The 72089-nt window shown below is 27.0% G+C and overlaps 5 protein-coding genes and 2 non-coding genes across 10 annotated transcripts; 5 read left to right on the forward strand and 2 right to left on the reverse strand.

Annotated features, from left to right (window-relative positions):
* The first annotated feature begins 530 nt into the window (after positions 1–530).
* Positions 531–35019, forward strand: LOC114130996 (zinc transporter 2-like). 3 transcript variants are annotated; one of them, XM_027996108.2, is made up of 7 exons: positions 531–1233; positions 29432–29658; positions 30865–30978; positions 31110–31410; positions 32377–32560; positions 33802–34042; positions 34275–35019. In XM_027996108.2, the coding sequence occupies exons 1-7, from the start codon at positions 902–904 to the stop codon at positions 34418–34420; spliced, it is 1545 nt and encodes a 514-aa protein (XP_027851909.2). In that variant the 5' UTR covers positions 531–901; the 3' UTR covers positions 34421–35019. The 3 variants fall into 3 exon arrangements, with proteins under 3 accessions (XP_027851909.2, XP_027851910.1, XP_050058872.1); XM_027996109.2 differs by lacking the exon at positions 531–1233 and adding an exon at positions 28951–29186; XM_050202915.1 differs by lacking the exon at positions 531–1233 and adding an exon at positions 28952–29169.
* A 10293-nt stretch (positions 35020–45312) lies between these two features.
* Positions 45313–48703, forward strand: LOC114131003 (cuticle protein 7-like). 2 transcript variants are annotated; one of them, XM_050202917.1, is made up of 2 exons: positions 45313–46629; positions 47895–48703. In XM_050202917.1, exons 1-2 carry the CDS (start codon positions 46615–46617, stop codon positions 48543–48545), a joined length of 666 nt encoding a protein of 221 aa, XP_050058874.1. In that variant the 5' UTR covers positions 45313–46614; the 3' UTR covers positions 48546–48703. The 2 variants fall into 2 exon arrangements, with proteins under 2 accessions (XP_050058874.1, XP_050058873.1); XM_050202916.1 differs by having other exon boundaries at positions 45317–46629; positions 47892–48703.
* A 7116-nt stretch (positions 48704–55819) lies between these two features.
* Positions 55820–56694, reverse strand: LOC114130995 (39S ribosomal protein L43, mitochondrial). Its single transcript, XM_027996107.2, has one exon. It carries the CDS (start codon positions 56549–56551, stop codon positions 55979–55981), a length of 573 nt encoding a protein of 190 aa, XP_027851908.1. The 5' UTR covers positions 56552–56694; the 3' UTR covers positions 55820–55978.
* Positions 56695–58717: 2023 nt separating this feature from the next.
* On the reverse strand, positions 58718–60042 carry LOC114131012 (TP53-regulated inhibitor of apoptosis 1-like). Its single transcript, XM_027996135.2, has one exon. It carries the CDS (start codon positions 59558–59560, stop codon positions 59336–59338), a length of 225 nt encoding a protein of 74 aa, XP_027851936.2. The 5' UTR covers positions 59561–60042; the 3' UTR covers positions 58718–59335.
* A 1571-nt stretch (positions 60043–61613) lies between these two features.
* Positions 61614–68596, forward strand: LOC114131021 (60S ribosomal protein L21). The gene is made up of 5 exons (XM_050203694.1): positions 61614–61773; positions 62518–62656; positions 62740–62873; positions 67178–67307; positions 68478–68596. Exons 2-5 carry the CDS (start codon positions 62528–62530, stop codon positions 68559–68561), a joined length of 477 nt encoding a protein of 158 aa, XP_050059651.1. The 5' UTR covers positions 61614–61773; positions 62518–62527; the 3' UTR covers positions 68562–68596.
* LOC126551526 (small nucleolar RNA SNORD31) lies at positions 63631–63696 on the forward strand. Its single transcript, XR_007605459.1, has one exon. It is a non-coding gene; the product is annotated as a small nucleolar RNA SNORD31 (small nucleolar RNA).
* On the forward strand, positions 64193–64258 carry LOC126551525 (small nucleolar RNA SNORD31). Its single transcript, XR_007605458.1, has one exon. It is a non-coding gene; the product is annotated as a small nucleolar RNA SNORD31 (small nucleolar RNA).
* Positions 68597–72089: the final 3493 nt, after the last annotated feature.

Genomic DNA, 72089 nt, shown 5'->3' on the forward strand with positions numbered 1-72089 from the left:
AAACCGAGCCGCGGTATGAGTGTGGTGGCTGTCGCCAAACAGTTTGGAGGCATAAGCGCACCAGCAGCTGCAGCTGCTACAGCGACAATATAAAACCACAATACTGTTTTCGGCTGTGGCAATATTACAGTTAGTCGCGACGATCATCATAATCTTCACATCAGTATCATAATAATCGCAACTCTATAATAATGGCCGCATAATTTAGGTAAGAAGTAACGTTATACTATACGATATTGCCGGCCGGTCGGCCTCCCGCGGCGCAATATTTTCGGCGGCAAGCCGCGCGCAGGTACGTAGTCGAAAACAAAAAAAAAAAGCTCGTACCTACGCATTACGCGCGGATCAGCTGTACAAATATAACACACATCGACACCTGCTGCACGCGTTAGGTTACCGCTGGGTGGGCTACGGCGTGTTCGAATTATCATTATTATTATTATACCGCGATAACGATCGAACTCGCGATCGGTTCGTCGAACCTACGGAGTGCATAATATACATAGGTAGAGTAATATTGTAATTGCGTTAGCTGATCGTCAGTGCCAATATCATATATTGTTATACAATCATTACAATCGCGGGGAACTATTAACCCGTGATAAGAGAGCCGGAGCGCGTCGTTCCACGCGATTCGTCCGCGTCGAATGTTTTTAATACCCATAATAATATTATTATGTCGTGCCCACAGTTGCAGACCATATCATTGTTATGTGGCAACAAAAAACAATAATAATAATAATAAAAATAAAATATTAATTATTGTTCGTTGATATATTATATAATCATATACGTTTTTCTCGCGTTCGAACGAGATTTCGGCGTCCGTCCTGCAACCGAACGGCCTAACCTATAATATCATCGTCTCGCGCGCGGAGTGCTGGTGGTCGTCGGCGCGAAAATGTCTGTCATCGATGAAGCGACTGTACCTCCCGCTGCGTCCGCGACCGTCGCCCGAGAAGACGGTTCCGATCATCGACGACGACGGCAACAACAACAACAACAACAACAACAAGACGGATCGACGACGTCAGTCGGCGCCGGAGTAGCGACGTTCGACGACTTGGAGCGTCGTGGATCGTGGACGCCAGACACGGACGCCTCTGCAGTATCCTGCACCGCTGACGACGGTGTCACCGATCGGACGCCACTGCTGACTCGGAGGGCGACGCACAGCGACGAAGACGGAAGCGTCTACAGCGACCGCGGACCGGATATCAGAGTCGTCGACGGGCAAGTAAACCTCTATTGTTATTATTATTATTATTATTATTTATAAGTCGTCTACCTATAACAATATTTCGCGCTGTTTCGCCAGTCACCTATATATAGGTTCCGCCCACACCAAAGTTTTGCCGTTCGTTTCAACCGAGCTTGTGGTATAATCTACCGACTTATAAGTCAGGGGCACACCGTCGACACGATAATAACATATTATTCCAAAATAATCGTGTTCTCGTGCCGTCGTCGTAGTAGGTAATCGTTTTTCTCGAGTTTCCATGGCTAAATCCCGATTTGGGCTTATATTTCATACACGCCAAAGTCACCGCTGTCACTGATTTATTAATATACTACGTATTGCTCACTGGCTGAGTATTTATAATCAACGCTGAAATGTCGTCACGTAAATAATTATAGGCGACGTCGCACTTTGTGTCGTGCTATATTGGTTATAGGTACCTATAAAGTCGTTGTATTCATATCAGTGATAGGCCGTACTGGCACATCAGATTTAAGTGTCGATATTGAGATTTTGTTTACTTTTTATGGATAGCTGTACAATAATTAACCTAACCACGATGAGTTCTATGTGGATACACATGCGTTACAATAATAATATAAGAGTAGAAACGTTACAACTTACAAACGTGTATAATAAAACTGTAAATCTCACCGTTTAAAAAAAATTTTGCTTTATACCATAAATAGGAATAAACTGCTTATTAAATTGACACGTAGATATGAATAGATAATACTATAAGTAGATACACTCATAAGATTCTTTTTCTATTAATGATTTTGTGTAAAACGCGTAGTAAATGACAAATGCAATGTGTCACGTATGTATAATTTGAGATGTGAGACAGAATAATATGATGTGCCTATTTATATAAAAAAAAACAGTTATACCGCATTAGTATTTCTGGTTACTATAAGAGTAAAATATTTAATTATTTTAGGGGTTACTGTAAATTACACGAAAAAAAGCTTAATAAATTAGAAATACACGTTTTAAAAGTGTCATCGTGTTTTATGAGCTTTCTTGCAATATACTTTTATAATAATAATTGTATAGATACCTAAGTATATTTGGTGACCATACAAATATACTTTTATTAACAATTATTTGACGTATGAAATAAATAAATATAAATAACTATATCATAAATAAGCCAAAAGTATCAGTAATATTATAGATGGTTTAAAATGTAAATTAAATTACGTTTAGGTTAGGATAGCCATATTAGTTATTTTATTTAATAGAATTAAAACTTAAAAGATATTGAATAGAAATATACATTATTATGAGTATATACAGGACAATTTTTTTAGGAGTAGAGAAATACTCGAAAAGTATCAACGTATTTGAAAAGTTTTTTTTTTTTACATAATTTGATGCAATTACTTATAATACAAGATTTTTGGAAAAAAAATTATATTTTTACTAGTTTTATTATCATTTTTCAAGTAATTACTTATAAGTTTTTTTTATTTTTTTATTTCATTTTTCGAAGCAAAATGATATTCTGAGAATTTCAATTTATTAAAATCAAATTTCAAACAGATACCTAGTTTATATGAATAGTTATCTTATAAACTTCTGATGAGTGGAGAAATGAAACATTTGTTTGATTGGTATTTTAAATAATTTTAACTAATTAACATACTCGTTTGAAAATCGATTTCAAATTTAATTTTTTAAAACTCAATGTGAATACCTAAGAAAATAATCTGCTTTGGAATGCAGAATTAACAATATAATATTTTGTGATTTAAAAAAGTAGAAAATATGAACACTAGATTTCAATTGTATATTGTATAGCATATACGTATAATGTACCTACCTATAATATATCTTTTATAACACCTCTCTTCTGACTTTACTATTATATTATTACTTAAAGCAAAATATTATACTAAGCATGCTACAAAATATATAATAATATGTAATAATTTTAGATAAATAATTATCATTTATAAGAAAATTATGTGTAATTAAAAATACATTTTATCATAGTTTTATGTCATTGTTATTTTATTTTAAAAATGTCGAGCTTCGGTATCCATGTAACTAGCTATATTATTACAGTAATTTATGGCATACCTAACAATAAATATTATTTTAAATATGGTTATTTAAATGTTAAAAATTTAAAATGCTTAAATATTTTGTAGATATTGCTTCATTACTTCACAAAAAAAAAACAGTTTTTTTATAATTTTAATATTATGACATCTATTATAGGGGCTAATTAAAATGTAAATTGATGTATTTTATCTATTTTAATATTTTAACATACTATTATACTAATATAAAATAATATGATATTATAACTCTGTTTACACTGTCCTTATATGAGTTAATGTTATATTATTTATTTAGATCACGTTTTATTTTAATTATTACAGCTTTATAACTTTTATTTTGTTTATTATATACTGCGGAATAATTTTATACTTAAGTTTCCTGTAGATAGTAAATATTAAATCAATAGTAAAGGAAGTGTGATTATTTCTTAGAATAAAAATGTAAGATATTATAACTTTTGTGAATTAATAGATAGGTAGACGTTTTTCTTTATTATTTGCATTGGTACATCGTTTTTTTTTTATTAACTTTGATAAATAATAACGTTCTCATACACATTTATCATCTAAAATGTGTAATGACGATTAACGGATTTGTTATATATTATATTAAGCAATGAATTTTATATTATAATTAAGATCGATTTAAACTTTTAAGGTTATTCAGATGAAATTTGGTTTCTATTTTGTTAGCATTTTCCGATCTCTAAAATCGTGTGTATATTTTTGTTTTTCAAATCTTTTTTTTCTCAGCCAATAGATAAGAATTTAATGGTTATTGTAACCATATTATATTACTTATAGCCTATCTTAGGTATAACATATTATACTAAGAAATAACTTGTATAAAATTAACTTATATTAAAGTTAAATGTTGTTAGTTAAATACATAATCGATCAAGTGATGTGTAAAACAAATATATAATATTATGTAAATACTAATAAAATTAAATAAATAAACACATTTAAGTATTTAACTACAATTTACGTATTATACTTATAGATGCTTGATAGCAATGAACTTTTCCATTGAATATAAAATAATAATTTTCGTTCTGAATCATAATTCAATATATTCATCCTTAAATCATATAGATAAATTCATACTGTCATTAAGACCGGTTTGTATATTGTATATACGCGATACGATTTGTATTTGAAATATTGTTTATTAACTATTTTATTAGTAGGCAACAGCGTTTATTCATGAATATATAGGTACAAATATTGGAGTAGGGGCGATGACACAAATCAATGTGGAGTTGTATAATGTATTAATGTACCTACTACCTATATAGTTTATGTTTATTATATTATGTATAATGCACTCGTATAACATTTATGACGCAACATGTATTATAGGTACATAATATAATAATATATGTTAATTATGCCGCGTCGTTCTCTGAGGTTCGGAAAAAAATTTGTGTTTTTACGAGGTTCTAACATTTACTACCTATTGCAGTACATTTTAAAAAGTGTTCATTTTTACATTATTTATTCTATTTTTCCCAAAATACCTATTTGATTTAATTGCTGATGAAGATTTTCCAAAATATTTTTATTTTAATTATCATAGACCCACAGTATATCGTTTTATATTCGTATTCGTATAGTTATATTGATGGATGTTCATATTATTCAATTTTAGTATTATGACTATAATAATGACTATGATATATATACATAAATATTATTGTTTTTTATTTTATTTAGAGTTTATTTACTAAACATTATAAATTATGTTTTCTCCATTTATAAGTAGAATACTTACCTTTTTTTTGTTCACTAAAAAAACTGAAATGTTTACAATCTTTATACAGCACAATAAGTAAATTTTATCATAAAGTACATTATTTCTTTTAAAATATTTACATGAGAAGGGAAGACTTATCCAGTAATATAATTCAACCACCCGACTACCATGTCATGTAGTTATTCTGGATAAATTATAGTGTTGGAATTTTTCGTTGAAATTTTTTCATTCATTTTCTTGTGATTGCCATTAAATGTAATGTTCATAATCTAACAAAGAAAAAAAAATACACAATATTATACCAATCCAAATCTTGATCTAAGTAAAATAAAATTCAATTCTTTCTGTACATAGGTAGTTGTTTATAACAGTAAGCAAACAATGGCAGTGTACTTTTATGTTGATTTTGAATATAAGATAATATGATATTACGAGTAAAAACCTACATTACGATATTTGATAGGTACTGGATTTTATATCGAGAATCTTAAGAAAAGAAATTGTAAATTGTATTTTTGTCATGATGAGGAATTATTATATGTGAGTTGTAATTCATATAGCTTTGTTGTGAAATGTTATAGGTACTTGAAAATATACCTATCTACGTGGTCAAAATATACCTGAAATAATTTATTATGAGTTATGACCATGAATTCGTATACGTATTATTTAGTACATATTTATTATTTGTATTACGTAAATATTTGTATTTGCGCCGTGTCTAGGTAATATGCTTGTGTGGTGTTTAAAATATATTCGGTGTCATGTTTTAATAGAAACGAATAGTTGGGTAGTTAATTTAACCAGCATGTCTACAGTGGATCATATATATTGTATTATTTATAACAACGCAATTTTAATATGGATCAGTGGTTTATATAATTTTTGGCATATCTAATGTTATTGAATAAGTTGATAATTTATTATGAATAGAAAATAGTATTTGTCATATTTTGGGATTTAAATATTTAAATTTAAATACCTACTTTTGTTTAAAAGTTAAAGAGTTTGAGAATTTAATTCAGCGTTTTTCATATAATATTATATTATTAGTACTTGAATGATTTAATATCGAAAATACAAGGTCATAATTTGTTTTTATAAACGTTAATTTAAGTTAAAATTTTATCAAATTCAAGAACATTTTCAAATAAGTTCTTAGTCAAATACTCATAATATTTTCAATCTTAATAGTTTAAACTTGAAAATTGTATACAAGGTTCTGCATAAATTGGTTTTACAGCATTCTAAAAATATCAAAAATAGTCATAGTCATATAAATAAGTTATAAAATGTCCTTAGAATAATAGCTTATATGGTGTGTATCTGCTCAGAAATCAGAATCGTTTTTTGCATGCAATAATTTATCATTGAAATTAAGTTAAATACATCCATTACAGAAATACCTGAATGATAGGTACCCTTTTTTACAAATGCTGTAACTTACGTATGGGTTTGTAGAATCTTAAAAGTATAGTACAAATGTAATTTAATATAGCATTTTTAAAATTAATTCATGGCTTAAATACATTGGATTTATAATATTAATCAAATGTACAGCTTTATAAAAATAAAATATATTATTATTTTATAAAATATGAATATAATTGTGGTATTTATTAATTAAAAATAGATAGGTAGACACTATAGATACCAATTATTTTAATATATATCTCATGATTTTAAGATCTTATACTCTCTTTATACAACTATGTTTTCACGTTTTTTTTTATTCCAGAACTTGGTCATTAAAATAATTTTGCTTTCTCAATACAATTAAATTATATTCTTTATTTAAATCTTAAATTACTATAATTTCTTTATCTACAATTTTTAACAATGAAATGACAGTATACTATTATAGTGTATCTTATTCGTTTTGGCAAATTATTAAATACAATAATATATAACTAAAGCTTTTCATCTTGCTGATTTCTTCCTGTCCTAAATTGTTATCATTATGTAGATGAATGTCTTCTCTTTATGTTCGTGACTCTGTGATCTTATTTATTCTTTATAAAAATAAAATAATATTTTACTGTTCACTGTTTTTTATTGCTCAATTATTTTTTTTCAAATTAAATTAATGATCAATAAAAAGAAATTATTGAAATTCTTTTATAGACATTTATTTTATAATATGTATAAATAATTTTAATATTATAATAACGTCGTGGAAGCTTAATTAAAATACAAACAGTATTGTTTGTTATTTATTATAATATACGCTAAACATGTTGAAACATCATAGTACATGGATAATTGATAAATATTTATAAATAAGACAAGAAATATGACCTGGTGAATAGTGGCGTAGCGAAGAAGGTACTAACTGAGAGGTGCAGGCTGAAATAGATGTTTGCAATTTATTTTGTTTATGGGTTGTTGTTAAATAGAAGTTTGCTGTTAAATTATACTCATATAATTAGCTATTTATTTATCTAGTAATTATTTGAAATTGTAAATTTTTTTAAAAAAAGTAATAGTTACATCTATTAATGTTATTAACATGTCATTATTATTATATTAATTAACCCAATTATTTATACCAGATTGTAAGTCATTAATATCCTCTACAAATAGTAATGTTTTTGAGTAATTTAATGATTCTGTGATATCGTTAGTAAATAATAGAAAAACTAAATGGTCCTTTTACTCTTCTTGGAAGGTAACTACTATTTTGTAAGAAAAGTAGTTGTTTTGTATTCTAGAAATTGGATTCTATTAGATAAAAAAGACAAAAACCTAAAAAAGAGGATAATTCCTTTTAAGATAAAATGAATAATGGTAAAAGTTTTACTAAATCTAAAAAGTTCCTGTAATAGTAATTTATAGTTCACTTACTTCACTTAATCTAATGCTTTATCTAAATATGTGTAGATTATATCTGTTTGGTTTTTATCAATAAATAAATGGGTTATTAATGTGAATATAGTTAAATATGGTAGTACAATTGCTTTTTCTAAATTCATTTTATGCGTTAGAAAATTATAATATTTGGGAAAAATCTACTATTTATTTTTTATTTAGGAGCATAGAAAATATTTTTGGTAAAAATCGATATTTTAGATGTATAGATCAATAATTAATAGTTTCGTACTTGTTTACTTTTTTAAATATATGCTTTGTAAATTTAATATATTAAACAGATATTAATATAAAAGAGCATAGTTTTAAAAATATCAAAGATAATAATATGTTTGCACGTTCGGTAAGGCGGTAATTAAATCAATACAATTCTCGTAGAGCGCGTTCCTATATAGTTCACATGATCAATCAGTATTGTTATTACTATAATTATTACTATATGAATATAAACAGGTACATTTAAAATTATTATTATTATTATTATTATTTGAAAATCAAATATATTATATATTATAGATTGAATTAGTAAAATTAGTTACAGATTTTATTATCTATAACACACAATAGTTATTAAAGAATATTCTTAAAAAATAATCATGTATAAAGATTAAAGAATAATGCTAACGATAAATAAATACAATAAGTACTATAATAGTAATATAATACATTTTAATTATAATGGCTATACCTAATTTAAATGCACATCATTTTCCGGCATATATGTACATCACGATTCACGATTAAATGATAATCAACATAATATAAGTCACTACTCACTAGTTATTATTGCAGTCGTCCCTTTTCACAGTCAATCAGATTTTTCTGATCGGCGAACGCTGTCCTGTTTAATGTATTTATTAATTATACCTTAATTATAAAGTTCATATTAGGTGAAAGATTCAAGTAATGTTAAAACCAGTTCATCATTATTGTTTAAAATTTAAATAACATACAATTTATAGCGTCTACACACAATGGCACAATAATACAGTATTACCTGTATTAAATATTTAACTTCGATAAGACCTTTGAGCGATGAAGTGATGAGAGTCGTTTTAACGTTATGATAAAGTATGATAATTATATTTGCATTTGTCCTCGAACAAGTTCAACGTGTCTTTTCATCATTAAACTTATAATAGTATACAAATCACTTAGGTATTTATTTGAAAGATGAATACTGTTTACAAGAATAAATTTGCCGCTATTTTTTTTTAACCTAAGCTTAGTATGGCCTACGTAAAGGTGAAATCACAAGGTTATTGAAAATATTGAAGGATTACTGTTATTTTTCTATGCAATCGTGCACTCGCCGCCAATGTCCCGGCGTGGCCTCATAATGAATCTTTCTGTTCCTGACTGATTTACACGTACAATACTGTTGATGAATAAAAATGACAACTATATATTTATTAATTAGGAATTGAGAAAACAATTCAATTTAAATTCATAAATATATAGATTCATAATAGCATATTATGCATGCTTTATTGGATATTAAATTTTTGAACTTAAGCCGATTTAAACATTATTTTTTACTTTTTACATTTTAAGTCTTTAAAAAAAGGAAAATTGGAATTTAATGCAAAGTATTTTATTCAAATTTATTCTTGTATAGTACTAAATTTTGTGTGAAACAAGTAATTTATTAATTTTAAAATTTCCTGTGATTATTTTTTTTTAATATTTTTATGTAAAACTTATAATTTAGTCAATATTATAATATTATACTTAACTGGAAAGATTTTCTGAATATTTTTTTCAGAGTGTAAGACGTTAGTCTACTTGTAACAATAACTATCGGTACATTTTTATACAAGTCACTAGTGAGTGCGATTTTAATATAAGTTGTTTATTAAATGTGATAAATAATAAATGATAACATGTATGTAATATGTATGTGTGTTTATTATCATTCAAAATATAATTCTATATATATCATAAGATTAACTTACCATATCCTAACAAATACCAATTATTTTAAGCTAAGTTATTCTATTTTAAAATATAATAATTATTTCCTAGCTTAAGTAAGTACTATTAAACTTTTAGATAGGGATTTAAGCGTATGAAAATGATGTTGTGTTATATTTATTATTATTCGTGACTCATTGACATTGCCGTGTTGTGTATAAAATTTACAAATTTTATTTTATTTCTATTTTTTTTTTAAATTGATAAATCTTAAAGGCTGTATTTAATATTATAACAGCTAATAATTCGTTTATAGTTTTATATATTATATTATCGGTGCGTATTTGTGATCTTAAATATTTTATACGTTTTAATATATCGTATTTCAATTAATCTTATCACATGGTTATTTTATTGTCTTTACAGTTTTAAATTGCATTTTGTAATTATTTTGTATTGTAGGTATATTTTAGTATGTAATTGTAAACGTCAATACATTTTTAAATTATGCTTTTATGCATTTTTAATTGTTTTAATTTTTCAAGAAAATAGATCGGTTTTTCAACACTATATTTTTTCTATATGGTTACATTTTAAATTACACATTATAATTAAAATGAAAACATAAAACATTAAAATATGTTAATTTTTTTTTTTGTTCCTAAGCTTCAAACAGGTGTTATTAGATTATCTTTAAATTTACAGATATGTATTATTTTATAACCTAGTTATAAACTTTAAATTAATTGATCTTATCTTATTTTTGCTAATCCATATTTTATACTGATAAATTCACAAATAAATTTGTTTGATATGCAAATAAAGACTTTTAGTAGGTACCTATGTTTTATTGTGCCGCCAGAATTTAACACTGATGTTTTGGAAAATCCTGTCATTCTTTTAAACTTTCGTGTTGGAGGCATATACCTATAGTTACGTAGGTAATGAATTATGTGAGTGATTCTGTTTACCGTTATACATACGCTTTCATTGAATATATATATATATATGTATTATACCTATAAACATTATACACGGACTAGGGAAATTCATTAAATAGTTTTACCTCCTTTTATCCTTGACAACAATGCAGTCATTCAAATTCTGTTATAAAATATTATAGTTTATTTAAATACTATTTTGAAATATTTGTAATATCTTTATGTGTAGTGCCTTGTGGTAATACTAACTTATTTTTTTTAAATAAGTTTTAAATTAAAGATTGGCAAAAATGTCTTCCACCCAAATTGATAGTTTACTAAAATATTATATGTAACAGTTAATGAAAAGCTGATATATTTTGGTGGTAAAAATGGTAGTAAGTGTACAAAGTGAGTGAATCATTCTGTATAGCAGCGACTTTACACTATTCAGAAATTTGCGAAATTGGCTATTAATAGGTTTTGTTTGTAAAGTATTCCTATCTTAATATAAACTGCACTTTGTAGCTTATATAATAATATTAAAAATACTGAAATACCGTTTCTACATAATATTTTGAATACATATCAAAATGCACGTGTGTGGCTAAATATTATATTTTTTATGGATAACAACGACACGAAAATGTCGGTCACTACAATTTATAACACATGTACACATGTATGAATTATGTGTAATACGTGCATTTGTCCCATATACATATTTATATACTTAATTATAATAAAATACATATACGTTTTAGTATAAAAATTATAATAATATGTGTTCTACAAGTGTATACAAACGCGTGTCACGGAAAGCATTCTTCAGCGGTGGCGATTGTCACCGTTAAAACCTGACTCTTGATGACCGTGACAAACACTATCGAATAATTTTTTTCTTTAAAAACGGTACCTACATATAGGCATGTAAGGGAATAAAATATTTTGAACTACGATGTCGAGGCGGTAATAGTGGTTGATAATAATAGTACATACATAAAAATCAATAATATGATGTCACACGTAAATTAAACACACTATATTCGTATAAATACTTTATGTCTTTATCGAAAAGACATTTAGAATAAAGATTAAAGAGTACTTAAAGTAATAATTGAATATTTTATTTATATATTTTCCGTTACCATTTCCTTTGTAGATTCACGCAATTTTTAATATTTTATGCAAAGTTAATATATTTTTTAAATTTATACTATAATATATAATTTGTTTTAAAAAAAAAGTAAATGAGCTACATAAAATTAATTTATATTTTTAGGAATTATTAATATAAAAAAAAATGGGACCATAATATATTTTCGATATTTTGAATATTAATTGTAAAAACAACTTATATAAGAACTCTTTATTCGTATTATATTTTCAATCTTATAGACAAAAAAAACAATCAACATTATTGTAAAAAAACTAAAATGTCCAAATATACATAATCTATAAATAGCTCAAAGAACAAAAAAATATTTTGAAAATTTTAAAATGTCTAGAAAAAGCTAATACAAAATGTAATGAATATTTTAAGTATGTATATCTGATTAGTTTATTTTTTTTTTTTGGAATTATAACAGAAAATTGATTTTATTAAAAACTGGTGTTACGTAAATACTGTTTTTCAGTAGATTTCTATAAGTTTTAACCAGTTTTTTTTTTTTTGAGAAATATTGGATAGTGGATGTTTTGTTTTTTTTAACTCTCAAAGTACAATCTATATGGTTATATCCAATCTTCTTCTAAAGATCATCTTTAATGTTCAGAATTTTTACATTTTTTTAAAACCAAATATATTCATCGCTTCGCTTAGAATCTATAATAAAAAATTACAAGTATTAAAACACTTTAATTCGAATACTTAACAAGACTGTCGCCTATATCTAACCTTACCTGTCTATATAGGTATGTGCGTATATGGTATGTGTATGTATATATATGTATATATTATATACCATATATGTGGGCATAGCAGTTATTTAGAATATGTAATCGGCGCGTTTATTACGTCGACGGGTTCCGGTCGTCGTCGTCGGGGGATGGACACCGTTGCGTAGTCCAATGACGATAATAATTAATTAGATACATAAATATTATAATATTGTAAAATCGTTTATTATACACGCGGTGGAAAGAGAAATCGTCGTAGGAAAAAAAACACGGCGTACTACTGTCACAACGCGCGGCACTCAGTTTAAATGGGAATGCGAGCACTGCCGCCCGTTCATTCGACTGTCGTCCGCCGTATCGCTTGCGCCACCTGCACCGGTCATCGTCGTCACGCACCTCTTCCGTCGCCGAATTCGCTTTATACTCACGCATTACCACATTAAATCACCTACAAACGTTTTTATATTAATTTGCGGTTTGAATTATATTTTATTTTTCCATCGCAGCAGTGTACCTGTATTGTATATAATGTTTGATTAATACCGTGTCGTAACGTGTGCCGCTCGTGGACAAGCGATTTATTCTTACGCGTTATTTAGTATTCTTTTCAACACAATTTTGATATATCAATTAAATTATAGTAGGCGCGTGATTATTTGACAACTGTCTGCGCATTCCGTGTGGATCGCTTAAATCCAACTGTTACGCGAGTAAGTGTTTTGGATTTTTTTTTATTTTATATGAATATTGACAAGTGCGTTATAGCGCTGAAGATCGTATTTTTGGATATCGGTACAATTTCTTAAATTTAGGTTTTAAGTGTTTTATGTTTAAATTTTTATGAGAACAAAAAAAAGCTACTCTTCTTAAAAATACATTATTATTATCATCTTTCTGCTTCAAGTATTTAATGTATTATCAACAAATTTGTTCATAGAAGTTTTAAAAAGTTATTGAATTTTTCGTTTTTTCGATTTAAAGCTACAATTATTTTTAAATGAAGTTTTTGATGAAACTATACGTTATGCTAAAATACAATATTGAATATGGTTAGCACTAAAGTTATAACATCATTTTTTAAGTATTAAGTTGCATAATTAAAAATTAATTAATTAAACATCAATATTTTAATCATAAATATTATAATTCGCTCTGTTAATTAACTATAAAAAAATAAATATTTTCTGACATAATTTCATTCAAATGTCTTACTAGAAACCAAACTTTATTTTAATTATTTTTTATGGATGTTACTGTATTAAATAATAATTTATTTATTTTGAAATAAATCTAGTAAAACATATAAGGGGAAAGAAGCTCAAGCATCTATAATGTAATATGACATTAATATGGTTAAATTATGAAAATTTTGATAGATGGAAGGAATTAACTAAGTAGTAAAAACTATTTTGATTTTTGGCGACTAAAAGTGATGAATACATTAACATTAAAGTATTTAATATAATATATATATATATATATATATCTACTAGTATACTTGTACCTTAATATTTGAAATACCCATATAAGTATTAGGTGTCAAAAACATTTCGACCGATTTTGTAAGTTTTAAAACTATAAATATTTGATAAAACGAAATTAGTCATAAATTAAATATACAAATATTATAAATAATTAAGGTAGGCTATTTATTAATATTTCAAATAATTTTATGACTTTTTAATTTTAAAATTTTAGAAAAAAAAATTAAAAATGTTTCACTAATTATTTCAAAGATGGATATAAGTAAATCTAAAAAAAAAAAATTATTATGTGTATTTAAAATACATAATAATGCGTGATTTGATATTTATTCTGATTTTCTATTATTATTGAATTCAGTTAGGTTATATGTATTTTGAAAATTGTTATATTCCTTAGAAATAATAATTTGATTACAAACAATTAATATTGACATATTGTAACGATATTCTATTATTTATGACGAATACTCGTCATCATGAAAATTACCTATGTTTCTTAACAGTTTGGAATTTGATTTAACTTAGTTACTGTTTAAGTAAAAAGCTAATTGATTTACTGATCTATTTATATGTTTTTATAGTAAACATAAATATTACTTTTTCTTTCATTTGACTATATTTGTTGTTTATAAAGATAACAAATAGAGAGTTTTTTGTAACCGGAACGAGTGTCAACTTTTTTCATTTGTGAATTTACTCTCTCCGGTAAAACAATGTAATTATAAATAAAGTAAAATGCGCGAATCCGATATAATTGTTCATTACATTATGGATCATTATTCATAATTTACTAATATGTTTTTTGGAGTTTAATTTAGCAATCATTTATTAAATTATATAATTTATTATAGGATTTTATCTTAAGTTTTGAATAACTGCTATATTATAATTTTAGACAAAATATTTGTTTAAGTTAATATTAAATATATATAATATATATTATGTATAATTATACAACTATATACCTATTAGCTACCACACAATTCCAAGAAAAAGAGCTTATCGGTAATCCTAAGTTATTTACAATGAAAAAATAATAATACTTTGATAATATATATATAAATACGTTTGCTGATACCACATAGAAATCTTAATAAACTTTTTTTATTATAAACGATTAAAAATTCAATATTTTCAATTTTGTCTAAATGAGATTTTTTGTTTTGTATAATCCCCATTTTTAATGGCACACGGGTACATTTATGTTATTTTACAATAATTTACGTGCCCTAGTTTAATAACTACGTGTCAAGTATAATATGCACTTTGAAAATCTGATATTTTTTAAGTACTTGTATTATTGTTAGTTATGTTAAATTGAAACAGTTTGCTATAATAATATACTTATACTTAACTTGTAATTTGAGACTTAAATTTACCATATCATAACATACATAACAACTATAAGTCACATCTATTGTATTACAATCATGTATTTGAATACTAACGTTTTTATAAAATATATACAGGATAACTTCTCTAATCATATTTTTCAAGTTTTCAACAACTTTTCTAAATATTAAAAAATTAATTTGAAAACAATTTAAATTGATTACCGTGAAAATAATATGATTGACTACTTTGTATGTATTGAAGTGTTTTATTTAGGTAGTCCGTCATATTTTGTATTAATATAAATACAGGATTTTAGTATATTGACAGTATGGTTTTAGAGGATTTAAGTATTAACATTTGTATTATGGTTCTTATTTTTCAAATACTATATTACTACAATCAAAATATATATGTTTTGATTGTCTTAAATAGTTATTTAAATTGTATCTATATATTTTGTAATGAAACTCATAAAAACATTATATGCTTATTCAAAATTATAAAACCCTTTTAGATATAGTCAGATATAATTAATATCTTAAATATATTATAAAAATATTGTATAAAACTGAAACAGTTTTAATTGAATTGATTTGTTAAATAATTTAACATTTCTTATATATTATTTAAAAGAAATGTTTGTAAAAAAAAAAAATTATTTACCTTTTAATACAATTTATTTTGCTTAGTTGATGATGACTAATAACGAGACTATAATAACATGGGTCACTGATTAACTTGAAATTTTATGGAGCCATAAGATATTTCCTAATTATAAGATCTTTGAAATTAATGTTTTTTTTTCAAAACTTAAAATTTTACATTTCTATTAAAATGAAATTTAGTTGAATTTTATTAAATTCTAAAATATCTAGATATTTTTATCAATATCTAAAAAAACTACAATTAGTTATATTGTGCCCATAAAATTATTTAAAAAATACCTAAGTAGGATTATTTGTTAAGACATGTACGAGTAGATATATTTTGCATGTGTAAATTAAGAACAACTTAAGAAAATATAGAAACTGATTGTAGTATTAATTTTTTTATAAATGCTTTGTGCATTAAGCAAAAATATAAAAACCTTACGGGATTATAATATTGAATTATGAAAATAATTAACTCCGCTCTGTAGATTTTGATTCAAATTAACTTATTTTATTTATATTTTATGTAGGTATTTTAGTATTTACCTACTACCAATATATTTACTATGTCATACGGTTAAATATCTTTTTTTTACCATAAAATTAATTGTTATACATACTCCACATTTTTTTATTGCATACATATTGTTGTTAGATAAATACATTATTATAAAGTTGGGGATTATCATATACAACATCAGTGGTGAGTTTGATTAATTTTCTAAACTTAAGAATTTAAAGGGAATAGCTATATAGGTCAGGCCTTAATAACGAGTTTTCTATACAATAAAATTCCATTTTTTTGTACTATTAAACTGCTCAAGTCTAGGCTATATTAACCGAGGCTCGTAAACTATATAATAATGCATAGTTATTACTGAGATTGAAATGTTTAGAAGAGTAGTGAGGATTAGTCCTTATACCACCCTTTTAAATATTGCTACTACACACAGTACAATAATACTGATGTATTTGTATTTTAAACAAAATTAATATTTTCAAATACTATAATATTTCATGTTACAACATTATGCAGTGATAAAATCATCAACAATAAATATAGAGCTTAAAATATGTGTTATAGGTACCTAGTTAAATGAATAATGTTAATCGTTTTTTATTAATTAAATAAAAATTGCTGATAATATGTACGCCTGAAAAAATACATTTAATTAATAACAGTAGTGCTAGCTAAAAGCTAATACTCCAGATAATAATGAGTATTATATAGGTACTGTGTTTATAATTTTTAAATTATTATTTAACCTTGTGACTAAAGGTATTAGGCAGAAGTAATTATTCAGTTAATATATAGTTATTAAAATGAGGTATCTTCTTGTTATATTTTAATAATAACTTGATTTACAAATAATAATTTGTAAACATTTGATAATTACATTTCAGACTCTGAGCATAGCTATACATGTATTAATTTTACATTTGTGTATATTTTTTTATCTGAAAAAATTTTCAAAGATAATAAAATTCAAGGGATGTCCCTCGAGTTTCTGGTAACAAATTGGATCTAGTTTATATTTTATACTTATTGGGGGAGCCAAAAGTAGAAATAGTTTAGGTAGTACTTTTTAAAGTAAACGAGAAAAACAAAAAACAATTAGTTTTTTTTTTTTAATTTTAATATTATTTTATTATTATAGTAGTAAATAATTTTAATTAAGAGTAATATTATCACTCGTTTTTCGTTATATTCAATTATTTAAATTTTAAATTTAACACATCTATTAAATATTTATCTACTAAAAACTAAATAACCAAATACACAGCACCTATACTGTAAAACATAACGGCTGTTTACCTGATAGATTTTTAAACTGTACTAGGTAAAGTTTTCTATTTTTTATGTATCTGACTTATAGTACATATTATTTTAATGTTTTTTTAATGCAAATAAGTTTAATTTTACTTCAAAAAATGTTAATTCAGGTTTGATTTTTGAATAGTGACCATTGTATTAATCTTTAGCATATACATACTTGTATTTGATAATATTCTTACGACTATTAATCATTGAGTTCCAAATGTATTAAGAATAACTCACAGTTACAATTTACCGAATTAATGACTTAGAATTATTATATGAAAATATTAAATTAATTGTGTAATGTTATGATACTACGCATGTATATATAATTCAAAATATATAATTATTATAGATATACCAACTACCTTTATATTTTGATGAAATAATAATTGGGTAGCTCGAAACATATTTGAAGTATCTAGATAAGTATTCTTAAATTATAATTTATTAAAGATTATATACCCTTAAAATTTTTTTTAAATGTTTATGTATTTATAAAAAACTTTTTGGACGTTTACATTTTATAATAACTCGATATTCTATTTACAGTTTAAATATGCTATCTGTTTATCATCAATTTTTCATTTTTATAATTACTATTTGTTTATTTGATCCATTTGTTTACATTAATAATTTTGTCAATCTGTTTATTACTATAAATTGTATTGTTCTATTGGGCTTCTAACTCGTTAATATATCATAAATAATAATAATAATAATAATAATAATAATGAAGTTAATTTATTATTTTATAAAAAGCTCTATTTTGTTATAGCCTTTACTGATAAAATATATACAACGTAATAAATTCTAAAATATAACAGTTCTGAACATGTATGAATACATGTATGACCGATTTTGTTCGTTTGCGTCTGTAATCGTAAAATCGAGTAGGTAGAGGAAACTATAATTTCTGAAGTATGATCACATGGTGGATAAATTATGACAATCGTGTAGTTTTTTTCTTCTAAATTAATTGATTTTCCTCTTCTCTTTCCTACTACTTAATAAAAATTGGTGTAAATATTAATATTTTAATTTTGAGGAAAATTATGTTTTGTATTTTTAATTTTACTTTTACCTTTATTATTTGTTAATCTATTTGATTTAGATTTAGTGTAAAACATATCCACCTTTATTTATTTATTTATTTTTTTTTTTGGCTAGGAATGCAATGGAATAATAATTCAAAAGTATTATATGCTTATTATACAAATAAAAGTTACTTTATGTTATTACTTAGCGATATTAGCCGTTTGGCGTTTACACTTTTATTTACTAAGAATAAACAGCATTAATAATATAAAAATAATAAAACATTCGCGACTACTGTGAATATATAGATACTGACAAATAATAATCAGAGCAAAAGTCATAATATTATGTAATCTTAACATATTGACCATAATAAAATAATAAACTTTCCAAATAATAATAAAGATAACAATTTAGAAACTAATAATACAATATATTTCCGTTGTTTCAGAAAAAAGTTGAAATGTTAAATAATAAAGCTGTAATTCGGATAAAACAAAACATGGAAATGTTATGCGAAAACTCCGTATTTATTAAACATATTTACGGCATTCTTACTTAGTACTTCTTTTTTTTTTTTTACCGGAGTTTTCTAAGAACGATAATTGTGCTTATAGCCTATTCAATGTAATTTTAGGGGTATTTTTCTACAAAAATTGAGTAAAAAAATTGATAAACCTATCGGTTATCGTATCCAACTCATTTTTTAATCTTTTCTAGTTACGGCACTTTTGCTTAGTAGGACAGAACTCTAATCGCTTATTAAACCTGATATTAAACCTGCAGTAAATAGTTGCTTCAGTTTAATTGCAATTAATTATTAAGATAATGTATTATAAAATAATGTAAATTTATAGCTTTCTCCCCCCATTGCTACCTATATCTATAATTCATGATAAGCTATTGCTGGACAACCGGTCTGTAACGACGAATTCTTGACGTCCGATAATTTAGTATTATTAACCCACTTGCCTTATTTTTCCGGTGTCGATTGAATACGCCTATAATTCCATTTAATTTGCTTACATAGTTGTATATACCACGAGTTCGCCACCATCCGAAAACCGCGTCTAATCAAACGTCAATGTATGCTGTATATAATACACTCTCATCTTTAATATATGTTTGTATATTTTTTTTTTACCGTGTTCGCATGCAGAAACTCCGACAACTACGGGCGTGGTAACTAGATCAGACGCAGTGTTCATTATACAAATAGGTACTGACCAAATAATCGCTCCGGCCGAATTTTCAAAGAGATTTCTTTATGTAGTTACCTAAAATGCATGCACGTGGCGCGTCTCTTGCGTCTCTATTAGTGGGAATGACGTAGTAATATTTAATGCACAGATTACATCCACCATTTAATACGGAGACATGTATGAAGTGATGTGGAATAGCTCATTCATAGGTGGAGATTGAGCTGAACTCTATGGAGGCTTAATTTCTTATTTTTATATTTAAATATAAAAAAAACCACATAACCACTATTCTTTCTTTCTTAAACTGTTTTGATGATTTTGATTTTTTAACCGTGAATATTAATTATTGTATAATTAAAAACAATATAAATTACAGTTAAAAATAGTAAACATATGATATTTCTAAAACAGCAAAAACCAACTGTATACTGTATACTTTTTGTTTTTTTTTTCTTGTTCTATATTTTTATTCCTGGAATGAAATGGGTTGAACAAAAATCAACAATAAAATTGTAATAATCAAAATAAGAATAATCCAACTTTTATTTAATTACAATTGTTTTATATCTTACATACATACAACATTGCTTTCAGCAGAATCCATTTTTTATTGTTAGCTTTAATATTAGAGTAAATTTACTTTTTACTAAACTTAAAAGGTAAAATATTGTATAAGGTATCTCATAGACTTTTGATAGACTATTTGGTACATTTACTGTACTTAGTATTAAAGCTAACAATATAAAATGGATTCTGTTGAATGCAAATTTACTAAGTAAAACAGAATGTATGTTCTCTGTATGTAAGACATAGTGTGGAATTCTCTAAAAAACTAGATATTATAATAAATATATATATCCTAGTCAATTGCTCATTTAGATCAGTTTTGGCTTGTTTCGTGTAACTTAATACCATTATGTTGTATAAAATATTATATTATTGTGTAATGTGTTAAATTATTATCATTGGGTTGTGTAGTAAAATAATAATAATAATAATTTTTTAATTACGGAAATAAATAACTGTTATAAAAAGTTTTTTTTATACATATTAGGTAACACCGGAATGATGATAGTTAATTTTTAAATAACATAATAATTATGATTAATAATTACAAGTAAAATATTTTTTACAATGGTGCTTATAATAATATATAATATTTGTATAAAATATTATACAATCTCCTATCTATTGACAATTTATTGAAACAATCAATATTTTGTACAAAGTGGCTGACAAAAATGAATTTGGTATGTTTAATATAAAATACATTTGCACTTCGACAATTTATTGGATTTATTTTTAAATATATATTTTGTAGTATTTCAGGCTAATCTATCATAATATAATTTAATATTTTTTACAAGCATTTTAATTTAAGTTTGATTTATCACCATTCTAATGTTTGCGTATAAAAAAAAAATGGATAACCAACAACACTGACGGTAACCACAACCGTCACATCATAATATAATAATAATAATACATTATATTTTCCAATCGTTCTCAGCCACCAACGCGTTCTATCTTCCTTATGATATTTCATGAGTATATTATTATGAATTCTTGTGGCCTGATTACTGATAATAAATATGTTCATAATACAATGCATGGATACGCTATAGTGACTATTTTCGCTTGTTTATCGCACCTATCGTGTTATTAATACGTGACTGCAGTCACAATCACAGAAAGTGTTTTAATTCATTTTTCATATAATATATCATATTATTAATTGTGTGTAGGCGCGTGAAAACACGCCTTACACACATTAGTTTTTCTTTCTTTTTTTGGACATAATACTGCTATGACTTAACCGAAAAATACACAGGTCGCTCGTGATCCATGTAGGTACACAAAAGCTGTTTATATACATATTATATATAATATGGAAATCCAAAACGAAACCGGTGAGAAATTTATATATATTATTTTACTATAATGTATAGTCGACCGTTTTTAACGTACCTACCTATTAATTATTAATTGCAGCGCTACGAGAATTTACGGCGAAGTCCTTATTTTATACTTGACTTCTTGCGACTTTTTCGAATTCACCGCTTATATTATAACTATTGATCGATATTCAATAACATTATTATACAACTTTATGCGATTAACACTAATATACAGTTGTTATTATGTATTATTATTTTTTTTTTATTATTATTATTATCGATATATCCGTTGGATTTTTTATTTTTATATTTTTTTGGATTCAATATTTTTTACAAGCATTTTAATTTAAGTTTGATTTATCACCATTCTAATGTTTGCGTATTAACGAATACGAATACGTTTATTATAGTAGTTATTATAGTTGATTCGTAAAACGAAAATATCTATACGATATTATTAAGTATATATATTATTAGTATATATTATTAAGTCACAATTTTCACAAGCCGCACACAAATTAATTTTACGATTATTACGTGTTGGCGTTGATTAATAAATATAATATATATCATAATAAATATAATATAAACAAAAATTATATTATATTATTATAATATAATATAATATAAACAAAAACCAATTTATTAAATATAACATAACAACAACATATACATTTTATATAAACAAATACGATTTTCGGTATCTGTCTAAGTATATAAGCACCCGTCGTTGCAACTGCACGATTGAATTAAATTTAGAAAAAAAATCAGGTATCTACTTATATTAGGTATTAATTAGACATATACCGACAATCTTTACAAGCAGTCACGAAAATTGTAAACTACTATAACAGTATAATATTATTTCTAAAAAACAGAATCTGATCATGCGTAATTACAAACCGCAACAAAACATGCGACGGACGAATCTCTTAGTCCGTTTCCATAATGACCGACGTTTAGCCGGCACTACCTTCGACGAGTCGCACGGAACTTCCGTCGGAGTGGCGATGCACTCTATTTTCGGCACATCGTCTACTTTCATGGCTACGCAATAATTCGTCAAGTTCGGCATCGACCGCCACGGCCGATCGGCCAAATAACCACGGTTCTTCCTTTCATGGTAATTGATCGACCCGGGGTTTTGTACATCGAAAATCTCCCGATTGGTTAACACGGATCGCTTTTTGATCTCGACTACCGCCGGCTCTGCAGTTTCAGTGCAAGCCAACGAATCGCTCGGAACTTGCATCGGGGCGGCGATGCTCTCTATTTTTGGAACTTCGTCTACTTTCATGGCTACGCAATAATTCGATAAATTCGGCATCGAACACCACGACCGATCGGCCAAATCACCACGGTTACTCCCGTCATGGAAATTGACCGGCCCAGGGTTTTGTACATCGAAAATCTCCCGATTAGTTAACACGGATCGCGTTTCGATCTCGACTACTACCGCCGGCTCTGCAGTCGCAGCGCATGCCGACGAGTTGCACGGAAGTTGCATCGGAGCGGCGATGCACTCAATTTTTTTCTCACTGTCTAATTTCAACGCGACGTCATTCTGCGATAAATTCTGCATCGAACCCCTCGGTCGACCGTCCAAATCTCCACGGTCCTTCCCGTCGAGTGAATCGATCGGCTCAGGGTTGTCTTCTCCGAAAATCTGTCCATCAGTCAACATAGACGGCGTCTGGATCTCTTTAATCTCTTTAATCTCTTTCTCCTGGTCCGCGATTGTATTTTCGTTAGATATTGTTGTCATAATATCGGGAGTAGAAGAATATAAACGTTTTGTTGGCGAACCCGATAAATCACTAAGTTCTGAAACTTGTGCCGCTGAGCTTGATCCCGACATAGTTTGATTATTGTCGGTTATAATATTATTCTGCATAATATTGTAATATGCTCGTAAATATATTATAAACTTTATAAATTAACTATAAATTCGTAATGTTTTCAAACAAGAAGAATTATGAAACGTAATTTTTGTAATTAATGCTATAGTTGTTACACTATTGAAAGCTGAATGAGGAATGTCATATTTTTATACCGGCACGCGAAAGCATTTATATCATGTTTATTTCTAACTATGTAGTTGCAACCAATAGCAACGATTATAGATGTTTATAGTTTTGTAATGGAAATACATTTTTTTTAAACTATCACATGAACGATTTTAAATTTAATTTTGTGTAAATACACAACTCGTTAGAAAAGAATACATATACCTACGTAATATATGTTTGCAGGATGGATATAAATTATATTGTTATATACACTGTATATTATACAGCTTTTAGTTTTATTCATAATATTAAATATCTTGAATTAAGAATTATTGTCCGTTTAATATTTTAATACAATACGTATATATTTTTCGTAGTAATTGGAATAAATTAATACGTTTTCGTAACATTCGAGTATATGCACTGAAATAAATTATAATTTAGTATTTCAGTCATCACAGCGGGGCTAAGATTGGTATGCAACAGCGTGTTTTTTTTTCGCTACGTCCAAATGGAATATTATCCTGATGAAAATAGTTCTATTTTTATTTTGCACGTTTTCGTACAATATAAAATTATATTATTTTTGGAGCTTGTTTAAATGTCTTATACGGATAGATCACAAGTCTGCGCGTATTATATATTCGCCGTACCACGTTCGGTTAGGTTAAGACCACGTGTAGGATGTTTGTCCATCGTCCCTTCGGTCCTCGGACAGGATAGTGTAATTTTACTGTAGGTATTCGATTTGATGCAATATGATTGCATTCGATAAAAAACAATTCTGAGCGGACGAGGAGATCTTTTTTATTTAATTCTATTCTTTTCTATGGTGATAAATAAAGCCGTAATTATTTTATACTCCACATAATCGTGAAGTTGTGCATTTTTTCTCCTTTAACCGCTTTTATTTCAAGTATCATTTCGAAAATCGAAAAATGACCTCTTTAAAGTATCAGCTCAAGAACATTACCTTTCAGAAAATATGCTACACTTGTACTTTTGAGCAAGTTTAGGAGGGGAAAAAGTGTTTACAAAATAAAAAAGAAATAAACATCATTGTAAAACAAATACATTCCTCGCTCCACTCAGAATCTAAAAGTGAAAATACAATAAGATCTTCTCGTTAATTTGATTATTGGTTATTTAAAAAGACTTTTACCTACCTATAAATTTTAACTAGCTTAACTTAAATTAATTTAAAGTAACTTGTTCATCATTAACTCTCGTTCAAGGTCAAGTAGTCTTTAAACACTTCTAGGAAGTGGTACTTTCGGCAATATTTATATTTATGCATATAGATTGTATTATAATAAAAGATAATTATATACAGAGAGCTCTTATAAATTGAATGGATCTTGAAATAAGATTAATACTTTCATAAATCATATTCTACATATGTATTTAATTTAACTTGAACAATTGTTTGCTAATAAAAAACTTTTTTAAGCATGACATTAATTTTAAAATAAACAATTTGATATTTTTGGTAAATAATTAACATAATTATTATTTACTAATTGTAATTACTTAAGTGGTATTCACGATAACTTTATATTATGATATTATAAAAGTAATATGTAGCTTTTTGTTTAAAATTTAAATGTCTTTTTTAAATTCTGGTGAAATAAATACAAATAAACTATAAAGGGAAATAAAACGGTTATTATAATTCGTATGATGAATTTATAATAATTATGATAACTTGTGGTTAGATAACAATGTTTATCTATTTTTTGACAAGATTTTAGTGTATAGTGAATCGTTGATCAGTTTTTATACTTTTTTTTAATATAAAAATATTTCATATTTTACAATTTAATACTTTACATTTTACAATTCATTAATTACTGTTCTTTAATTTTCATAAATATAACTTTAACTTTAAAACAATATTATTGCTATTACCTAGTTAAGGCAGGAAATTGGACGGGCGCGGACTAAATCTGTCTACACTTATATGAATCTCTCTTATATTTGACTTCATCTTTGTTGAATATCTATTTATTAAGTATGTAGGTAATTCATATAAAATAATTCTTATATATATGTACAATAATGAAATATTATGTATATATATATAATATATATATATGTTTATAAGAAGGAGGAGAGAGATATGATTAAAAACCTTATTATAGCCAATAGACATATTAAATTGTTGATATCACAATTTTAGTATTAACTTAACAAAATGTTGCACCATATTATGTTCTATTAAAACAAATATAGTATTACTAAGATAATTAAATGAAAATCATGAAATAATGATACAGTAGGTAATAGGTATGGTATACATTTAATTAAATTAATAAAACAAAATGTTTCATTCAAGACATGTTTTAAATTATGCAATAATTTTTTAATAAAAATACTATTATAAAATCTTTTGTTTATCCAAAATATAACAAACGGGTACTGACTATTAAGTATAATATATTACAGTTATTTGTAGTATATTATATAAAAGTTTTATTAGTCATTAAACAAATCTTATCAAAGTTTATTTTTAATATAATGCGTATGATTATTGCCTATTATATTATTATCTAAATTGTACTAATTATTATTGTCATAAAATTTAAAATGAATATATTAAATAATACGTAGATAACTAGTTTACAAATTGTACCTATTAGTGTTAAGTAATAACACTAGGTATATACGTCATACAAAATTACCTAAATTTTTGATTTTCGTTACTCTCAATACAAATCATTCATAAAATGTTCAATTTACACACAGTTAATTATTACAATATTAATATACAACACTATAAAAGTAATAGTAGTGAATCTTCTTGTGTTTTGAGTCTATTTAAAATACAAATAAAATTTTCATATTATTATTATTATTAATTCGTATAATTATTTATATTTTATAGATAATAAAATCTTTTGAAAATCTTGATAAAATTGGAAATTAGCGTAACGTTGACGTTTCCGGTCAAGGTTAATGTCTGGTGTTAATGTAAAAATTTCTGTCGAAATTTTTGAACATGGACTATTAAATCCAATGTCGAATACAATATATTTTTAGATACACTGTGTCATGATCTAAAAACATTGAACTAATCGATTTTGGATTGTTTGATTAAAAACTAACTATTTAACAGCTGAAGCTAAAAATCTTTAATGATGTACAAAGAGCTTTTATTCTATTATTATTAACTGTCCCATTGATACACATAATGTACGTAATAGCTGTTTTTAAATTTATGATTATTATTATTATTATCAAATACCTACGAGTACATTCCAATTATTAATTTGTATCAATTTTCATAGAATACCTACTTACTCTATTGTTAACTTGAATAAAAATGTTTACTTTTCTTCTAAACTATTCTTTTTATAGCTTTAGCTATCGATTTGTATACCAATCAACTATTTTTATTTGTAAACTATACATCTGAGTTTAACACTCTTTTTATAAGATTAGTATTACTATAAAGATGATTCTTTTTAATGTTAGTCTATAATGTTACTCACCTACCTACTTAATAAAGTTCATGGTATTATAGTCCATAATTCAAATATTTGTTTCTATATTAAACTAATACTTTAAGTATGAAATAATAACTCTGAATTTATTATATGACTGATTATAAATTAAATATTATTCAATTTGTATTTACAAAAATACATAGACATACATTGTAATGAAGTATAATATTCAATTAATTATTGTATTTTTAATGTTTTGAAAATATTGTATCAAATATAATACCAAATATAAATATTATTTTAAGTCTTGACGAATTTATTCATAATATTTATATATATTTTTTTTATCGTTAAAATTGACAGTTTTTTTTATTCAAGTACTAAAATCTAAATGTATATCATGACTCAACCAGAGTTTCGCTTTTCTTATTTATTTATTTTGATTTTGAATAAAAAAAAAAAGTATAGTTTTTAGTTCAATTTATTAGTTACTATTTACAATAATAATATTTATGACATTGACAAAGTCAAATACAAATTTAAAAATATTAGTTGTGTATTAATACATGTAATACTTGTTGTACCTATTCATTTTTTATTTTTTAATCATTTTTGTTTTACGAATAATTATTAAAGTATAATTTATTCATGAACAAAATACTATTGTCATCCAATAACACATACACCTAGTTATTTTGTTTGTTATTTATAGTTCATATCTTTAAATAAACAAATATCAGGTGCACAGCCGTCGCCCTTAAGTCTTTAAACAATAATATAGTAGTATAATTTATTATGATGGACTATATTATTTTTTTTGATCAGTTTACATACAGGTGCATGAGTATTATTATTTAGATTTGTTTAATTTATATTTAAAAAAAAATAAAAATTAATATTACATTTCAAGATAAACATTTGAACGGGCCAAACGGTATTGATAATGAAAGTCAAAGGTTATTCCGTATTCGTATCATATAGTATTTTCATGTGGATTTTAAAAATGCGTGATACGTTGCAGCGTTTACTGAAAATATTACATAGTTAGAAAATTATGTTTGAGTGCCACTGTTAAGATTTATTTGCTGTTATACTTATACAGATCTAAATGAAAATAATCTCAAATAATACAAAACAAATAGGTATAGTATTAATACCATAATACTGTAGGCGCGTTTTAATCTCAAATCTCGAGCACAACGGCAACGTAGTTCTTGGGTAGAATCGAAACCCCCTCCAGGGTTGTGTCATCATAATTAGTATAGATAACAACATGGAAAACAATTTAAATATTTTTTTTCCACTTTATTATACATTCAATATTAGAGTGCTTATCGGACCAATTCCATCGGTAAATATATTAGTTACTGAAAAATGGGACTTGTTGAACGCATTTCTTGTCTCGAAATGAATATTATTTCAATTTCGATTGTAGCATGACGTAGATAACTGTTACGCTATATTAGCAGCGCGATTGTGCGCAAAGTGTTTCGTTCTATCATTGTATATCGATGTTCTTCAGTCTTGGCAATAATAATATAATTTTATATATCGTTTTTGCTACAGTTTTACACATTGAATTACCGATCCTAATGCACCATGGAAAACGAATTTATTCCACTGTAAGGAACGATCGCGAGTAATTTAATATTTAATATTTTCCGATACTATATATCTTATACGCGTCATATGTTCTAGTATTTAAATTTATCCGTTTTATATACACGAGTTTTTCTTACTTATATATTATATTATTCGTTTATACCTTCATGACATATACGGCTTCTATATAATAAAATGTCAATGAATAATGATATTACCATATTATGCGCGTCGAGTTCATGACAATTGCGGAATAATAATTATCGTTTTGTTTTTTTACAGGTTAGGTGAGAGTTCTAAGTACGGGTCCGTTAATGAAGAAGTGTTCATGAGCACGACACCAACAATGACTGGAGCTTTTGTACGGCAACCGTCAAACAGCTCTGGTAAAGTGTACTGCATACATGGCAAACCGTCCGGATGTTGCGCCACTCTGGTATCGGCCGACGACAACAATTCCAATCACGAAACCCCAGACCCGGTAGACGGAAAATCATCAATCACAATCTGTAAGTACCGGTCTAAGGTCTATTTAACATATTACACATATTTATAATACGTACACTGTACAGATTGATAAACGATTGCAGTTATTAAAAATAATAAAACAATAAACGTGGAGATACAATTCTATTAAATTTATTCACTTTAGTATTAATATTTAATAATTACTATAATTTTGGTATTTATAGAAATAAACTGTTTTTAATAGATCATAACAAAATTATATTAGTTGAAAAAAAACTGTTTTTACGTAGAAAGTGCTTATTTTATTGTTCTATATCTATATACCTTCTACAGTTTAGGCATATTATACAATACCGAACACTTACCTAAACCATTAATAAGTGATATGTTTTAATGTGAACAAATTTACATTTTCTAGTATCCCACCATTCATTGGTACCTATGCATTATTAAAAAAAAAACTAATTAAAATTAAACATCAAGTTATAATGTGTTTTAAATAACACTTTAAACTTTAAACTATTGAACATTTTATTAAAAATATACTATTTACTGTATTATGTTTAACATAATATGTACAATTGCACAACGAGATTAGATTAAACGAATGTAACAAAGTTTATGATAATTTAATGTAATATATCTGTTTTTTTTTTATTTTGATAACACTTTTTATTGAAATACCATTTTTATAATAAATAAAAAGCCTGCATATACAAAAAATAAAAAGAGGTTATAATATGAACATTATTAAATCAAACTAAATTATTCTGAAAAACAATATTATATCATCATGTGCGGGAGTATAGTGAAACTACTAAACGGCTGCACCGATTTTAATGCGGTTTTTTCAATTCGTATAAGATCCCAAAATATATGAATATATTACAATAAGTATTAACTAAAAAAGTATTCTCAAAAATTAAAAACATATAGGTATGGTCGAGCACTTACTACTATTTTAATTTAGCCACTATCGTGTCTTAGCATTCACGAAGCTTATTATTTTCTAACATTAAGTCACCCGCCTGTTGAATTTACTCGCTATTCCCAAATCTGCTAGTAAATATGTATAACAAATAACTATAATATACGTAAATTATATGATCGTGGGAACGTATTAATTTCTCATTATATTTCTTGTGATATAATGAAAACGATTGAATTAGTGTACCTGCAATGTAAAATCAATGTAAAAAATCTTGAGCCTGCAACTCACTAACAACGAATCGATTTATAATTCGTAGTCAATGAACATTGTCATCCGAACCGAGAGAATTCGTCGAGCAGTCAGAAAGCTAGGAGAAAACTCATATTCGCCAGCATACTATGCCTGTTGTTCATGGTCGGAGAGGGAGTCGGTAAGTTTAGTGAAAATTATTCATACTCGAAAATATTATAACGATCGGAATAGGCACATGACGTGCCTGCTCATAATAATTATTATTATTCTACCGATGTTATTAATTAAATCGCATACTGTGTTGGATAGGAGGGTATTTGTCGAGTAGTTTGGCGATCGCGACAGATGCGTCACATCTGCTCACGGACTTCGCCAGCTTCATGATATCGCTTTGCGCCATATGGGTGGCCTCGAGACCAGCCACGCAATCGATGCCGTTCGGATGGTACAGAGCCGAAGTGTTGGGTGCCCTCACGTCTGTTCTTCTTATCTGGGTGGTCACCGGCGTGCTGTTGTACTTGGCAGTCGAACGACTCACAGACATGACGTACACTATCGACGCCGACATTATGCTCATCACGTCCGCCGTCGGACTGTGCGTTAACTTGGTGTGAGTATAACATATTACGTGCAATTCGATATTTTTTTCAATGGCGCGATACGATGTTAATTATTACTATTATTATTGTTGTTGTTATTGTCATCGTTATCACGTGACGTAGATCGATCTATAAATCTATCTATGAAATTATTTAAAAACGATTTTGTAGCTGGCCGTGCGTAGGTTTAGAAATATTGTAATTTAACCATACATTTAACCATGCATTTAACTCTATCAGCCTCTAAAAAAGAAACAATACACAATACTATACAATACAATATAGTTACCATAAGTTGAGACTATAATAGACCCTGGGTTATGAAGCCCAGGTATAGTTATGAGCCGTGTGTATCAAAAAAAAAAAAAATTGTTACATATAATTTATTTGTCGTACGCTTGTGAAAAAATTACAAATATACATAAATAACATTTATTTAAAAATAATCATTTAATTTGCAAACATTTTTATATTTTTGTCCTAATCGTTTTCGAACAAATATGGATGGCCGCTGCTTTGTAGGAATATTTATAATTATTAATAATCAGCTTGCAAACGAAAAAATGTATAGGTAATTGACATTTAATTTTTTTTATTGTTATTATTTTTTAATTATACAATCTATAAATATTTTTTACAATATGTATAAGTGATAGTGAAGGTATTTAACAACAATTATATGTAGGTAGATACGTGGAAAAAAGAAGAGAACAAGAAAATAAAATAAAAATATAGATGTAGGTACCTATATATTATATAACAATATTAAGATTTTAGGCTTGTATGAAGTTTAGTCAATCCACGTTGGGACCTCAGAAAATCGTTTCAATATTCGTCAAATTTAAATTTAAAATATTTATTTGTATACGAATCGGGGGCCCCTGAGTATAATAACAACACAAAATTTGAAAATGGATAATATTTTATAAGATGAGATTCGCTTTTAAAGTTGCTTTTGCGCGTTCGCATTGTTACAGTATGGGATTGACGCTTCACCAGCACTCACATTCTCATGGTGGCGGCAGTCTCGAATCGCACAGCCACGAGGGGACCGGCCGAAGCAGTTCTAACATCAACGTTAGAGCAGCCTACATACACGTCCTCGGAGACATTATTCAGAGCCTTGGCGTGTTGATTGCCGCTGTTATCGTATACTTTAGAGTAAGTATAGGCAACTATATTAAGAGCAAAACGTGCCACCCAGCACGTATTCTGTTTAACGTTCGTTGAATACTTAATGCACATAAAATTCCTCGCCGGTATTTGATTCTTTATATAATATAATATATACTCTTATCTAACTCGCTGGGCTATTATAATAGTGTGTAATAATAATTGATTATTATTATTATACTGTGAATTTTCTAAAAATGTTAAAATTTAATTTTTATCAGCGAGCGTAGAATTTTGTGTCTTTATGTCATATATCCCGTTATAATATTATTATATTGTTGTACTCGTTTTATGTTACTGATCCACAAAATGTTAGATACCAAGCGATATGCGATGTATAACAATCCAAATAAGGTTACATAATTTTATAATAATTTCGATAAAAAAATTATCCCCACACGCATTGTTGTAGTCTATGATAAAAGCGTTTAAAAAATATGTTTTATATAATATTGTGTGTAATTCTTTGAAAACGAAATACGAAATTGACAGTGTATTTACCGCGTTGTACATAATGTATAAATCAATACAAGCAAATGTATTCGTTTTAATTAATTCAATGATGAACGGTTTGTTTGCTATGTGTTTAAATGTACTTATAAAATATTTGTATTCCTTATCAACGGTTACTTAAATTAACTTTATACGCGTGTAAGTATAATATGTACGTTTCGGAGTTCGTAATGCAAATCTGTATACTTGAATTCGCCACGTGCAGTTTGTCTAAACCTTGTACGTGAGCTGATATTGTACAATGTATAAATAATATTCTGCCAGTAATATATTAATAAATAACTCACGGAGTTGACAATCATCGATTTAAATTATTGCTTTCTGCATCGTGAATTTTCGATTTTTATTATATATACTATTAAGCAATCGTGAACATTTATTTATACTATATTTCAATATTATTATAGATCATACAAGTTTGTTTTATATCTAGCTAAATTTGAAAATATTTAATTTTTAATTTTAATGTTTAAAAACATTTACTGATTCTCTTTTTAAGTAATATAATTATGTATAAAAAATGTATCGAATATTTTTTGACCTTATAATTTAAATCACTAGTATAATTGAATTTTGAGTAATAAAATGTCTTAAATTAAGAATACATATTTCATTTTAAATCATATCTAACCCAACCATCTTCACCGCTGTGAATACGAATATAGATTAAAAGATAATATAAAATATTATATACTAATAATTATTTAATTTTTCAGCCTGATTGGAAAATCGTAGATCCAATATGTACGTTCTTGTTTTCCATACTAGTATTGATCACTACATTTAACATACTCCGAGATACTATGATAGTGTTGATGGAAGGCATGCCAAAAGGTGTGAATTTTGTAGATGTCCTAGAAACATTCATGAGCATCGATGGCGTGGTTAGGGTGCATAATCTTAGGGTTTGGGCTCTGAGTCCAGACAAAATCGCATTAGCTGCTCATCTGGCAGTCAGTGAGTATATTATAATCATAGATGTCGTTTATACACATAGCATACAGCGATAAACGTCTAGTAATGGTCACTGTCGGAGAAAATACTTTATAGATTGTTTTTTAATATGGCTTATAATTTCCTTGGTGACCGTTGCAAAGAAATATCGCTGTATAATATGATTTATTGTATTCACAACATACAACATGTAATGGGAAAGTTGATTATTCATGTATGTATTTTATGTATACAGAGCCTGGTGCGAACACTACTACAGTACTAAAAGAAGCTTCTCGCAAGATGTACAAAAAGTACAATTTCTTCGATTGCACACTACAAATTGAAGAATTCGAAACTCAGATGGAGAACTGCAAACAATGTCAGCCGCCCAAGTGCTGATCAAAATGGTTGTCCATCCACAACTATAACCCTCACAACCCTCCCCCCACCAAACTTGTCGCCTAACGTGTTTATTATAATTTCCTATTATAATATTATAGTTTATTACACCATGTATATAAAACATATATTTTAACCATCGATTCTCTATTGCGAGAATACTAAATACTAAATATGTATTTATCACCCATGCGCATATTATTATTGTTATACATATTTTTATATGTTAAAGTCTTATGTGTATGTATATTATAAATATAATATAATATATAAATAATATGTATACGATTAGTATAGATCATAAACCTAATAAATTTTGGTTATTTTTAAACGATAATTTGTATTTAGTTAGGGTTTATAATCAATACTAATATTATACAAAAATACAAAATTATGATCGGAATTTATAATTTCAGACAAATTCAATGTTTTGGTTGCATACTTAACTTTTATTGTATATTTACGACTTGTAAATTCGTTAAATGCTACAATGAATGTAATTATAAGAACTAATTGTCAAGCTCAAAAATCTATTAAAATATAACTTATGTAAGTAAACCCATATATTTTTAATAATAATTAAAATAATACATTTTAAATTGTCTATTTTATAATTCGTTTCATTGTTCAAAAAAAATAAGACCAATTATTTTTTAAAAAACCTCAAATGTATACATATATTAAATAGATTTAAATTAACATAAATCTTATATATTTATATACATAATTAATTTAGTATCGTATCATGTACCTACAAATAGTAGATTGTGGGTATCTAAATACTAAATATATTTTGAATCTATTCGTTTGATTTTACATTCATGTAGTTACATACTACAGTAGTATAGTCAGACTAATCAATATATAAATTGACTTTAAAAAATAATTTTGTGAAATAGCTATACTGAAAATAGTGCTTTCAAAGAAAATAATACTTGTTTTATATTTCAAACTAATTATAATTTTTATAATTTAATGATACATATTACCTATTACAGATAAATTAATTTAAAAAAAAAAGTTGTTCAATACAAGTCGCTATGAAAATGTAGTTACCTAAAAATAGTACTATATTGTTGCAAAATATAAATTATAAAACGCATAAAATTAAATTTTAGTGAAAATTCATTTATGAAATATGTACAATCAAAAAAATATAACTGTACATTATATTTAGTTATAAACGAGACATACTTCAATACTTCAGCACTAAACTATAAGCGTTTTAAAATTGTATATGACTGAGCAGAGTAAGTAAAATGTTTAAACTTATATCGTATTTAAATTCTGAAAATACTCAATCAATAAAAAATCGTTTGGATTATTATAAAAATCTAGGATATTATACATTAAAAACAATAAAAACTATAATTAACTGTTATTAAATGCTTGACAATATTGATAAAATTATCTAATATAATTATTATTATACAACTTTTTTTTTAAATTCTCATTGTTTGAACTGGACTACTTGTTAAGTATAATATTATACTTAATTTATATTATTTTAACTTTTTTATAAATAATTTTTGAAGTATAATGAGTGTCTCGCTTTAAATGAAACACCCCTCATATTATAATATGTAGATAACCTATTTAATATAATATAAATTATTCACCGACAACAGTCCGCACACAGACGTCCGACGTACGTCATACAATTCGTTACAAATTTCGTGAACCGTTTCCATAAGGACTTGCCTGCCGCACTATCTTCAGTCGCCTCATTTTCCGCGGCACGCTGACGCCGCTGCTTCTGTCTATGTTGCGCCTCCGTCTTTGCTTGTACGGAATCGCCAAAATCTACGACGGCCGCTACCGTTATGAGATCGGCGTCCGGCGGCTGCGGATAATCGCAATGGCACCGATGCAAAGGTCCACCGATTTGGTGCGAATTATCGGACGTCATTGGTCGCGATCGGAAATAAAAGCTTAGAGAAGCTGCAACAGATGACTCTGACGATGTATGTCGAACAGTATCGGACGATTTCACGTGCACGACGCGAAATACTTGAAAAAGTTAAACGTCAACCTTTGCGTCTTTTACACAGGTATGTATCTGACCAGTCAATGTGACGGCGATTTGTTTTTTTCGCAATTCACTTGATCCGCGGCACACGGTAACGTATTATATTTAGCGCCCATTATTGCTTAAATATCATTATACTCGTTTTTCTGTGTATAAAAAAAACAAACAATCAGCGTGTAAGTATTAGCTGTATACAATATACAAATAATTGATGTTGACCGTCATTGACGGCCAATACTTATTTTAAATAGGATGGTATTTGTTTTCGGTGTTTCATCTATATACAGACATAATTACATAGGTATATAAGCACCAAAAAATAAGAGTGTACCGTTAGCATAATAGATAAAGTTACCTATTTAGATGTGTTAAAAAGTATATTTATTTTTCATTATTAGCGTCCGAGTTGAATATGTTTGTTTTCCGAGTCATTGATATTATTTTAATTTTATCAAATTTATATTTTTAGAGTTTTACCTACGTTAAATAATATTTTACAGATAATTTATTATACCTATTTATTGTTTATTTAATTGTTTTAATTTAGTAAATAAGGAATACATTATTTTGCTGACAAATTTTGAAATACGAGTGATCTTTACACGGAAGTGATGATATTTTCAAGTTAACAGTAATATAATATTACTAATATTTCAGTACCTACTGTTGAAAAAAATGCTTGATTAAATATTTTAACAATAAAATAAAACATAAACAATTTCATATAATAGGTACAGGTTGTTTTTGAAGTATTATGAATCATGATTCATAGAATTTGTTGTAAGTACAACATCCGTGTTTAACATTTTATTTTTTTTTATTCTTATGGTCTATTGTTTTTTATTTTTTTTTTTTTTTTGAATGTATAGAGTCCCACTCATTCTAACGTTACACACGTCGACTCTTATCAAAATATTTCACTTACTAAAATATCAAAATTTGTAATATTATTAAAAATGTTTACGGTTTTATTAACTCCATTAATACATAAATATGAATGGCAACATTGGCAACCATTTAAAATATTGTTTAAACTTGACTTAAGATCTTATTGGCTATTGTTTTTAAAATTATTATATAGAGTGCTATGGAGTATGGACCACTTGTTCGAAGAATAAACTATACTTAATTATTTTTTCTTTATGATTCCTATCAAAACGTATTATCACACGTAACCACGTGGCTGAATAATTATTTAGTTTAGTTTTCTGTTTCAAGTTAATTTTATGGCAGATAAATTATACTCGTGTATAGGTAACGAACTCGATGCAAATTTTCATCACTAAATAAACTCATCTGAAATCCAATGTAAGTACGATTACAAGTTTTTAAAATCATTTACCTTTTAAAGAAATTATTTTCTTTTATTAAATTTTAGTTTTTTAAAAAAAATTAAACAACATTTATCTTAAAAATACTTATTTTAAGCACTTAAGCACTTCAATTTTAAAGAACAATAAATTAAAATATTGTTTGTTGGTCTTAAACTACATTTTTAACAAATAAAATAAATTAAAACACTCACTTACCTATATTAATGATCCGTTTAATAATGCTTACCCGAGTCGATAAATTGTCAACACGTTGAGTGCTGATGTCGACACGCCGTCGACAAATTCTATTCGTTCTCTGCACTCTGCAGCGGGCGTCGACAACTTGTCATTATGTTCTTCGATCTCTCAATAATATCAGTCTATAATAAGTAATTTGTTCTTGCGTCTCCGCACAAGGTAGACCTCATTGTTAAATCTGTTGTCGTTTGAAATTCCGGCTATTTTTATATTATTGATACTCGATTTTCGTAATAAAGGTATCAATTGATTATATTAATACATCGCATTATTACTTACATTATTTACTATAATTATAAATTATTATTCGAGAATGGCTCCACGTGGAGCCTCAGTGCCTCACTGATTATTTTCTTTTAGTCAATGAAATAATAATATTATATTTAGTTGGTTAGTAAATAGTTATAAATTATAATATGTTGATTTTCTTGGATTGTCATATTATCATGTTAAATATATTATATATAGGTACAATAATTATAGCAACTATATATTATTATTTCATTATTTCTGTACAATTACGCTTTTTATAAATTTTTTATTTTTATTATTATTTTGAATACGTACTCTACATTATACAGAGTGTGCTTAGTTATTTTATTAAATGTATATGAACATTTTCTTTCGCCTCACAGGGGGGTCACCGAATTCAACCCATGCCGCAGGCCCGCAGTAAATTATGATACAATGGTATGATATTATAATCCAGTAGGTAAATATTTTTAATATTTTTTACATAGTGACACTTATATTTCGAAGTTAAATAGAATATGGACGATGCATGACCTGTTTCGATCATAGTACTGATATTATTTTATGCCTATACCAGACGATCGAATGTGCTTAGTACTCTAGTATGTATGTATATATATATATATAGTTACTTATGTTATTACAAAGAGTGAAGACTAACGTAAGTGTTATCCATAAAAACTATGTCAGAAAGATAAATAGTACTCCAATAACCTAATTCCGTTTTTATGTATCTTTGGAAGAACTAATAGTTTTGGCTCATCGTCAATTAGTATATATTGTTTTCAGTTTGAAATCCAATTTCCTAATTTAAGAAAAAAAAATCCATAAATTTAAATTTTGTTTATTACAATTTAAGTAGGTACTGTGTAAATTACAATTTTAGATATCTACTACATATTACCACTGATTACAGAATGATAATTACCTATCTATTCAATGCTACTATACCATTGATTATATGGTTAGGTATATAATAATATACGCGTAACGCGTATACTACATATAGAACATTGCCTTTTTATTATAACCGTTTTTAATAATAAATTATAATTTAAACTCTTTCAACATGTATAGCTATTAGCCTTAAGGTGCCTAAAAATTCAAGTAAACACTTCCAACAATTTCTCATAGTAGGTATCATAAGTTTATATTTTATTTGCTATATAAGAAATAATTCGTACTTGATTCTATGCTATTTGTTATTATTATATTTAACTGATCTCCATATAATATAATTGGGAATACTTGTAATAGTATCCGAATATTAAGGTTTTACAACTCCTTTTTTTTTTTTGGAATCTAAACCTTATAAAATATTTTAAATAATTTCACGCATAAATTATTCATACAACTATATATAATATGGTATGTATTATATATTTAGGAGTTTTTGCGTTTAATATATTAAGTACAAATTTAACAACCTCGACGTTTATTTTAAGTACCTAGTAGTTAAAAACAAATAATATTATCAAAAATATTATGTCATAAATAAGACGGTATTATATACGAGGAAACTATGGTAGGTATTTATCGGATCGAGTTTGGTGAATAAGATAGGTAAATATGTAAATATTATTTAGGCTAAACCAAAAGAAAATTCAGACACAGTGTCATAATATAATTCGATTTGAAAAACACTTAACAAACATTATGACAAGAATGGCACTTAAAACTGAACTTGAGATATTATATTATTCGAAATATCAAATCTTCAGTTGTCGAACGCGTGTCTTTCACTAATCTTTACAGAGATTTAAAATAAATAATTATTTACAATCAGTGACGCAATTACAGGAGAGGACGCCACTATTTATAAATTAATATGTATCGAAATCAGTTAATGAATACTATAATCAAACTAAAAAGTTTAGGATTTAGATGATTTATGTAATGACAATAACATAATGTGTACATTTATACATAAGGTATATTATAACTAGTAATTACCATATAAATGTACAACATTAAAGTAATAAGTCACGATTACAAATTGTTTTACTTAAATCGTTTACTATAATCAGGTAATTAATCAAGGTTTAAATACCGATGTACGATTAAACTACAGAAATAAATTAATATTCCATCGTAAGTATTGTAAATTATAGTCATCAATCATATAATTTAAAAAATTTCAATTATAAAAAGTTTTTCTTTATTGTTTATGCATATTATAGAATAATAGATATAAATGTAATACAATTATAAGGAAACTGATTTTATAGTAAACACCTACATATCATTATAATTTATTACGATAAAACATTTTAATAATTAATACCATTTATAGCTGATTTTGTATTAAATATAATTACATTTTAATGGTATTATCCATAATAGTCATTTCCTAAATAAATAAATAAAATATTACACTATAGTACATAAGTAATAGTAACTTGTCTTCTGTTTTAACGGGTCGAGTTAAGATGTTACTCATAGTGCCAAGTGTCTACTCAGTACTCGATACAATTTTTATAAGACTATTAACTCATACACTAATTTATATTAGTTACCTATATATCACATATTAAGTAATATGTTGCATATTATATAAGTATGCCCATACAAATTACACGTATTATGCGTCATGTACACATAATTCCTTAAACGTATTTATTCGCTAACGATGCTGATCTGAATTCTATAGATTAACGTAGTACCTAATATTCTGGCTATCTATTCGCCATTATATCATTTACTATAGCTTGTGGTTTGCAACGTGTAAAATGTACGATATTTGAATTTGTGAAATGGATTTGCAATAAAATACAAATTATTTTCATTGTCCAAACATATTTAATTGAAAGCATTTAGAACACGCATAAGTGCATGTGCATATTTTTTATAATGCAAAAACAATGTTATTGTTATTGCTTTATTTAAAATTATTCCAGCTGTGAATTTTTTTATATATTTATTATGCTATTGTAATAAAAACGAATGAATTAATAAGATATGTAAAAACCCAGAATGCGGACTAAATGGTTATAGTGGATAATTATTGTGTTCATTATCGGCTTGTTTATTAAAAATAAATTTATAGATTATCGATTTACATAAAGGTAGTCTGCAGTACTTACACGGCCAGTGTGCCTATAACATCGATATGGATCGTTTCAAAATTTAAAATTTAGTGTTGTAGTATTTGAAACCTCTGATATGAAGTATGCACCGATCACTTCAGTGGATGTAGAGAGATCGTTTTCTATGTATAATAAAAATATTTTGTCGGGCTATAGAGTCAGTTTCACTTTTTCAAATCTAAGGAAATGCATGATAAATATTTTTTTTTCAATTTTTTTCATTCATTTTTATAGCTAGTTCATGTTAATTTTTGGCCATGCTTTTTTTAAAAAATAAATATGCTTCTTTTTTGCAATTTTTAAAACAATCGTGTGATTTTTTTGTTGCTTGTTATGCTTTAAAATCCAAGCCCTATATATACTATATATTAGGTATGAAATTATAATAAATTGATAGTAGATTCATGTATTTCGAGTGGAGAGAGAAAAACTATTTTAGTCATATCTCCGCCCCCTTCAAATAAATCCTAAATACGCCACTGTAGCTCTCACTCAGTTAATTAGAGGTTTAGAATTTAGAATATAAGTCAACACATCAAAATGACAAAATTACTTGAAACAAATCAACTAGGTAAGTAATCCGAGTTAAATATTAAAAATAGAGTTAAAAAAAAATAATATTAAGAAAGTCTACTGTCATAAATGCGTAGAATTACACGCGTTAAAAAAATTGTATTCGTAGAAACTATTGGATCTGTCAGAAATCTAGATTTTGTGTGCATTACAATCGTTTTTTTTTCCCGCAATTTTTAAATATGACGACATAGTCTCAATAGGAGCTAAGTATGATTTTTAATGTCGGAATAATATAATACGAACACATGATTAATAGTATAGCGTTAAATGTGTATTTTATTCTATCACTTTATGGTTAAAGAAGCAACAATAACCAGAGTAATAATAATTTACGATATAACAATAATAACGCGTGAATTTATTTTTGCGCTTATATTTTAATGGTGTTGACTATATAGGCTTAGCAACTCAATTATTTCAGAAAAAAAACCACAATATATCGCTAATGAATCACGAGCTCTGCGGCCGATGTAAATAATTCGCAGGAAGTCACGGGGTCAAGTTGAACGAAGTTGGGCAATATCACAGGCACAGGTGTTATAATAAGGTAGGTAAATAATTATGATAGTTCGTTCGTGTCATTTCCAGGGCGGTGTATCTCATGAAACGTTCACGACCAGTTGCGACTCATTACGTTTCGTTACAGATAATATAATATATATATTTAGGTATTAGATATTTTCACCATTACCGGTGTAATATAATTTACTATACCAGGTATGTCTATCTATATATTATATACGACCAAACATATATTTATATAAATATATAAGTGTGTTTGAGTGTGTCTATAATATTATGTAGTCCTTTACGTCGATGGTGGCTGCAAACCGAATCGTACTTACGCGAGTAATAATAACCGTCATTGCAGACTTGCACAATAATAGCAGCTGCAGCGGTAAATTATTTAGACCGAAGGTTTCTCTCTGGTCGGAAAAATGTTTAAACAAATTATTCGGGGATTCAAATCCTGCTCTACGGTCGATTCATAACACGGTGTTTAACTGCAAGGACGGTGTCGCTACCTCTCGCGGTGTTCTAGGATAAACAAATTACAACTTATGCAGGGCTTTGAGTAAATCCTTAAATAATACCTACATTCCGATAATATCTAATACCACATAAGTGGGCCGGCACATTTTTTTTTTTTTTTGATTTAAACTAAAAAGCCAAAATCCTTAAACACTGCATATTTAACCGTTAGTCTAGAAATACCAAATAAACTTTATATAATATATTATAACAAACCCAATTTGCAATTTGCAATTGGCTAACAGTGGATAACAGCGAATTATCCTGCAGTTGTTAATGCATATACATAGTTTATGCCGCCGAACAACTTGAGGTATTTTAATACGTATATAAATGTCGTCACGTTTTCGGTATTTCGCTCGGATAAAACGCGTAAATAGGATAACGTAGATTTAGCGAGATAAGTCCTTTGTATACAAAACCGTAGTACCCATTATATACTTCCACGTATTTTCTTGAAATTTTTATTTCTCTGTTCCACTCGTGTTACGACGTTTACGGTCAGATTGGCTATGACTAGTTTTTACTTTTTGTATTTACGTCACTTGATTTCGTGTGGATATTACAACGTATATATTTTGTCACTTTTTGTGATCCTCTATTTAGATATAGCTAGATGATTGTTACGTAATTCTAAGTCGTTCTCAGAAACGGTAAACTTTTCACCGTCGCATGTTCTCTGTGTCATTCACAATTTAATTCCTACACTTAATCGTATAATAATATTTGCTATACGATATTACGATATATTATACAGTAGTTTATATATTTATATATATATATTTGTACAGGTTGGTATAAGAAGATTTTTTGATAAACGATTAGACACAAAATAGTGTTAATGTCATTATAACTGATGGTAACTATCAAATAATAATACATTATAACATTAACCTATATAATATACATGTATCTATACAAATAGGTACTATATGACGTATATGCTGTATCTATATAATAATGCTACTATATAAAAATGATAAATTATAACGATTTCAGTAGCTGCAGTGTGTTGTAGTAGTTATTATCTACGGTTTTTTGTTACGTAATTATGTTATTCGTTTCTAAAAATATTTTTTGACGGGTTATATTGTAAAAAAAAACCAAAAAACCTACTACCTACTACTGATTATTACATTAGGTATGAAAATAATTTTACTCATTATTTATTATTTTTTTTTTATATATAGGTACCTGGTACATGTATAGATATTTGATTATCTTACGACGAAAGTCATTCCAACAGTCCTGCAGTTTGCGAAAGGCATTACACGTGAGTTATTTCGTTCTTATTCGATTCAATAATATACTAGTCACGAGATTTTTTTATTAGGTACTGCATGTGTACCTACTTTCGAGTATATATAATATATATATCATTTATAAAGTGGACGCCGCTTATAAAACTTGGTTTAGGGCTAACACAAAGTGAGTCTTATAACCGAATGAATCTTATAGGTGAAGTGGGAAAGATCAAAGACAAATTGTTTATAAACTATTAACTCTGTTTTATTAAATACATATTATACATAATAGGTATGTATATTAACTTATATAAATTGTAAACTTTCATTATTATTTTTACTTATTCCAAATGAAATTAGATAATATGTACTATTTTAATTTTGCATGACATGTGTCACAATATTGTGCACAATTTATAGGTAATATTTATTAAAAAAAAGTACTAAAATAAATTGTGATTTCAGTTTGTTGTTTTATTATTTTTAATAATTATTTCGGAGATATATTGCTCATTCACGTATTATATTTTAAAAGCATATTTTTTTTCTCGGAAATTCTTTTTCCTTCCCACGTTGATTTATTCTATTGGTTTTTATTTTCCATGACTATTATAGATACATATAGTACCCATAGTGCAATATACATAATATATAAAAAGAAGTAATACACGTGTATTTAAGAGGCACAGCGACCCTTTTTGTTTTCATAAACTAAATATTGTCCACTATTACGCGCTCCATTCCAATGAGCATACAAGCTTAGTTTTTCAATTTGCACGACAATCCTTCCCCCGTAAAATTACGTAAGATAAAAAATAGTAATAAGTTTCTCCAGTCCCCTTCAATAGAAAAAATGAACTGAATATTATGTACAAAACGTAATATAAAAATATGCGATTATTATTTGTATTGCGTTTCTTCGCGCGTGTTGAAAAAATAAACCTTTATCAAGATTATTATAATAATACAAAAACATAAATGTAACACAGAAAAATGTATGGAAATGCATATAAATGAAAATATATACTTTTAAAACAGTGTTGCTCAATATTATTTAACATAGATATTATTTTTCTTTTTTAGATGGTGACGGCTGCCGGCGGCAGTAGCCGGTTACAGAGTACAGTTTTTCTAGTGTAAACTTAAAGTATATATCAAACGTATGACACTATTCATAAAATATATCTTTAGAGTAGTGTTCTTACCGTGGTGGGTAAATTGCGTCAGTGAAATGGACTTATTATTATATTTACTAAGCATCCTCCATTCCTCCATCCCTTTTGTTTTCTTCATTAACGCAGTAATCTGATTTTTAAAATTTTTAAATATCTTATAAACTATTATTTCAATTATTGTGATTTTTATACTACTTGAGCAATTATCCTCTCATAGTTTTCTGTAAACGTTGACACGTCAAAACTAATATTATCGAATGAGTAGTTTTTGCGTTATTTCAGTTTGAGTAGTAATGATGATAATAGGTCCACCGGTCCATGATATAATGGGTTTGAAAAATATTATTGGTGGGTTAAATACGATGTTACATCTATTTTATATTTTATTAAGTTTATAACTCCCAGTCTTTAATAAGTAGCACAAACAAATCTCAAAAATTTGAAAGTGTAGTTTTAAGTATATTTAAAAAAGTAAAAAATCAAAATTTGAATAACTTTACTGCTTTAATGGAAAATAAAATAAAGGTGAGCATGCTTGGTAATTCACTCTGTACACGTGAAGAACGAATAGATAGATAATATAATATAATATCCGTATTACGGAACTGAAAAGTGTATCGGGCCATCAGCCATTGTTCAGATACGCGTACGACTTATTATGAAACCGACCATCTATTATTATTATTATGCATTATATTGTTGTCTAGCAATATTATGGTAACGAGGGCCGTTCTCACGCGCAGCGCTCGGCGACGTTTTGACTTCAAGTTTCGTTTAAATCGCGAACCGCGACCACGGCGGTCAACGCTAACCGTACCACGGAATCCAATTATTATTATCATATACTCATGTACGAGCCACTGTAGTGCCACTCACACACGCGTAAATATATTTTCTCGGGGCCGGGATAAGGGGCCCGAGGCCACGAGCAGGTACCTACCACACACTCGCGTGCAGTCCTTCGTTATTTTTTACCTCTTCCTTTCCTTCGACTTCGCCGAGCCGCCCGTAAGCCTTCTTTACATATAAATACGCGTCGAAAACCGTTCGCTTTCAGTCTTTTTACTAGCGCGTACGTCCGTCTACGTTATAATAACTTTTATATTTTCACAACTGCTACCTACGAAATATATATCGTTATCCTTCCAAAACCGACATCACTCGTACGCTGTTAGTTCGCAAAAGTCCTGCACGTAGAGCTGCGTATACTAAATACGAAATCTACTACAATGACATCACACACGGTAAGCTTGCGATACGGTGAAAATCTATTCGCGTTTCATCATAATGTATTCGTTTGTTCTAAATTATTAAAAATATACATAATATAGATGCATCTGAATATATGCGAATACGGGATTCACTGAAATTATTTAGTTTTTTACGATTTGTATTATCATGACGCGAATGTATATGTATAGGTAATAGTTATATAAGACTATAGTGTTTTAACTTTTAATCGCTGGATGTGTGCGGAAATCGTTGATAAAACTATACCTCGTTCGTATATATAGTGGTTAGTTAACCGCACAATACTAATAATACCAATTTTATCATTTATAGCATATTTATAACATTACGTTGTAAGTAATATTCTGATCTCCAAAATAATAGATCCGTTTATCAAATATTTTTTTTTAAGGATTTTGCCGTTTATTTCAACAACCAAAACACGTGTTTCATCATTATGAAAATTTAAAATTTGACATTCGTTTATTTATTATCGCATTACCATTTTAATACATGTGTCTAATTTTCAATGGTTAACGTAATATTATGTTAAAACCTTTCAAAACGCATACTTTGTTTTAATATAATACCTTAAAAAGGATATCATTTTTAATTAAAAAATAATGTTTTTGTCGACATTAGTTTGTACTAAACGAGTAATAGCTATTATAGTAACAGCTTGTTTCACTCGATTTTGTTTTCATAAAAAAAATAATAATGAACCTGCTAAAACATAATATATAAGGGTCCCGAAGATGTGCCAATCAAGACCCATTATGTGTAAACGTATACATTCTAACCACTATAATAGCATTTGTATATTATATTTAATTATTATAACTAGCCTATCATCCATAATAATAGTTTAACACATCTGAAATTTCGTGATTCTTTAATTCGCATTTAGAAATTATGTACCTAGATACTTTAATACGCGATATGAAAAATTATAAATTTATATATAGGCGTTATCAAATATCAATATTCATAATTGCTCCCATGTGTTCAAATCGCGCCGAGAAGGGCGGGCGCGAGGTAGGTAGTTTTCTCAATAATTATAGAGACGTATTATTATATATATATATATATATATACTTGGCGTAATTATGATAGTAAGTATATGCGATTCGATTATTTAAGACGGACGAATTCGTTTAGACTTTAGAAAACTTAATAAACACCGACAATATTTATCACATTCGCATAATATATAGTTTATAAAATAATGCTTTTTTATCGAAACCGAAACCACACATAATAAAATGTGCATTTTTAGCAGCTGCGGTCACTGCAGGTCGTAGTGGTCGTCGCCACTGTTCTGCTGCAGCGCACGACGTCGGGCAGCCCCGTGTCGGCGTACGGTTACGGAGCGTCACCGCCGAATCACCGTCACAACGGTTACTACGAGCCCGCCGACGCCCCTGCCAAGTACAACTTCGCGTACGACGTGTCCGACGCGTACACGGGCGACTACAAGACGCAGACCGAAGAGAGGGACGGCGACTACGTCAGGGGACAGTACACGGTCGTCGAACCGGACGGCACCAGGCGCGTGGTGGACTACACGGCCGACGAGCAGAACGGCTTCAACGCGGTCGTGTCCAAAGAGGGCCAGCCGGCCGCCCCGGTTCCGGCGCCGGCTTACCGTCGCGGACCGCAGGACGCCGGTCCGGTTTACCGTCGTCGTCCGGCGGCTTACCCGCAGCCGACCGCGGCCGCCCCGCCCGCCTACCGGCCGGCCTACAAACCGGCCTACAGACCGGCCGCCTATAAACCGGCCTACAAGTCGGCCATATCGGCCGCTTACCGCCCGGCCCCGGCCGCGGTGTACCAGGACGACGCCGCCGCCGAGCCGGCGACTGCTTACCCGGCCACCCCGCTTTACAAGTCAGCTTACAAGCAGCCGCCTTCCTATTACAGGCCGTACTGATTGCTGCAGAGTCCGATGTATTTATGTCGATCAATGACTAAAATATGTAAAGTGTAAATTTATCATAATATGCATTATAACTGTACTTATTATTAAAATTTCAATGTTAAATGTGTTTATTAGTTATATATAATTATAGATCGATCGTTAAAATAATATATATTTTTATATACTCGTCGACGAACCTATTATACTACGCGATGTTCGTGACGGTTATATACTTAGGTGTAGTTAAGTGTACCTGTACGTTACGACACGCTGTTTCGATAAGTATATAGAAAATAAACGGATAAGGTTAGGTTAGGGTTAGGCTATTCATTATAGCTATAGCGTTGTTTTGAAATTCGCACGACTACACTCCCCGCCATAGGTCAAGTCAAATTACCCGAAGCTATACCAAAAATATATACGTTTCCAGCTCTATCCTGGTAAAAGAATAAGGTTTTCGACATTTTCTTTTGCGAATATATAAATGTACGCCATTTCCGTAATTCCGTGTATTATAATATTATATTCTAGTTTAGTTTTGAAATTCGGTAGATTACAATCCTTCTCGCCCGTAAAATATGACGTACAATCGAAAATACAAAGAAACGGCAAACAATAACAAGTTTGCCACCGCCTCCGCAATCGGTGGTTGAAATGAACTTTTTCAAATTGTCTCTCTCATTACGAATAAAAAGAAAACTATTACCGTGAAAATGTAACACTAGTTTTGAAATTTGGCAACACTCCTTTTCCTTAAAACTAAAATTACACGAAGCAGCGTGTATTTTCAGTCCTATCCTAGGTATAATTAATATTTTCGATTTTTTTTTCTTTTACGAATATAATATAATATGTCATAATCACTATAATAATATGTTCTGTGCATACGTTTAAATTAACTATATATACCTATATAGAGCACGTACAAATTTGGTATCTGTTGTATAAACTTGTTTGTAATCACTTAACAGCAGCTATTTGAAACGGCGCGTATAATATAAACCATACTAATATACGTGGTATATATAGATTATAGGTACTATAACACTAATAATATATTTTCCCCAAAGTATCTTCATCAACCGTCTACAGTCAACATTGATCCTTGACATAGGGCATAATCGCCACATTTTAGACTTTTTGACCGTAACAGTCTGATGCTACAGAGAAAGCGTGTAGGTATAAGTATTTATATATTTTATTAAAAAGTAATATAACTATGAGAAATAAAAAAAAATATAATATATTTTTTTTTTAATGTGGCTTCTAACGGCTCAAAATTAATTTGAAAAAATATTTCCAAAAACGTAAATAGTTTTTTAAATAATGGTTGTCTTATTATGTGTTACACTGTTACGTACTTACGTTAAATTAAAAACTCACAAAATATAAAATGCATTGTACATATTATTATTTAGTAACATACATTTTAATATGGTGCATTTACACGCAGACTATAAGCCAAGACCCAAGATCAACACGTCATATATTGCAGACCCATATTAAATTATTATATACATTATATTACGAGATATAATACATACATCTCAATATCACATTATCACGGATCATATTATGTGGAAGATTTGACAATTATAATACACCAAACTTGCATTTATTTATGTCATGTTTACAAGATTTGTACACATATTATTTTATATACCTATTAATATCTACCTGCATACATTATGCTTATTTTCAAACACAGCGAGCGGCAGCATGCTTGAGTAATGAATATCAATTACCATGGTAATAACTTACGCTATAATACTATATATTATTATAGTCTATGATATTCCATAATGACCGATTAAAATATTGTTTTATGCAATTTTAAATGTCTTGATCGTAGCAAAGCCAAATTATAGAAATACAAATTTGAACGAATGTAGTTAATATAAATGGCGCGGAGTGAGAGTACGTTTATTACGCACTATATTACGTTTCGTTTGTCATCTAAACTTTAAATGCTGTTATTGTAACTAATGAAATACTTTTCTGAAATTTGATGTTTACGAATCGAAATACAGTAGACGCAGCGTATAAAACTCGCGGCCTGGTTCAGTCGCTTATTAAACTAATAAACTCAAAACGATCCAAACGTATTCAAATACAGTATAAAAAGTATAATATTATAATTAAAGCGCGGATAGCTATGCAATTGAATATTTTTTCCTTATTACTTTTTTGGGTTTTTGTCATTTATCTTAAAGAATTATAACAACTTAAATCTAATGGTGAATTTTGTTTTTGCATATTTCTGCATATTTAATGGTTATTGCATATTTTTGAATATTTTTACGAAATTCGAAATATACCGCATATTAAAACTAAATTTTTTTATAAACATAGTATATTTAAGTAGTGAATTATTTTAAGTTGTTTAATTTGAAATTTTATATTAAAAATAATAAATTTTTTTCATATTTATTGTATATTTTTATGATTTTTACTGCACATTATATGGTATATTTCAATACATTTTAGTGTATCAAAATCTATGCTCTAATGACGAATGTACATGCATAACAACGTAAAAATTGTAAAATTTATTTTTCTTATTCTGTCCACAGCCACTTGTTATCACTTTTTTTTAAAAAAAACTAGGTTTTCGTATTTTTCACAGTGTAAATAAACTACTATCATTTCACAAACGAACTATACACAAAAAAGTAACGTCTTAGTATCTTTTAGAACAATAATAATTTGGAATATCTCCAAATTTAATGTCAAAAACTACGAAAACCCGTTTTTTTGAAAAAACCACATTTTGTACAATACTTGTTGAAGGAGTAATTTTTCAAATTCAAAATTTCACATGTATGATCTAATGCGTTGCCTTATTAATGTACAAGCATAAAAACGTAAAAATTGTAAAATTTATTTTTCTTATTTTTCTCACAGCCACTTGTTGTCACTTTTTTTTAAAAATAAACTAGTTTTTCGTATTTTTCACAGTGTAAATAAACTGCAATCATTTTACAAACGCATTATACACCTTAAGGGAACATCGCAGTATATTTTAGAACAATAATAATATGGAATATCTCAAAATTTAAAATGAAAGGCCATGAACTACCGTTTTTTTGAAAAAATCACATAATGTACAATACTTGGTGAAGAAGTAAGTTTTCAAATTCAAAATTTCACATATATGATCTAATGCGATGACTTACGAATGTACATGCATAAAAACGTAAAAAATTTCAAAATTATATTTCTTATTTGGCCCACAACCACTTGTTATCACTTTTTTTTAAAAATAAACTAGTTTTTCGTATTTTTCACAGTGTAAATAAACTGCCATCATTTTACAAACGCATTATACACCTTAAGGGAACATCGCAGTATCTTTTGGAACAATAATAATTTAGAATATCTCCAAATTTAATATCTAAGGCCACGAAATACCGTTTTTTTGAAAAAGTCACATTTTGTACAATACTTGGTGAAGGAGTAAGTTTTCAAATTCAAAATTTCACATATATGATCTAATACGTTGCCTTATTAATGTACGAACACAAAAAAGTAAAAATATCAAAATTATAATTACACTCTAATAGAACCCGCAACCACTTGTTGTCAGTTTTTAAAATAAAACTAGTTTTACCTATTTTTCACAGTGTAAATAAACTGCCATCGTTTTACAAACGCACTATACACCTTAAGGGAACATCGCAGTATATTTTAGAACAATAATAATATGGAATATCTCAAAATTTAATATGAAAGGCCACGAAATACCGTTTTTTTGAAAAAATCACATAATGTACAATACTTGGTGAAGGAGTAAGTTTTCAAATTCAAAATTTCACATATATGATCTAATGCGATGACTTACGAATGTACATGCATAAAAACGTAAAAAATTTCAAAATTATATTTCTTATTTGGCCCACAACCACTTGTTATCACTTTTTTTTAAAAATAAACTAGTTTTTCGTATTTTTCACAGTGTAAATAAACTGCCATCATTTTACAAACGCATTATACACCTTAAGGGAACATCGCAGTATCTTTTGGAACAATAATAATTTAGAATATCTCCAAATTTAATACGAAAGGCCACAAAATACTGTTTTTTTGAAAATATCACATTATGTACAATACTTGGTGAAGGAGTAAGTTTTTACATACCCATATGATCTAATGCGATGACTCAGGAATTGAGCGCAGATTTCTATACAATTGCTTTTTTTTCCTCTTTACTTTTTTGGATTTTTTTCAGTTATCTTCATGAGTCATAATAATTTGTAACTAATGGTGAAATTGTATTTGTATATTTCTGTATATTTATACAAAATTCGAAATAAATAGCATATTATAACGAAAATTTTTTATTTACTTAGTTTATTTAAGTAATTAATAATTGTAAGTTATTTAATTAGTGAATTTTATGTATATAAAAAAAAAAAAATTCTTGCGTATTTTTATGATTTTTACTGCATATTATATGGCATATTTCGATACATTTTAGAGCATAAAAATCCGTGCTGTAGTTATAATACTCAAATTTCGTAAAATAAAATTGGTAGAAAATAAACTAGAAACAAATTTGGCTATAAAAAGTTACATATTTTTGTTAGTTATATAATATATTACGCTGTTTTCAATTATTGTGCTTTATAATGTGTGTATGTGCAACAAATTTTATCGCATTTCACATTTATCGCGATTATCTTTATTGTAATGTGAAGTATAAATACACTCCCGATAACCTGGCACAGCTATCGTAATTTTTAAATTTTTTCTCCGCTTTGCCTATAATAATATAAGCCTATATAAGATTATAAGACTCACGCGACACGTTGTACGCTGGTCCCAGAGCGAGTCCTATAAGCGGCGTCCGCTAGGCTTAAAATAATGTTTTGCTTCAGAATACTCGCGTAATAAAAAATTTATGTTGTCATTCGAAAGTTAAAAACTTAAAAATCGTCGTCAACGATAAAATATAGTACAAAAATAAAAACGTTCTTTTGATAACGTCTTAAAATCGTGTAAAATAAATATTTTTTTAGAACGTATTATAACGTTTTGTGAAATAATTAACGTTATATGTTAATAAATAATAACAATAATGGATCACTCAGTATTATACTCGCGGTCGTGTAGAGTTGACTTGTTGTAGTTGTCCTTGCTGATAGAACATTATACGAATTTATCATCGTCGTCCGTTATACACCCCGACAAACGGATCACGCGTTCCGTCGCAACGACAGCCTCCGGGTCGCACGTGCGTGCAGTATCCTCGCGAATAATCGATTTCGAGTCACACGACAAGCACAATATTATTACATTATTATTATAATAGTGCAGCAGAGCAGTTATTTGCGGGTAAACGCGAGGGACATATATATACGAGACCCGGTTCCCGTGAACTCTGAGAAGACCTATATATTGTGTGCGGTCATATTATAGCAGTAAAATGCATAATATTATATTATATTATATAATGCTTATTTTATATTTATGTGTAGTATGTGTAATAATAGTAATAACCATGATCCGTATATTAGGTCTACTGTCTGTATACTACACATACATGGATCCGACAGTGTCGTCATGTCGGCGATCGATGCAGTGCAGTTTACAAAAAAAAAAATACATGGTAAATATAAGTAACAAGTATAGGTAATAAGTAATAACCAACTGAAATTGACATTAAAAACTAAAAAACCATCGGTAGGCAGGCGAGTGGATACCTACCGCTTTGATGTAAGTATATAAGGTGTCGAGTGGGTCACTAATGGATTTCTGAATGGCAACAATCCGTCAATGTCAATACCTGTATCGCCAAGTATATATTTTATGAATTATGAGATGTTTTTAATGTTTTTATGTTAGCTATATTAAAGTCGTTCAATCTCATTTTTAATATTAGGTACTACCTACGTTAGGTTAATATAATTTTTTTCCAAAAATATTTTATTTATTAAATTATTAGTATTTATATCGTATTATATCTGTAACTTATAAAACTCAATAAGTCATACCATCATTTAGTAAATTACGAAAAACAATAAAAATAGACTCATAGTAAGTAGATAAAATAAAATAAAATAAATAGAGAATATTTTAAAATAAATCAAAAATGTTAGGGCGTATAGGTATAGTTAGGTACCTAAAAACATACCATTATACCAATATAATAAAGGTAAAAGTTCGAAGTTACTATGAATAATGTTTTTAAATTCTATCAAAATAATTAACTCTTTTATTTATCTTTATAAAATTTAGTTCAAATTTAAACTTAAAATACCAATCTATAAAAAATAACCGCCTTTAAATATTTTTTTTTATTTTTTAGTTTCAGTAAAAATTACTTAGGAGTAATTTTGTATTAAATTAACAAAACCTAGATTTAAAATGAAAATTTTTTATGAATTTCTAACTTCTGCCAGTGTTATTACAATCTTATTTTTAAAAATTATTTCAAGTAGCAAATATAATTAAGTAGATACATTTATTGATTCTTGGTAAAAAATACCTATGTTTTAATTTGTAAATTTGTAATTAATTATTTTACATGTATTTTAATTTACCTATTTCTTGTACCAAACTTATTGGATAATCTTTTATCTTTTTTCTAGTTTATCTATTAAAGCATTGAGCATTGAGATTGAGCAAAACACAAAATATAACATTACATAATAGATACCGTAGATACCTGCACACTCTGATAAATCATTTAATAATTGTCAAAACACTACATTTTTCAATGAATATAATTTGTTACATTTTGGGTAGGTAATCTAGATTGTTTTGTACGTGACAAACTTATCATTTATTTAAATCATCAAGTTCGTAAAATAGTCTCATAACAAGCATTTGTGCTACTTGGTAATTCTGTGGTTTAGGACAATTACAAATCATAATATAAAATATGTCAAGGTTATTATATTAAATAATATAATATAATCTGCTGTCAAATAATACAGTACTCAAGTTGTGTATTTTAGATTTCCATCATGAGTCTATGGATGTATTAGATTTACAATACAATAATGTTTGTTTTTTCGTTTCATTATCATTTGGAGTAATAAAAGTAATTTGTTTTTTAAGGTAGTTACAAATAGTAAAATGGATCTAGTATGTAGTTTGGGGGTCAAATGTAAAGTAAAAATTCATAGTAATTTAAATAACTCAAATTTAAAATTATTTACTTGACTATACTTATCAAAACTTATAAGCAAAACATAATTATACACTGGTCAACATTTCAATGCCATTTCTCCACTGACCATAGGTAATGTTGTATCAATGAAACAAAAATATAAAACTAAATATTAATTATATACCTATTTTATTATTTTAACTAATACAAAAATTAATTTCTAAAATATATTTATTTGTACAAATACTGAAAAAAACAAATAAAATCATATAAAATTATAAACAGTATTTTATTGAATCATGTAACTAACAATTTTATGATAACTTCTAATTTACATTTGAGCTGCTTGAACCTTCTGAGTATCATCATCATTTTCATCACTGATTTTTTGTTTGTTTATCATTTCTAATAACTCTTCTGTGGCTGACTTTTCTTCCCATACAGGCTTTGATAATTCTTTAGATGGAAACTGTGTAATGTTTAATGCTGGATCCTTGTTTGTAAATGGACTCCAGACTCCTTGAATAGAAGGGCAGTCTGTATGCCACATTTTGGCGTACCTCATAAGCGGTATACCAGATCGAGTGGTGTATAAATTTAACCACTTGATCATTTCTTGTGCAGTAAAATTGTGACAGCTAATTACTTCACGTTCACCATTCAAATATTCGGCAACAAATGAAGGAGACTTGTGACGACGAGGCTTCAAGTATACAGCTGTACCTGGGTGTTCTTGTGCATAACTTATTAGATCTGTTTCGATGAAATCACGAATTCCTCGACTAGATCCACTGCTCTTACAAAATCTTAATGTGACTCTTTTCAATTGACATATATAACGTCCAATACCATTTTGAAGCGGAACTCTGGGAAAACCTCTCGGTGTAAAACGACTGCTCGACATTGTTTGAAGACGATTATTTCAAGATTTATTATTAATTGTTAATTTAATAACTGCAGATATTAATTATTGAGAATATTGAAATCTGAAACACCTAAAACTCGTGGGCTTATCATTTATATTGGTTAGATAAAGATGTTATACCTTAATCCCGGTTGTCGGTCTTTGTAGAAGATAAGGTTCGACTAGCCCTTATCAGTTGTTCGCTCGTTGGAAGAAATTTAGTTCAATTATTACTCACGAGCGCTGCAGGTTAACTAATTTGAAGTTATGAACTTAATATTACTTATTTTCGTTTTTCTAAAATTCAATATTCCGCCAAAATTTAAAACCAACCATCAAACTTTGGTCTGTGACAAAATAAATGAAATATACAACCAAACCAATTTATTTCTCATGCTCTTGATTTTTATTTAATATATTTTTCTACCCAATTAATTATACACATAATTTTATTTTAACCAACAATTTTTAATCATCAAACAATTTTCCAATATTAATTGTTTATTTGGTTGGAATAATAATAAAATATTACCTTCTAAGACCTTAAACTGTGTTTATAAATTATATTTATAATAATTGTATTTTTTTTATTGAACGTAGTAAACTAGTATCACAAAAGACGAACAATTATTAATATAGTAATCACTAATTAGTAATATCAAAGAGACCCAAGTGCTTATTCCTTTAAACTTGGAATAATTATAATTGATTTTATTTGGACAGAATTATCCCAGTATCACTCAACTGGTTTTATTTTGTAGTTAGGAATTTATTATAGCTACTGATTGCAAGAAATTGCTGTTAAAACAAATGAATGGCGCAAAGTTTTCTGATTTGTCTACCACGACGGTGAGTCATTGACTGGTAAGTAACCGCTCATATATCTATAAAATTATATTGTACCTACTACCTAATTATATTCTGTGTACAATGGTAAGCCTGGACCTATTAACATGTTTTAGGTGTTGAAATGTTACTATTGGGTTAATCAGGATTAATTGAAATTGATCTTTTGTAAGAATATCATTCAGAAAAAGAGAATAGGTACAAAAATACATCAAAGTTATTAATTATAAAAAAACTTAATACCTACCACTAATATCCAAAGGGAAATTTCTATTTGGTTTTAAGTTGTATAATTGAAAGTCAGCCATACTTTATCAAACTACCAGTATAACATAATAATTATACAAATTGCTATACTTAATAATAAATGATAAACTTGCAAGTTGCAGTTTCTCAAAATAACAAAATTTTGCTTTCAGCATATTAAGCAATTTTCCAACAGGTATGTGTTGTAAGTTTTCAATTAATTATAAATACATAAATAAAAATGTTAAACAAGTTATGTTGTCTTAATAATAAATTTATTCTTATAACTAGGTACCATGTAAAAAAGTGAGATATTTTTTAAACACTAACATTATAATTTAATTAATTTTAATATGAATCATTGTTTTTTTTTTAAATTTTATTTATAAAAGAAATTTGAATGTGTCAAATTGGGTGGCTACTTTTTTTCACGTTTCGCATGTCAAATTAATGTATATAATATATATATACATATATATATCACTATATCAGCATACATGCTTTTTGTAAATTTAAATAACAGAATGTTTGTTTTAAAATAAAGTTAAAAAAATAAAATAATTAAAATAAAATATTTCTAGCATATTTAGTCTTATCTACATCTGTAACTAAATATAATTAAATATATAACTATTTACCATAATGATGATAAAATAATAATATAACAAATAACATAGTAAAAAATAATAATATTTAAACACACGGTTGTTTAGATATTATAATATATAATATAAAATAGATAGTGTTAAAAAGAAGAATTTAAATAAAACATACATATTATAATTTATAATAAAGTTTAAATAATAAGTTTGTGCGGATTACTATATTCATGACATATTTAACATATTCAAATAGAATGAGCCTATCAAGTAAAAATCTATATAAATCTAAGTAGTGACAAGTGAACTATAGACGTTTATATCAAAAGTACTTATATGATCTTGATTTATTTTTAATTAGTGATTTATGTAAAGATTTTTTATTATGTATTAACTACTGTATTTGTTATCATTTTAGACATAAGTTTGGGAAATTATAATTTTTTTTTAAGTGCATATCTGAACAAATATCCAATGTGTACCATAATTTATTAGTGTTTATTACTAAATGAAAAAACATATAATTGTACCTACCATTATAATTTATAGATAGTTAAATCTAAAATAAATTCAAAACAATTTCATATAATTTGCAATAATATTATACTAGATTTATTTTACAATCAAATAAATTCAATATATAAAAATCAAATTTTAAGTTTTTAAAAGGGTCCAGATTTACGAGGTTTTTGGTAAATTAACAAATTAGAAATTACTTATCCCTTTTTTAAATAACCAAAATATAAATTAAATTTTAGTTAAAATATAATAACAAATATTTACAAATGGAATTAAAAAAAAATTAATAACAACACTTGTCATCACTAAGAACACATTTTGTGGTATTATAGCCAGTGGAAGTATAACGAATACAAATTAAATAACTAAGTTTATTATATTAGTGATCTATTATTTATAATACCTAAATAAATTGAAAAATTTCGACCTTAAGGTAATACAAATATAGAACTAAAATACTCTAATAAAATAAAATTACTCAACAGCTAAAAGTTAACAGAACTTGTTAATTAAGGATAACATTTAATTTTTAACTAGGTAGTAACTAATATAAAGAAAAAGATTTACTATAACTTTACTTCTTCATGCGTTCTGTTCCCAAGTAAGGTTTTAATACATCTTCAATATCCAAAGCATGTAATTGCATACCTTCTCGAAGGCACTTTTGATATTCTTCAAATTTTTTGGCACACCTTTTATCATCATAATCACCTTTCATATAACATTCAGTGAACCAAGAACTGAAACATTTTTGATACTCATCTTTTATTTTGTTGCAGGGCAAATGAAAGCTATCCATTTTGATTTATATTAAACGTTATTAATTTTTATTTTAATACCATTTGATTTCCAATCTAAACATAAAAAATGAGTTATGTAAAACAGGTTGATAAGAAGTAATTTGTCGTCTAAATACTGTAGTCTGTAATGTATATTAATTTAGAGTTATAATTATTATAAATTCCGATACTGTTTTTATTATAATATTCGAGACTCGAGTACAGATTAGAGTCATCGCCGAAATATGACAATAATATGATATGAATAATGAAGATGAACTACGAATCTATCTAGGAACTACTCTAACAGTCTAACCATTGAACATTCAGATTGATTGAATAATAATGACTATTGATTAATGATAATAAAGAACAAGAGTAGCTTATGGCAAATATTAGAATAATGATTGTATAGTAAACAAAACTCAAATCATGATAGTAATATCACAGAACAATTTACAATATGGTCCAATGAACATGCGTGAACACACTGAACACTGAGTATAAGTAATAACATTGATTTAAATCAATGGTAATACTAAATTACTGTCAAAAATTCAATTTCTTGTAGACTGTAGTACTGTAAAACTCTAGTCTATATTACGGTAATAACTACTACAATAGTGTAGACAAAAAAACTGAAAAAACTCAGAAATTCTCAAAATGTAGAACGTCTATACAAAATACTATAACAAAATAATGGATGATAATCACACGGCACTACGGCAGTATCACATAACAAACGAAATGTATTTGAAAATGTCATAATATTATAATAAATAATAATTTTTATATGATATATATTTTCATAGACCATACTCTATAAAAGTGTATTTGTAAAAACATTCGTTGGTGGTGTAAATGTGTAATGTAACATTGCATAGTACAAATACTACAAATAGCATAATAGAATCAATATTTAGCATACCTTTAGACATTACAAACTATAAACACAAAACATTTTTATGATCTAAGAATCTAGCATCAAAGATCTATTCATAGATAGAATAGGAATCAACACTTACTTGTAGCCTTGAAAAATCCTGAATATGATGTGATGTATATTATATAATGTACATTGATATTAACTATTTTTTAAAATACTTTTCAAATATTACCTACCTATACAAATACTATCATTTGCTATTCATGCAAATTTGGATGAATGTTGAATAAAATAATTTTTATCTTGGCACTTTTTAAGGTTTTTTTTTTTGACAAATATTGAATTAGAGGTCGCTCTGATGTAGTTAAAATATTCAAAGAAATAGATTAAAATACTATCTATATTAAAATATATACCTTTTTTCATATAATATAGCTGTTGATTGATTTGGTTTATTTACCATTATCTACTATTTCATGTATTTATAAAGAATTTTAATTTTTATATAAGCTACCTATCTAAAAATCATTATTTACTTGATTTTAGTTTCAATCATTAAGCAATCTATCTAATTTAACTAACATTAATCACCCAGGCCATGCTTTTAAGAAATTGTGTTAATAATTTAACACAATTTCAACCTAATGGTTACTTTGACATTATGTCATAATAATGACACCTAAGGGGTAGGTTCTTTAATAGGTACAACGAAATAGAGGTTTTTAATTCAGTTCCATACTCTATATACTGTGGAAAATATTGGTGAGTAGTTAATTCTATTTATTTATAAATTATCAATCAGTCTACTAATTTCAGATGTAGGTACTGTGGAAAATGTAACAGATTTAACATATAATTCATGTCGTGTCTAAGTTTTAAAGATGTATTGTTTTGACAATTAGGTATTTATAATAAATTGTATACAAAAATTAAAAAGTTAAAATTTAATGCAAAAAATTATTTTGATATTTTTAATTTATTTAAAAAATAATTTAATTAATTTTAAATCTATGATGCTACGCTATAAGCATAATAATATTATAATTATTATGTGCCGATATTTGACCGGCCGCGCATTTAATATTTTTTACACAAGGATAGATTATCTATTCTATAATCATGGTTTCCTTTTTTACATGAAAAAATAATCGTATATTTTTTCTATTCCATGATAAAATAATATTGTTTTGTATCGTGGTTATTCGGACGGATCGTTTTTCGAATGAAAAACACAACATAACCTTAAATAAATCCACCACAATTCGGTTCTTTTACTTTCACGTACTCGTTTTCTAGAAGTGTGGTGTCTCTTGGCTTACGACTTTTTTTTTAAAATCGTAACCTTAAGTAAGTACAACTTCTTAATATTATTCTAATCTTATAAATATTGTTATTCTCTAAAAAGTTATTTCATTTTGCTGCTTTTTTGCGTTTCGGGTCGTTTATGACTTCTCATAGTTCGTATTCGAATTCTGACCATAAGGGGCATCCGATTTGAATTTCGTTTGGATCTTCTATTCTTACTCTTTCGATCGATCAATCCAAACAATAATGATTGTTTTGGTATAGGATGTTATTGTCCCGCAGTGAATTTTTGGTTTATAATTCGAATGTCCCGATATTGGGATAGGCATGACAAGATTGACCAAACTTAACGTTAACAATGCTGCGACAGCCATGGCATTTAAGATTGTATGTATAATGTATGATATGCATCCTCGCTTCATTGTAATTGTCCATTACAAGTCTCAATGCGCTCAAGTTATCTGAAATGTTCAGCAGTCCAATCATGAAAAGTGGAATGTGTTCAACAATCGAAGCGTCTCAGAATATACCTGATTTGCATTTAATATACTCTTCACGGTTATTCAGTTTAGTTCTAATCATTCCCACTTGGATTTCTTGTTTTTTAATTTTCTTGTATATGCACTGATGTCATAATCTTGAATGTTGTATTGAAGATTGAGATTTAAGTATTCTTTATCATTTTAAATTCAAATTAATATTTGGAGTAGGTATTGAAATATTTTACTTTATAAAATCCTTTATTGAATTGGTTTAGGTTTTTCTACATATTTTTTTTTTTTTCAGATAATCAAATATGACCAACTCAAAAGGTTATAGACATGGTACTAGGGACTTGTTTTCCAGAAGATTCCGTAGACATGGAGTCATTCCTTTGTCGACATACATGAAAGTGTATAAAGTTGGCGATCGAGTTGACATAAAGGTAAATAATTTATTGAGTTATAATAAGTATTTATAATTATTAAAATCATTATATCCTAACTTAATGAAACCATTAAATCTTAGGGAAATGGAGCTGTTCAAAAGGGTATGCCTTATAAAGTATATCACGGTAAAACTGGACGAGTATTCAATGTATCCAAACACGCTCTTGGAGTAATTGTCAACAAAAGAGTCCGCAACCGCATTATTGCAAAAAGGTAAATAAATCTCATCAGCTCTCAAAGAATCACTAAGTATATTATGTAATTTGAACTAAAAAGTCCACAATTAACTTTTATATAAAGTTATTTTATGATTTTTTACTGTCCCTGACTGAGTGTTGGAGGTTTGTCTTATGGAATTAGTATTATTCAAAGTTAGTATACCTACTTATTTTTTATGATCTATTTCAAATAATCTGTAAAATGATTTATCATGTATGTGAGTTGTAGCGCAATGTGTAAGTTGCTGAACAAATTATTATGACATAAGACCGCTTTATTCTTAAATTATAACTCATGTTTTGAAAGTTTCATCTGGAGTATTTTTCATGAAATTTTTCTCTACAAATTATAAAAAATGTATTTATTTATGTAAATTAATTTACATATATTTTAAAACAAATCTTATAAGTTATAAATAAAAAAAATATATGTTATTACTTAATATGCTATATAATATGTTAATATGATGACTTTATACCGCCCCAGACTGAATCTAATGTTGAAGGTTTAATCTGAGTAGTAATTATGAAATTCAAAATTTTTTTTAACTATTTTTAATAATCTATATTGTGATAAAATTTCTCTTTGATTTATACAAACATATAACATTCTAAACACTTACGATGATATTATGCTGTCCCAGTCTGAAACTTGTGTTAAAGGTTTGAACTGAATATAATTTAAAATTTCTATTAAAAATTATAATCGGCACGTTTATAAAGAATGTTAAATAAAAGTTTTGTGTGTTAATAAAACAAATGATGATTTTATACCGCCCCAGTCTGAAACTCATGTTGAAGGTTTGATCTGAATGTTTGGAATTTTAAGTTTTTTTTTCTCTAAATTATATTTAATAACATTATTTTGCATCTATTGCTTATAGGTTATTAAAAGCAAATTTAAATTTAATATGATGACATTATACCGCCCCAGACTGAATATTATGTTGAAGGTTTAATCTGACAATTTATAAATTTTAAGCTTTTTATTTTTATAAGCAATTTTCAATTTATTGTATAATTATCTCAGACATATTTATATTTTACATACGTAATAAAATAAAATATGTGGAAGTTTATCTACATTTAAAGCTTCAAATGGTACATCTAAAAATAAACAAGAGTGATTGAGTAATATTAAAATTTGTAAACATAATGTGATGATTTTATACCGCCCCAGACTGAAACTCATGTTGAAGGTTTGATCTGAATGTTTGTAACTTTAAGTTTTTTTTTCTCTAAGTTATATTTAATAACATTATTTTACATCTATTGCTTAAAATATAGCTTATAGGTTATTAAAAACAAATTTAAATTTAATATGATGACATTATACCGCCCCAGACTGAATATTATGTTGAAGGTTTAATCTGACAAATTATAAATTTCAAGCTTTTTATTTTTATAAGCAATTTTTAATCCATTGTATAATATTATCCCAGATATATTTATATTTTACATACGTAATAAAATAAAATATGTGGAAGTTTATCTACATTTATAGCTTCAAATGGTACATCTAAAAATAAACAAGAGTTATTGAGTTATATTAAAATTTGTAAACATAATATGATGATTTTATACCGCCCCAGACTGAAACTCATGTTGAAGGTTTGATCTGAATGTTTGGAATTTTAAGTTCTTTTTCTCTAAGTTATATTAATTAATAATATTATTTTACATCTATTGCTTAAATTATAGCTTATAGGTTATTAAAAACATTTAAATTTAATATGATGACATTATACCGCCCCAGACTGAAATTTATGTTGAAGGTTTGATCTGAATGTTTGTAATTTTAAGTTTTTTTCTTTAAATTATATTTAATTACATTGTTTTGAATTTATTACTTAAAATATAGCTTATAGGTTATTAAAAACAAATTTAAATTTAATATGATGACATTATACCGCCCCAGACTGAAACTCATGTTGAAGGTTTGATCTGAATTTTTCTCTAAAAATTAATAATACAATTCTTATGCATACCTAGCTAAAACATACTTTATAGGTAATTAATATATATGTATAATATATATATTTAAAAAAGGGGTTATATACACTTGATATGATGACATTATACCGCCCCAGACTGAATATTATGTTGAAGGTTTAATCTGAAAAATTATAAATTTCAAGCTTTTTATTTTTATTAGCAATTTTTAATAATCTATGTTGAGAATAAATTCATCTGAGCTATAGACATGTAACATTTTGAACATTTTATGATGACATTATACCGCCCCAGTCTGAAATTCATGCTGAAGGTTTGATCTGAATGTTCATTTTCTATGTTTTCCTAGTATATTTAAAACATACCCTGAATACTAAGTATAATATTGTTAGTAATTTAAAAATACTAGTGTAATTTTGAAAGCTTAGGTATATCTAACTAATACAATTAATGAAATATGTATGTATGTTTTGTCTCCATCTTATAAGTGTGCAACAGCAAATTTACTTTTAGCAGTATTCATTTAGCTTCGATAGTTTTAGTATTAAAATTAATTAATTAATTATTAAAAGTAAACACATTTTCTATGGTTGGTTAGGAATTTTCTTTATAATCTTAACTTTGGTTTAAGTACCTTTGAAAAATAAATAGTTTTTAAAAATAGAAAACGTTTTTACCTTGTAAGTTTTAATAGAATATAATAATTTATTATGTACTAGAAAGAAAATACATCTGGTTATACACCATTTTTATTATTACATGATGACATTATACCGCCCCAGACTGAATATCATGTTGAAGGTTTAATCTGAGTAACTATTAATATTGACTTAATTATTTTTGTGTATTAATTTATTATAATATAATATATTAAGTTAAGTGTATTGTATATATACTATTAGTCAATTTTTATGCAATTCTAGGTTTCCCAATAGATTAACCTTTAATAATAAGTACTAATATCTACTTATAGTTTTATCAAGTATAGTTCAGTTAATATCCTGTTTATTATCAAGCTTTATTCTGTTAAATAATTATAGTAGATATATAAGTACTGGGGATTATATTTAAATATTATTGTATAGTTTGGTTAGTTAAAAATAACAAATGTACATAATTCTTTCTATTTTTTTTTTTTTTTTTATAAAATTTATAATATTCAGACTAGGTACTATTGACATTAGCATTTGGATAGCTAAATTCAATATTACTCGGACATTGAACAGTATCCATAATGTTAAATTATGTGACAAAATGTTTTGTTTGTAAATTTGGAGTAACTGAAATCTAATATTGAACAAATTATGATGACATCATACCGCCCCAGACTGAATATTGTGTTGAAGGTTTGATCTGAATATTTGTCAATTTGAGATATCGTAAATAGCAATTATTATGATAGTCTAAATAGTTCAATATATTTGTGTAAATTAAATATAAATTGTAATTAATGCACTATATGATGATTTTATACCGCCCCAGACTGAAAGTCATGTTGAAGGTTTGATCTGATACAATTTTTAAGTTATATTTTTATTTTTGATAATATATAGTATTATAACATAAAAAACTAGTATTAAATGCTCTTTTACTAATTATAATATTGTTTGTATTATCCTTAACTAAATGTTATATTCAAAGTTAAATGTTGTCCATTGGATACCTCTAATGTATTCATTGTTATGATTGTATACCGCCTCAGACTGAATGTTATGTTGAAGGTTAATCTGCATATATTTATGTGTTTAACTTTTTACTAACGATTATTAATTAAAAATTCTTAATACGGGTTCTAATGATAGCAAAATATTTTATTTTAACATATGTATTTATATAATTTTGAAGAAAATACATTTGAGGAGTACCTATAATGTCTTTATTGTTTGAAAAGCGTTGATGTTTGTATTGGACACATTGACATTACGTTCTTATCAGTAATCACTAAAATTTTTTCTTTATTTTATACAATTTTATGTTAACGTAATATTTTATTACATGCATTTAAATTATAAAAATGAGACCTAAATATATTTCATTGATCAGAGATTTATTTTTGTTTTTCAATTTTCCATTTCTTATTAGTTATTTATTAATACGTGTATATTCTTAATTTGCTTTTCAAAAAATTTATAAAAAATAAGATTAATATTTTTATCCAATTCAACAAAATGTAATACGAATGAATACATGTCTTGTAATATATCCTAGGTAAATACCTATGAATAGGTACATAATGGGCATAGTTTATATGTAATTGGATCCCTATAAATCCATAGTTATTTTAAATTAATATGTTATACTAAAACTAATTGTTAAACAATATATTTGTTTTATTTAATTGTTTAGAATTAACATTCGTATTGAACATGTTAACCCATCAAAATGCCGAGATGATTTCTTGAAGCGTGTCAAGGAAAACGAAGATAAAGTAGCTGATGCTAAAAAGAAGGGAATCAGAGTGTGCCTTAAACGCAAAGTAAGATTAATAGTTAATTTTTTTAAGTTAAGATTTAACACTGTTAACACTAATTTATATTTTTATGCTTCTAAGATTTAAAAAAAATAACATTTTCATAAAATCATTTTAGTTTTTCACTTAATGACATATTACAGAGTTCTTAAGTTGCTTTAATGATCTTAATAAAAAAAAAAACAATTCGAAAAACATGAAAAAATGTACATTTGAACATTTTTTTGTGTATACTTATCTATTCACAGAAATATTTATGAAAGCCAAAAATAATAAAAATTTAACTAATAGTGGGTAAATGATAGGTAATGCACTTCTGAGTACAGTTTTATTTTGGTACACAAACTTTAAATTTAAATTTTTAGTATAATATCTCATATATAACATTTTAGAAAATACAAGTACGTAATAAGTAATTACTAAAAAATAAATATTTTGTTTTGATAATGTATAGTTATAAACTAATTTTTAAATTACAGTATTTTACATCCATTAATATAAATTTATCAGTAACAATGATTTTGTATATATTTTTATAAAATAACATATAATTATTAAATAAAATTAAAGTGATTTTATGAGCACATTGAAATAGGCATTATAAATTAATTTTACTGCTGTCAATGACTAAACTAGCATAATGTAAACAAATATTTGCATACCATTTTTTTCATTTTAATCTTATATTATACAATATTAGGTATTAGGTCCACATTCCTTAAAATTTTATTAGGTATTTTTGTAACATACATTTTTATAAAAGGTGTAAATTAAAAAAATGTAATTGAAATTGTTAATCTTTTTTATGGATTAATTTAGATTTTCAATATTATTCAAATGAATTCTATACTTTTTTTCTGATACAAGTAAAAAGTAGCTAATAATAAATTTATTAGTGAGATTATATCTGTTTTAAAAGATAATATCTAGGTAATTGATATAATTGTTGGTGTTTTAATTTTTTAGTTATAGAATTTATATAGATTACATTATTTAGAAGGAAATGTAACATTATAGTCAATTAAATAAAGACGATTTTTTTTTCTGTTCTTATTGATTATTTGTACAAATTATCATTATGTTATAGGTATATCATTTATAAATTTTAGTAAACATAAACAATATTTAATTAAAAATCGCATATTTTATTTTTAATTTGTTAAATTTTGTTTTCAGCCTCAAGGACCACGACCCGGTCACATAGTAAGAGGAACGGATCCAATCAGTTTAGCTCCTCTACCTTATGAATTCATTGCTTAATTGCTGTTTTAAATATATATGTCGATTTAAACACATTTTATCGTTTATTTTTTTCAATTATTAAATTCTTGTTTGACACTTCCTATTAATAATGTTTCGTTAGTCCGTATAAACAAATCCTCCTCTCCTGAAACCATCTGAAAGGATTCCGGCATTGAAAAGCATCAGTAAGCCGCCTTCGGTTCCATTCAACTTTTATCCCTCTAGTTAAATCCTTTCTCAGTTTCCCTACAAACCGAGATTTCCCTCGTTATCGTGTAAAATTGTTGAGATTTGTGTGTATGGGAAACGATGCGCTATTATGCAGAATTCTTTACAAACACTGTGTTATAGAGTTTTGCAACATTTTTTGCTCCTTATATACTATTTACTGGTAAAATTTATTTAGGATTTTACGCGTTTTAATCATCTCGTGTGATTTTTTCTATTCGTATACGATTTTAGCACATTACATATAAATACTTTTTTTTGTGCGGACGCAATTTAATTCTGTTTAAAGATCCGTTTTTGTAGCGTTAACGTTTAATTCGTCAACAAGTTTCGTTGGCTATTTGACATTTAATCGATTCAATTTGTTAGTAATTAGATTCCAAACTACTATTCGACATTTTAAATTTAGTATTATAATTTAAAATTATTCTACATATATTTTTTTGAAGTTTTGTTTAAAGTTGTCAAGAAACATTAAACCATCACATCGTACACCCACGGTTGATATTAGATAACATTTATGTACGTAATTAATTATAATATATAAGTAGGTATCTTAAGTATATAGAAGAGAATTAGTGTCTGAATATTTATGGATAAATATTTTATAAGAACTAAGATTGATGTTAAAAGATTTATACAACGAAAAGCATGTATGTATACACTTCAGATTCAAATATAATGGTATCGGAAACTAAAATAGTTTAAATTTTTTCTCATATTTATGTAAAGGCCAACAAGAACTAATATTGAAAAGTTTATTTTATCAATTAAATTGTACTAAAGTTATATATATATATATAAATTATTTCATTAGATTTCTTGAAATGGTCAAAATGCTAAATCCGTATATGTTCACGTTTTAAACGGATAATTGAAGAAGCAGGAGATATTGTCATTGAAATTTAAGAGTAGGAACATTATCAGAGTTAATACATTAATTTAGTAGTAAAATAATGTGAGCAAATTTATCATTGGTCAAAAATTATTTGAATTATATTTTTTATTACATTATTTATGCAATAATAATTAAAAAAAAATATATATAGTTAATTTTCAATGCTACAATTTCTTTTATAAAATATATGTGTATATGCTTACGTCTTACTACTTTTGTTCATACGTCTTATTGACTGCTAAATAAAACCGAAGTAGTCTATAGGGGTTTATGGATTTTTAGAAAATGACTAAGGGTGCCGTGGGCCAAAAAAGGTAAGGAACTTCTGGTCTAAGTATTTTAATTCCCGAATTCCGTCAACTATATTTAGCGCTAAACGCGTGTACTTAATGTATATAAAAATATCTAACCCAATTATATTTTAATTTTATAGAATTGGTAGTTTTTACTTTTTATAAATCACGAGTACAATGAGAAGTGAAATTTACGCGAAATACAATAAATTGGTATAAACGGATAGGTTAGGTTAGGTTCTAATCTAATCAGCTTAAGCAAATATTAGAAACATAAAAATAATGACATTGGTATTATGTTATTAGTTTATTACCTATTTTAATCTAGATTATATTATCGTTTTATTTTTTATAAGTTTGTATAGACAAATAAGTATAACAATTAAATTAAAATTAAATAAGTGATAATCATTGTTGATTTTAAATATACATATATTTTCGGCTTTTGTTTTTCAGCGCAATCGTTTATTATAATTATTCACAAAAGTTTAACTAAATTAAATTTAAAATTATTTTAATGAAAGATGTCGGTATTGGACTAATCGTGACTTATGCATGAACTGTTTTATTGTGTTGGTATTTGTTATGTAATTTTATTTATATCTCAAAGTACATAACTAATGTTAAAACATTTGATGAAAATCTCAATTGTTCTATAGTCAGTTGACAAACAACATAATTAGGTTGTCGTTTATTGTTACTAAAGAAATTCAATATTTATTAATGATGTGCTGGAAACTGGAAGTTAATCAGACTATGGCTAAGAAATACAAGAATGTGTCAAAAAAGAGTAAGTGTGTTAACAAACACACTATGGTTTAAATGAGTTTGAAGTAAAACGAAGTTTTAAGTCAATTTTCTTGTTATATTGTGTCTGATAAATGAGTAAGCAACAGTGCCACTTAAAACTAATTTAACTACAATGAGATACCCTCATTCCGAAAAGTTTTGGAAACATGAAACACAAAAAATGGGCTTAATATATTTCTTTTATCGTCAGAATGGCTGAAAAATAAATAATTACGTAGAATGAAATGTAAAACAAAGATTTTATTAAATTTTTTCCATTTTAAAATAGAACAATTTTTACCAAAATTTGAGTCCTTTGATATGATTGTTGTTATACCTAGCTATTTATTATATTTGCAAAACAAAGTTTTTTTAGACTTATGAGTTATTTATACAGTTATATGATATTAATACGCAAACTATCATACTAATACCGATCAGTAACCGGGAAGTCTCGAGTTTCCTTGATCATATAATTCACGAATTTTAACATAGAATATTGACAACGTAGGTAGTTATGCAAATTTCTAGATTAAAGTCATGCGTTTGTGGATTTTCGATTTATAATTTGGTAAACGTGATTAACTGAAAATCCCTAGACTTATGAATGTGGTTAGTGGTTAAGTGGTTTTAATTGAGTATATTAAGTTAAATCTGGTACAAAGCTGTAGGTACCTATTTATTCTTTGTTCAGACTTTCGTTGAGTGAGTAATTTAGATAAGCTTCGATTGCGGGGGTTTTTGCTTATTTCTTATGCCGACAATAATTTGTATGATAATATTTTATTTTGGTTACTATACATAATATGTATGTGTACCTACATAATTTTAGCTGTATTAGCATATATTTTGTATTACAATAAATACTTAATTTATGCTTTTTAAATTTAAAATGTTTAATTTGTTAATTTAATATTTATTATACCTTATTGGGTACCTACTCAGAGTACAGATTACTAATCAGCAGATAATTATTTTTGTTTTTATATTGATAACAAATGCAAATATTGATTTTAGAATAATATTATCAAAATAAATTAGTACCTTACTTATATACTCATTTATTTTTGTTATTTGCAAAATTAGTTCAACATGAAACATTAATGAATTATACCTACCTACTGACGTCTGACAGTTGTATTGACCATACTATTTTTATGCAAATTCTTTTTTATTAATAGGATTTAATTGGAACATGTCAGTAGGCTTTTTTTCAGTCACCCCCTTTTCAAGTTATCGTATTACGAGAACAATTATTGCTCATTCATTTATTCAAAAGAATCTTGTGTTTTCGTCCTAAAATTAAAAGGTTGAGCTATTTATGTTTTTTATTTTAGA

The sequence above is a fragment of the Aphis gossypii genome, chromosome 3 (assembly GCF_020184175.1).
Source record: "Aphis gossypii isolate Hap1 chromosome 3, ASM2018417v2, whole genome shotgun sequence".
NCBI lineage: Eukaryota > Metazoa > Arthropoda > Insecta > Hemiptera > Aphididae > Aphis > Aphis gossypii.

What these genes read in the sequence shown, in the direction of transcription:
- LOC114130996 (XM_027996108.2), top strand. Translation starts at nt 902, where the DNA reads ATGTCTGTCATCGATGAAGCGACTGTACCTCCCGCTGCGTCCGCGACC. An exon ending in CTGTTATCGTATACTTTAGA is followed by an intron (nt 32,561 to 33,801) that starts GTAAGTATAGGC and finishes TTAATTTTTCAG; the next exon opens with CCTGATTGGAAAATCGTAGA. An exon ending in AGCTGCTCATCTGGCAGTCA is followed by an intron (nt 34,043 to 34,274) that starts GTGAGTATATTA and finishes TTATGTATACAG; the next exon opens with AGCCTGGTGCGAACACTACT.
- LOC114130995 (XM_027996107.2), bottom strand. Translation starts at nt 56,551, where the DNA reads ATGTCGAGCAGTCGTTTTACACCGAGAGGTTTTCCCAGAGTTCCGCTT.
- LOC114131012 (XM_027996135.2), bottom strand. Translation starts at nt 59,560, where the DNA reads ATGGATAGCTTTCATTTGCCCTGCAACAAAATAAAAGATGAGTATCAA.
- LOC114131021 (XM_050203694.1), top strand. Translation starts at nt 62,528, where the DNA reads ATGACCAACTCAAAAGGTTATAGACATGGTACTAGGGACTTGTTTTCC. An exon ending in GCGATCGAGTTGACATAAAG is followed by an intron (nt 62,657 to 62,739) that starts GTAAATAATTTA and finishes ATTAAATCTTAG; the next exon opens with GGAAATGGAGCTGTTCAAAA. An exon ending in AACCGCATTATTGCAAAAAG is followed by an intron (nt 62,874 to 67,177) that starts GTAAATAAATCT and finishes TTAATTGTTTAG; the next exon opens with AATTAACATTCGTATTGAAC.